The 60,948-nt window shown below is 47.1% G+C and overlaps 1 protein-coding gene across 2 annotated transcripts; it reads left to right on the forward strand.

Moving 5' to 3' along the window:
• Nucleotides 1-673: 673 nt before the first annotated feature.
• LOC147616749 (uncharacterized) lies at nucleotides 674-46,894 on the forward strand. 2 transcript variants are annotated; one of them, XM_086777804.1, is made up of 3 exons: nucleotides 674-1,140; nucleotides 40,858-41,087; nucleotides 46,260-46,894. In XM_086777804.1, the coding sequence occupies exons 1-3, from the start codon at nucleotides 801-803 to the stop codon at nucleotides 46,572-46,574; spliced, it is 885 nt and encodes a 294-aa protein (XP_086633930.1). In that variant the 5' UTR covers nucleotides 674-800; the 3' UTR covers nucleotides 46,575-46,894. The 2 variants fall into 2 exon arrangements, with proteins under 2 accessions (XP_086633930.1, XP_086633931.1); XM_086777805.1 differs by having other exon boundaries at nucleotides 683-1,140; nucleotides 46,296-46,894.
• Nucleotides 46,895-60,948: the final 14,054 nt, after the last annotated feature.

Consider the following 60,948-nt stretch of genomic DNA (forward strand, 5'->3'; position numbering starts at 1 on the left):
AAGTGTGATGATACGTATTGATAGATCTTGACAACAACATTTGTGACGCCTTGCACAAATCTCAACCAGCACCTTTCTGTGTGAGGGGATTGAGTTGGCCAAAGTTGTTCGTAACTGGTTTGACTCATTTAGGCTTGAAGAACCATGTTGAATATAGCCACCTTAATCAAGAGCAACTAAAGTGGGACGATCTGAAGATGTATTTGCTTTGAAGATATTTCCCACAAGGGTATGAATAAGATAAGTTCTTAGAACTATCCCATGGATGGAGTAAACCCTATCAGATTAGATTAGCATAAGTGTGATGATATATATTGATAGATTTGCCTTCATTACCAAAAGCTAATGGAAGTAACCTTTCACTGCTACATAAACCATTGTTAGACCTTCCCTATTGTTCTTCTTACTCAACATTGTTTCAACCGGTGGCTAGCGAAGCTAATATAAAAATCCATGTTATGCTCTCACCAAGGGCTAGCACACAACCAATCGCAAAGGCGTGGAGCACATGAAAGATAATATCCTAGTTGGTTGGGAGGTCTTAGGATCCGTGCACTTCCAAGGGCTTTCTTAGGCTCTTTGTCACTTGTGTGTCCACTCACAACGTTTACGTGTCTCCCCAAAATTTCCAAGAGTGGCATTCTTTGCAACTCTGTTCTTTGAAGGCGACCCGTGTATGTGCGAGTCATGCATGACGTTTTCAAAGTTCCTAAGTGCATGACGGCAACACGACAGGATGTTTTCACGCAGATGTTTCGTGAACGAAAAGAAGCTCTGGGTCCGAAGGGCGCAATACACTCATGGAGAACAGCAACAACAGGCAAGGTTACGACGGCCACCTCTCTGACCTTCAACACAAAGTAGCGCTGGTGACCGGAGCTTCTTCTGGGCTGGGGAGAGAATTCTGCCTGCAGCTGGCTCGCAGCGGCTGCAGTGTGGTGGCCGCCGCTCGCCGTACCCAGCTCCTGCAAAGCCTCGTTGCAGAAATAGAGTCTAACCCTGGCCATGGCGCAGAGGCTCGCATCTCCACCGTCCAAATGGACGTCACCGCAAGCGAGACCGCCATCGATGATGCTGTCGATCTAGCCTGGCAATGTTTCGGTAGAATCGACGTTCTTGTCAACAATGCCGGATTCAGAGGTCTTCTCCCCCTTTTTTGGTTGAATCGTTGCTTCGATTGCACAAATAATCAGGACATGAACAGATTAGCACTAGACTGTAAATATGTGAACCTCTGAGCCCGATTCTCAGACTGCTTATATATATGCTCTCGCGTGTGTGTGTGTGGGGGGGAGAGAGAGTGTTATATTATACGTCTTCAAAAGACCCAGTGGGACTATGAGACCAAAAGTGATACAATAGTGTCTATGTAATCTCACATGGTACAAAAGAAAACAAAGACGAGAGCTATGAGCTTGGAATGTCAGATCCGAGCCATGTGATACAAAGTGGGACCATCATCATCGTACAACCTATGGAGCTAACCCCCTGGTAGGGGGAGGGGCCGGTCAAGGATATCGAGCATGGGGTTAGCCTGTAGAAATCCGTTGGGCATGGGAAGGTGGCTCTGTGCCTCTCTAAGATCTCCTCAAGCTAGGTGATGTCTGTGTTGCAGGCGAGGTCCAAGGAGTCTAGGGCGTCAGGCTCGTTGTAGTGCCGTGGCCCAGTCTAGAGTCATGCCAGAGTGGGGTTTGGCGGGGGGTTAGGCACTCAAGAATGTGTGGCTCGATGGGTATGTCATCCTTGGTTGGTGGGGCATCCTCCCGTGGTTGGAAGAATTGAGTGATGGTCGCCTGGGGCCGGGGTGGATGTCTCCCATGGGGTCTTGACTCCCTAATTAGTGAGTCTCTGTGGCGATGAAGCTCTAGTAGGAAGAGGCCCAAGCACCGTTGATCTGGGTAATCCATGATCCAAACCCTTCTTTGAGGAGACATTGGAACTTCCTTGGAATCTCATAATATACGGTGCATCTGCATATGAAGTGCTCCTCTGACTCGACTCCTGCTGGCATACTGCATATCCTCTCCTCACGAGGTATCTGCATGGCTCTCCTTGTCTCTATCCTTAGGCGGTGCGATGACACCCGCAACTGGCCCACTGCAATCTGCATGGCATGTGACATGTATATGTCCAGATATTTGGCCCTCAGTATGAAACCATCCTCTCTAAGCCTCATGAAAGTATCCATGTAGTATTGCCGTTTGTGAGAGTGGCTCATGTGTTGTGATCCAAGTATCCTGTATGTATAGTCCCAATAAATCATATCTGATCACCCGGTTCCTGTCATCCTGAGAGAGCCTGATGAATGGGGAGTCCGGGTCATACTGGAGGAGGCGTTCCATCTTGAGTCCCTGCCTCGTGAACCAGTTGCATACCATGACTCGTGCTCATTGTTAGCACTTTCATCCCCAGTTTTTGCTCTTTTATGGTGCCCCATTTGGTCCCCTTTTGTATGGCCCTTGCTTGTGGGCTGGCCACCCCTTTTTTTACTATTTTTCTGGGATTTTTCCCAGCCATTCTGGCATTTTTCCAGTCGGCCATGTCCAACAGCTCCAGTTGGCCTGTTCATGAGCTCCAGTCGGCCAGCACTTTCCCACTATAAATAGTGGGTGCTGGCCTCTCATTTCTCAATTCAGTCTTGTACATATTTTGCTCCCTCACTTATGAGACTAACAGTGTCTCTTGCTTGGGACATGTTTTGGTTCAGTATATTCAGCATAGTTTGCTCCATATCTCTCTCTCTCTTGCACTCTCTGTTCAGCACATTCTAGTGCCACTCTGCTTCCGCTCTGTGCACTCTTTCATGGTATCATCGCTCCTGGTTTAGCAACCTTTTTGCTGCCCCAGATTTAGCCCTGTTTTCAGTACCTACTCCTCTTCGTTTTCTTCCAGATTCATAGCTTTTGCTGCTGCGTTTTCTGGACAGCACCCTGCTGGTCGCTTTTCCTTCAGATTGGCTTCACCAATTCAGCCATCTGGCTCTTGTTGATCAGCGTTTCATTGCCCACTTGGAGATTGGACTGCATGCGGCCTGTTTTCTACAGGAGGATAGCACTTGTTCAGTGCTGCGTTTTCCTCTCTAGTGGCCCTTTCCCTTTGCAGAGGGGGCTTGTGGTGTTGCAGGCTTTGGTGGCACTCTTGGTACCTGTGGTGGAGGACACCTTTTCTTCAGAGTTTGTGCATTTCTTGAGATTGAGCCCAAGCTTTTGTGATGGCTGCTCCCACTTCTCTTCATATGTTTGCTGAGTCTGCCAAGTTGGATGGTTCCAACTACACTCTATGGAAGGTGAAGGTGAAATCGGCCTTGCGTGGCGTGGATCTCTGGGATTGGCTTGTTACACCGGCCAATGCCACCCCTCCCACCCTTGCTTCCGGTGGTGTGACTCAGGCACAGATTGATATTTGGGAGTCGAATGATCGACATGTTTTCTCCTTCCTGATGTTGAACTGTCAGGATGCTGTTCTCTCTCATGTGCATACAGCAGATGTTGCACATGAAGTTTGGAAGGCTTTTGGAGATCTCTATGAGATTAAGTCTCCGGGTCGGATTTTGGCATTGGAAAAGAAACTTATGAACTTATGAGTTATTGCGTTTCCATCTTTATCTGCTTTCATTTCGAAGATGAAAGATCTCCAGGACGGACATCTCCACAGAGGATATGGCTATTCGGCTGCTCTCCAAACTTCCAGAGAGGTTTGATGCATACTTTCAGTCTCTGGTTTCTTCTCCTCGTCCTGTTCCAATTACTTGGGAGGAAGTTCTCCCCTCCGTTATGCAGATTGAGTCTCGCTTTGAGGAGTGGATTGGCACCTCTAGTGGCCGTGATGGAGCTTTGGCAGCGCGAGATAAAGGGAAGACTCAACAAAAGAAAGGAAAAGGGGGTTCTGACAAGAACTCCAAGGATTCCGATAAGGATAAAGACAACAAATCTTCAAAGAATAAGGACATTGAATGTCATTATTGTGGCAAGAAGGGTCACAACTCACCCCAATGTCACAAGAAGAAGCGTGATGAAGCAGCAAAGAACTCTTCCTCAACGGCGGTGTCTCAACCCAAGAAGGATGATGGAATTCTTCTCTTAGCAGGTACTCGGCGTATACTTGCTCGTGACTTCTCAGTCACGGTCTTGGATTGTTGATAGCGGTGCTACTGCTCATATGACACCCCATCGAGATTGGTTCGAGGACTTCAATGCCTCTCAGTCACGGTCTTGGATTGTTGATAGCGGTGCTACTGCTCATATGACACCCCATCGAGATTGGTTCGAGGACTTCAATGCCAGATCAGGCGAGATCACTCTGGGTGATTCTTCTTCTGTGCCAGTGCATGGTCATGGCACTATCCCCAATGCCCATCTTCAGTTCTCACGAGGACAAGAGGTACTTCTCTGACGTTCTGTATATTCCAGATTTGGCTTTTAACCTTGTGTCAGTGAGTGCTCTTACAGCTCAGGGTGCGGAGGTGATCTTTTCTCATTTTATGAGATTACCATTCGTGATAAGGCGACTGGTAGCATCTTGGCTCAAGAGTCCAAGATAGTGGCCTCTACAAATTGACCGCTCTGCTTTCTTCTGGTGCTTCTTCTGCTCTTTGGCATACTCGGTTTGGCCATTTGAGCTATCAGCTTCTGCAGCGAGCTTCGAAGGATGGGTTGATTGATGGATTACCGACCATCAAGGCTCCGTCTTCTGCTTGTTCCTCTTGTTGACAGGCTCTTGTTTACAGGGGAAGCAACACCGAGCCGCCTTTCCGAAGGAGGCGACACACAGATCTTCGACATCACTTGCTCTCATTCATGCAGACTTATGTGGTCCTATGAGTACCGCGTCTTTGAGTAAGGCGTTGTACATGCTCGTGATGGTGGATGATTTTACCAGATATACTTGGGTTTTCTTTCTGAAGACCAAGGATGAGACTTTTCATCACTTCTTTGATTGGAAAGCCGAGGTGGAAAAAGAGACCGGTCACTCGGTCAAGGCTCTTAGGACCGATGGAGGGGGTGAGTTCACATCCCAGGAGTTTCAGCAATATTGCAAGACACATGGCATTCGGAGACAGCTTACTACAGCATATACTCCATCACAGAATGGAGTTGCCGAGAGGAAGAATAGGACCGTTATGGAGATGGCCCGTGCTATGCTTGAGCATTCTTCATTACCTTGACGTTTCTGGGCTGAGGCGGCTTCCACTGCTGTCTACATTCAGAATAGGTCTCCTACTGTTGCTCTTCCCGACAAAACTCCATATGATGCTTTCCATGGTGAGAAGCCCTCTGTTGTTCATTTCCGGATATTTGGATGTACGGCATATGTTCATGTGCCTAAGGAGCACCGCTCCAAGTTGGACTCGAAGTCTCAGCGCATGACTTTTCTCGGATACAGCACTGTGTCCAAGGCATATCGTCTTTATGATCCTCAGGCCGGTAAAGTTGTTGTGAGCCGTGATGTGGTGTTCGACAAGACTCCTACATCTTTAGAGGGGGGTGGTGAGCTTCTTCTTCCTGCACCTCCTCCTTCTCCTCCTCCTCCTGCTCCCGCTGTTACTGTTACACCTCTAGCTGAGGATACTCAGTCAGATGATGATGAGCCTGCTCCTCCTCCGGCGAGTTCGAGCAGATCTGTACCTGGTTGGTATTATCAGACAGTTCGTGACTCTGGGTTACGTGAGCTTCCTTTTGCTCCTCCGCCTGGTTCTCTTCGGCATTCTTCCAGAGTTACAGGGAAACAAATTCATGAGGGCAACATGTTTGTTAATTATGCTCTTATGTCTACAATCATTAATGGTCCTTCTGATCCCACTTCTGTAGACGAGGCTCTGTCACATGAGTCTTGGCGTCATGCTATGGAGACAGAGCTGGATGCTATCAAACGGAATGGCACTTGGATTTTGGTGCCTCGGCCTCTGCAGCGTAAGGTGATTGGTGTGCGTTGGATTTTCAAATCAAAGTTCCGAGCTGATGGCAGCATGGACAAGCACAAGGCGAGGTTGGTTGCCAAGGATTATGCTCAGCAACCTGGTGTCGACTTCGATGAGACCTTCGCTCCGACGGCCCAGATGACTACCATTCGCACCGTTCTTGCACTTGCAGGACATCATAGATGGCCCGTTTTCCAGATGGACGTCAAGTCTGCTTTCCTGAATGGAGAGCTTACACAGGAGGTTTATATTGATCAGCCGCCAAGATTTGTTGTTCCGGGCAAACAGGATCATGTGTACCGGCTGAAGAAGGCTTTATATGGTTTAAAGCAGGCTCCGCGGGCTTGGTACCAGCGGATTGATGAGTTCTTTCAGAAGCTTGGCCTGCGCCGTTCTCATGAGATTCGAACCTTTATATCCTCCTTGAGAGGGGGTTTATTGTTATCATTGTGGTCTATGTTGATGACCTCATCTTTACAGGTTCTTATTCTGTGCGGATCCGTTTTGGATGCTTTGGAGACAGAGTTTGAGATGACGGATCTTGGCCTCTTGCATTATTTTCTTGGCTTTGAGATTTGGCAGACCTCGAAGGGCATTTTCTTCTCTCAGCAGAAGTACACTCGGGAGATTCTCGACAGATTTTAGATGACTGGGTGCAAACCAGTATCTTCTCCTATGGATATTGGTGAGAAGCTTTCTTCACTTGATGCTTCTCCAGGGACTGATCAGGGACAATATCGGGTTCTCGTTGGTTGTTTGGTATGGTTGACCTGCTCCCGATTGGACATATGCTTTGTAGTCAGTTTATTGAGTTCCTTCTCATCCAAACCCTGTCAGCAGCATTGGCGGTGTGCTCTCAGAGTTCTTCGGTACTTGTGTGGCACTCTGGATTTTGGCATCTTTTATGGCCAAGGACGCACTCTTGTTGGATGGTCTGACTCAGACTGTCACGTGCATCCCGCACTTGGATGCCACGTAGACATTTTTGTACAGAAGGTGCAGTGAAACCGGCCTCTGATAGAAAACCAGAGTGCGGTAAGAGCTAACACCCGTCCACTTGTAGTCTAGATGATAAACAAAACACAGATTGGAGCTAGAGTGCCCAAATCTGAAAACACAACGACACCTGTTGGCCCCAAAGCTTGGCGCCCCTTGCGGTATTTCTTTATTCCATTAAAATAGTATGTATGGCTGAGTACAACACAAAAACCAGCCAAGAGTTTACACCTGTAGTCCAATCTGACTGCCCACAAATCCTTCTCAGCACAGAGGATCTATGCACACAGATCTGTGTCCTCAAGCAACACACTGTGCCTCCCTCTGATCAGCCAAGTTCACAAAGCAGGCCAGCCATGGGCATACATCTGGCATAACTCATAAGCATGATACATCTTCTCAGCTCAACATACATGTGCTGTTCAATCCCTGTCTTAATCCCTTGTCAATCTGCTATACTCCTCCTCTCACAAGGAGCCAGATAACACATACCTGTAGCAGACATCAAGCAATAGAAAGAGAGATGGATGAACAGAGTCAAGGCTTACCAAGTTCAGCTCGTGAAACAACTCTGGAGGAAGCAACAGCACCAATCTGTGCCTGCAGGCACTTGAACCCACAATCCTGCTTCACACGTGTGCTTGCACTTGCCTGTATCTTCCTCCTGATGCTCACTCCTATGCTGTCCTTGACAGTACAGATCTGAAAATCAGCACTGTACTTGATTGTACCGCCTCGGGATGCGTGCCAGGCGTTGTACTTGCAAAAACAGCCTGCTGTCCACTTCTGTACCAGCCTGAATCAGAGTACACAGGCCTGTCCAGCACCTGTCTACACCACCTGCAGCACTCGTACCTTCTGTACCAGGCTGCCCGTACACTGTACGGCAGCCGTACCAGGTGTACCTGCTGAAAAACACACTGTGCAGCCTGTACAGGCCTTCTGCGCAGCCCAACAGTAGCTGTCCTGTGCGCCGCCAGCAGTAGAGGAGAGAGAGAGAGAGAGAGAGAGAGAGAGAGTCCAGCACTGGCCGTACAGTGCTGTACGGCTGGTTTCTTCAGAAAAACAGCAACAGTCTGCAGCAAAACAGCCGCCTTCACCTCCTCTTCAGCTTTCCCACGATGGAACTCAAGCGCATGAAGGAAGGCTCCACTTTTACTACACGACTCCCCAAAAAGGGAGGAGAGAGAGTGTAGAGAGAGAAAACCTCCTTCCCAAGTTAATCCCTAGGGCCCAACTTAATAAGTTCCCTAGGGCCACTAAGGCCTAGGGGCAACTTTTATAAACATTAAAAGTTAATGTTTTAATGTTCCCCCTTCACACCTAGGGTTGTCCACACATCTTTAAACACTGTCCGGGCACCCCCCATGTGAATCATAAAATATTCTGACCCTGCAACCACCATGCCCACACTTGTCCTGCTCCATTTTCACAGGGCCATGACATACCCCCCTCTTGAAAGATGGCAAGCGTCCTCGATTGCATTCTGGTGATGCATCAAAATATCCAAAGTGAAATATACAATATGGCAAGATCAGCGTCCCAATCTCTCTGAGCCATACACATGTATCATCATTCACTGCAATCCAATGGCATAGTAATAGTCCAAGTTGTATACCACTGTGAACCATACATATCCAGAAAAATCTCCATGTGACTAGTACACATATATCATAGAAGTCCCATAAACAGATGTACTGTCAGCCTCAGTACCTTCGGATGAGATAAAATCTGCACCAAGCAACCTCTAGATGTCATCTGAGCCTGTCTGTATCAAGGGAGTGGAGGTGCTACCCCCCTCTTGAGCATCAGGTAATGCTCCAGACCCATGCTCTGCTGAACCTGAATGAGCCACAATAAGAGTCGGCTCTAACTCAAAGGCATCGAGATAAAGCTGCAAAACCTGAGGTGAATCTGTTAAGTCACCTTCCTCCATCCACTTCGCATCCATCGGTGAATAGTTCTTGAACTTCACAAGATAGCGACGGGAAACTTTACCTCGTACCTTCCTTTCTTTATGTGCCAGTATCTGCTCTGGAATCAGAACCTCATCAAGTTCCTCAACTTCCGGCTGAGCCTCATCTGATACATCCTGAGGCACATCCCCACGGAAAGGTCTAAGAAGACTCACGTGAAAAGCATTGTGAATCCTCCAGTGATCTGGTAACTTCAAACGATAGGTTACCTCACCAATCTTTTCCAAAACCTGAAAAGGCCCATAATATCGCATGCTCAACTTAGGGAATAAGCGCTCTTTACCCTTCATCTTCTTGAGTCTAGCCTTTTCAAAGCGCAAAAGAACCCAATCACCCAATGCAAACTGTAAATCACGTCTGTGACGGTCTGCGGCTTTCTTTTGCTTCTGCTGAGTTTTCTGGAGGGCCAACTTAACTCTCCGATAAGCTTCATCCAAGCTCTCCACATACTGATCAGCCTCAAATATCTTATCCTTTGTATGCAAAATGGGCGGTACCTTCTTCCCTCCTTCTACAATCTCAAAAGGCGCCTTGCCTGTCGAGCTATGTACAGTGTTGTTATATGCAAACTCCACCAAAGGAAGATACTTTTCCCATTGTTGCTTGTGCTCTGACACATAACACTTGAGAAGATCCAACACTGTAGAGTTAGCCTCTTCTGACTGACCATCTGTCTGTGGATGAAATGACGATGAAAACTTGAGAGTTGTACCCATGTTGTCAAACAACCCTCTCCAAAACAAACTCGTCATCCGTGGATCACGGTCACTAATGATAGACGTAGGCAAGCCATGATACTTGAAGATGTTCGCCATGAACAACTTCACCATATGATCCACTTTAATTGTCTTCCTCACGGGAATGAAATGAGCCTGCTTACTGAACCTGCATATGATAGTCCAGATGCCATCATTTCCCGTTTGTGTCCGTGGAAGATCAAATACAAAATCCATGGCAATGCTCTCCCAAGGTCTATCCGGAATAGGTAAAGGCTGTAATAACCGTGGTGTCTTCTGATGGTCAAACTTTACCTTCTGACATACGATGCATTGCCTCACAAAGGCATCAACATCTCTTCTCAAGGTTGGCCAATAAAAGAAAGTCTCCACTGCTTTGACCGTGGCGTCAATCCCTCTATGACCTGCATACGGTGGAGCATGACTTTCAATCATAACCTTGAGTCGCAATGGCCTGGTAACACACAGTCTGCCATGCATCAATAAAAACCCATCTCTGAGAGTGTAATGCTCATGCCGCTGACCCTCAGACATCTGATCATACAACCTTTCAAAATCCTCATCATGGGCATACTGCTCTTTCATTTCATCAAGCTCATGATGATAAGCAAGTGAAACTGCAGAGACCTGTGGCTTGCGTGACAAAGCATCTGCCACTACATTCTTTTTGCCTTCCACATGCACAATCTGGAAGTGAAACATTGACAAAAAGTTTGCCCAACGCATATGCTTCTCTGAAAGCTTAGTCTGCGTGAGGAAATAACGCAAGGTCTGATGATCTGTCTGTACAGTGAAATCAGCCCCAAGCAAGTAGTGTTTCCATGTAGAAAGGGCGTGAATTACAGCCAACATCTCTTTCTCATACACCTGTAAATGCTTCTCGGCATCTTGCAAAACTCTACTCTCATAGGCTATCACATGTCCCTCTTGCATGAGAACTGCACCAATGCTACTTCCACATGCATCACACTGGACAACAAAAGCCTTTCGGAGATCCGGTAACACCAATACTGGGTCCGAAGTAAGCTTTTCTTTGAGCTTTTTGAATGCTGTAATTTCCCGATCAGCCCATCTAAACGGAGTTGCTTTCTTCGTCAAAGCATGAAGAGGCGAAGCAATTTCAGCAAAGTGCCGTATGTAACGCCTGTAATAGGAACACAATCCTAAAAAGCTGCGTACATCATGCACGGTCCTCAGAGCTGGCCAATTAAGTATTGCTTCCACCTTTGCTGGATCCATACGGACTCCATGACCAGACACAATATGCCCCAAGAAATGTATCTCCTGCAAAAAGAACTCACTCTTCTTGCCATTAACCACCAACCTATGGTTTCTGAATTCTGCAAACACAATGGCCAAATGCCTTCTATGCTCTTCCTCAGTTTGTGAATGCACAATCATATCATCAAAGAATGTGCCCACAAACTCTCTATGAGGTCTGAAGATCCTGTCCATCATTCTGTTAAAAGTGGCAGGCGCATTCGTTAAACCAAAGGGCATAACCAAGAACTCATACAACCCAAACGTGGTTCGGAATGCTGTCTTATGCACATCCTCGGGTCTAATGCGTATCTGATGATACCCGCTTTTCAAGTCAATACGACTAAAAACTGTGGAGCCCTGTAAGCGGTCCAATATGTCATCGATCCTCGGTATGGGGAATCGATTCTTGTTGGTATTCTTATTCAGCGCCCTGTAATCTATACACATGCGCCAAGAACCATCCTTCTTCTGCACTAAGAGCACAGGTGAGCAAAAGGGTGATGAGCTAGGCTGAATCAACACCTTATTCAATAGCTCCTGCACCTGACTCATAATCTCTTCCTGTTGGGCTGCACTAACACGATACGGCGGTCTATTCGGTGGAGTACTACCAGGAATCAGATCTATGGCATGATCTTCTGGCCTCTCAGGAGGTAATTCCCCTGGCAATGACTCGGAAAAACAATCTTGAAACCCACTTAAGAAATCAGCCCTGTCTTTATCTAACATTGACAAATTAGACTTAGACTCATCATCTTGTGCATCCTTTACATAAATCAAGTACGCGGAAAGATGCTTTTTCATTACTGATGAAATCGCCGAAGCGGATACAATAGGAACAGATTCTCCTTTGAGTTTTACATCCAATACATGCTCTTTCCCTCTATGAGTCAGAGTAATTTTCCTATTGTAAGTATCCACCACCGCATGTACCCTGTGGCACCATGGCATCCCCAACAAAACATCACAGCCATCCAAAGACATGATGAAGAACTCCTCACTGTCCACATAACCCTGCAAATGAAGCCGAAGCTTCCCAATGATAGGAGTAACGGGTTCTGCATACCCTGGACAAGCCATATTTGCCTCATGTAACGGCCCCATCTCCTCTGCGCGAATCCCCAATCGGCCAGCCAAATCTGGTGAAATGAAGTTGGCTCTAGCACCTGTGTCAAAGAAGATCAAAGCATTCTGATCTCTCACTTTGCCCCATGCCCTGCACAACTCTGTAGCTTCACCACTTAGCTGCTCCCCCACAAGATCAGGAACTAAGCCTGCAGAAGGCTTTTGTTTCTTTGGCTTGGGCTCTCCTTTATTGTCAGGGTCCTTTTTGGACGTTCTTTTGGGACAATTGAATGACATATGCCCCTCTTCAGTACAGTAAAAACACTTTTGAGCATCTCTCAAAGCCTGTCTTTCCTCAGAAGTCCTTTTGGGCATTGGCAACTTCTTATACTTGGTCTCTGAAGACCCTTTAGTATCACGAGAAGCATGCCCAAATTTTTCAGCTTTCTTGCCCAATTTCTTACTGCCTTTAAATCCAGATGAACCACCTGTGAGTAACGCATTAGCTGTCATAGCATTTTCAATCATCTGTGACATGTTCGTTACTCTTGTCTTTATACAATAATCTCGTACCTCTTTGGGCAGCCCACAACAATACTTCTCTACCTGCTCAGATAATGGCACGGCACGATAAGAAGTCACTGGGAGTAGAGCTTCCCAAAACTGCTTGTTATAATCCTCCAAACTATCACACTTTGAAGCATCTAGCTTGTGCCATGCAGTCATAACATCCACCTCAAATGTAGATGTGAGCCATACGGAAGAGAAAACCTGTTTGAATTGAACCCATGTAGTGGGTGCTATGCCCTGCAAAAGAAGAGTAGACCACCACTGCAAAGCATTGCCCTTGAGAAAAGTGGCAGCTTTCCTCACCTTCGAGGACTCTGTGTAATTCCCACCAGAAAAAGCAGCATCAAACTGCTGTAAAAAGGTAAGTGCCTTCAATTTATCCTTGGCCCCACTGAAAGTGTCAAACTTCACTGCAGCTCCCCCTTCCTTGTAATCCTTCGCCTTGCCCATAGGCGTTAGATTATCATATGGAAGTGGTTTCGTGAGATTGCTGCCCCCAACATTCGTACCCATCATTGGGTCAACATTTCCCATTCCAACACCAGGCATACCATACATCCCAACCATGTTTCCAAACATTCCATGCTGCATACCTGGCTGCATGCCACCAAACATATTGCCTTGCATCCCAGGTTGCATGCCTGTAAACACATTTCCTTGCATACCGGACTGCATACCACCATACATATTCCCCTGCATGCCAGGCTGAAAATTGGCTCCAAAAGGCCCATACATACCCATGCCTCCCTGAGGGTATCCCCCAGTCATGGATTGGAACACTGAGCCACCACCAAAGTACCCTGGATGCATGTTCTGCTGAGGAATAGGTGGCTGTCCATAGAAGGAACTCTGTGGGTTAGCACCAAAAGCATGCTGCATGTTCGGAAACTGGGCAGGAGATGGATCCTGTGGAGTGGTACCACTATGACCATGAGAAAGATTCTTCGAACGAACCTTCTTCTTCTTTTTCTGGGGCTCTGTGCGGGGCTCTGTGCGAGATCTCATAAATTCAGCAAATCTCTCGCTCTGTGTGAGCTGCATAAAAGTATCCATAACACCAGCCAAGCGATCTTTGAACCGAGCATCATCATCCTCTTTACCATGCACATCTTCTGGCTGTGTTACATCCTCATAAGGCTCAACATCTGCAGCCTGTTCTCCTGCAAAAATATCCTCAGATACATCTCTTTCAGGAGAAGACTCTTGCTCTTCTTCTTCTTGATAGAAGTACTCTTCCTCTGTATCAGACATGATTGCTGAATTTTCAGCGATGGCTTTCTTCAAAGCAACCACGAGCTCACCCCCTTCAGAAAGTTGATGATTGGTCCCGGCAACGGAACCTTGAAACCGGCCTCTGATAGAAAACCAGAGTGCGGTAAGAGCTAACACCCGTCCACTTGTAGTCTAGATGATAAACAAAACACAGATTGGAGCTAGAGTGCCCAAATCTGAAAACACAACGACACCTGTTGGCCCCAAAGCTTGGCGCCCCTTGCGGTATTTCTTTATTCCATTAAAATAGTATGTATGGCTGAGTACAACACAAAAACCAGCCAAGAGTTTACACCTGTAGTCCAATCTGACTGCCCACAAATCCTTCTCAGCACAGAGGATCTATGCACACAGATCTGTGTCCTCAAGCAACACACTGTGCCTCCCTCTGATCAGCCAAGTTCACAAAGCAGGCCAGCCATGGGCATACATCTGGCATAACTCATAAGCATGATACATCTTCTCAGCTCAACATACATGTGCTGTTCAATCCCTGTCTTAATCCCTTGTCAATCTGCTATACTCCTCCTCTCACAAGGAGCCAGATAACACATACCTGTAGCAGACATCAAGCAATAGAAAGAGAGATGGATGAACAGAGTCAAGGCTTACCAAGTTCAGCTCGTGAAACAACTCTGGAGGAAGCAACAGCACCAATCTGTGCCTGCAGGCACTTGAACCCACAATCCTGCTTCACACGTGTGCTTGCACTTGCCTGTATCTTCCTCCTGATGCTCACTCCTATGCTGTCCTTGACAGTACAGATCTGAAAATCAGCACTGTACTTGATTGTACCGCCTCGGGATGCGTGCCAGGCGTTGTACTTGCAAAAACAGCCTGCTGTCCACTTCTGTACCAGCCTGAATCAGAGTACACAGGCCTGTCCAGCACCTGTCTACACCACCTGCAGCACTCGTACCTTCTGTACCAGGCTGCCCGTACACTGTACGGCAGCCGTACCAGGTGTACCTGCTGAAAAACACACTGTGCAGCCTGTACAGGCCTTCTGCGCAGCCCAACAGTAGCTGTCCTGTGCGCCGCCAGCAGTAGAGGAGAGAGAGAGAGAGAGAGAGAGAGTCCAGCACTGGCCGTACAGTGCTGTACGGCTGGTTTCTTCAGAAAAACAGCAACAGTCTGCAGCAAAACAGCCGCCTTCACCTCCTCTTCAGCTTTCCCACGATGGAACTCAAGCGCATGAAGGAAGGCTCCACTTTTACTACACGACTCCCCAAAAAGGGAGGAGAGAGAGTGTAGAGAGAGAAAACCTCCTTCCCAAGTTAATCCCTAGGGCCCAACTTAATAAGTTCCCTAGGGCCACTAAGGCCTAGGGGCAACTTTTATAAACATTAAAAGTTAATGTTTTAATGTTCCCCCTTCACACCTAGGGTTGTCCAGACATCTTTAAACACTGTCCGGGCACCCCCCATGTGAATCATAAAATATTCTGACCCTGCAACCACCATGCCCACACTTGTCCTGCTCCATTTTCACAGGGCCATGACATGCAGGACCTGGGATGGTGAACTGGTCCCATGTGAGCCCAGTCCGGGACGAGTCAGCCAGGGATCCATCTCAGTCGTCCGAGGTCAGGTGTGCATTGTCATGCACATGAGTTCAAGGTCAAGTGTGCACTGTCCTGCACATGAATCAGTGCCCGTCCGCGCTGTGAGTCTCCCTCTAGAATGATGTCAGTGGTTCTGTGTATCTGGTATGGTACCGGATCCGGGATGCTAGATCACTGAGTAGATTATGTTTAGGACAAGGGGCCAGCCCATAGGGCTACTCCAGATCTGAGAGTGGGCATGGGAATGGTGTAGAACCACCCCCATGAGGGCCAGGAAGGCCCAGGCTGAACCCACCAGCCATGGAGGGGCTGTAGGACAGCCCTAGGGCACAGATAAGGCAATCTCCAGGAGATTACAGCCTTTATATGGCTGTAGGGCATGTATGGGGCAGCCCATATAGGCTGCCCAGCCCTGGGATTGTGGACAAAAGCTGTGTCCAGCCAATCAGAAGCAGGCGCATCACTTTCAGCCTGTTAGGAAAAAAAGGCAGGATTTTTTGGGATTTAATTCAGCATTTATTGCTGAATTTTCACCAGTCGTGGGACATTGCCTGTTTTTCAGCTGGCCGACTGCTCCTGAGGAGGAGTATAAATAGTGGAAGCCCTAATCCCATCATTCATCTCAGTTTTCACCAAGTGCTCAAGCCAATCAAGGGCCAGTCAAGCCAAGGAGATTGTCAAGCAAAGGGGTGGACTTCTGAAGGTCAAGGGCAGGGATTTCCCAGCCAAGAAAAGGTCAAGTTTTCTGTATTTGTTTTCAGATTTACATCATTCTAATAAAGCAAATACACCATCCGCGTGGTGGGGGCCCTACAAAGGGTAATTGGGACCCAATATTGTGTCCTCTCCATCTCCCCCTTCTCTCTCTATTTTCTACACATCTCCTTTCAGTTTGTGCGTTAATTTCCGTCGTGAAAAGAGTGCTGATTTCTGAGTTTTGAAGTACCGATCCTTCTCCGAAGCTTCCGCATATTACAGTGGTATCAGAGCCTACTTCAAGGACAAAGATTCAGCAAAGAAAACCAGAAAATTTTTCTCGCTCGTGTGGTTGGTTTTTAGACGCCGGTGGACTACCCCTTTCGGAGTGACTCCTGTCCCTCGAAGGACGGTTGGTTTTTAGCCTCCGGAAGCCTCCGGAGGTCTCCCACACAGATAGTGGATGGTCAGATTGCGTTTCGGAAAGGAATTGCATTTTCTTGCTATGGCGAGATTCGAGAGACCCAGAACCATGGGACCAGAGTGCACTAGGCAGCCCAGCTAGGGCACCCGGCTTGAGTGTCAGAGACATGTTTCAGTAGATGACGCGAGCAATCGCAGACCAGACAGTCAAGTTGGATGAGCAGAAGGCGCGGATCTTGGCTCTGGAGGAGCGTTCTCACTCTCCAGCGTCGCGTTTTCCATCTCCTCCTCCCTCTCCTTCCGTATCCCAGATACCATATCCTCGTCACAGGGACCCTCTCGCGGAGTCACAGCCGCAGCCAAGCTCCTTGCTTGAGATGCAGATGCGTGCATTGGAGATCCGACAACGAGAAGACGACGCCATGCGACGCGTGGAACACGAGCGTTACCTCATAGCTTTGGATGATTCCAGTTGCTTTTGGAGAGCACTTTTTGACAACATGGGGACAAAGTTGAATTTCTCTTTGGCTTATCATCCTCAAACGGATGAACAAAGTGAGATTGCAAACCTCACTATTTTGGATATGCTAAAGTGTTATGCTCTCGAAGCAAAGGATCAATGGGAGAAGTACTTGGCATCTGTTGAGTTTGCCTACAACATCACTGTTCACTCTTCAGCATGCAAAGTTTCTTTTGAGATTATTTATGGCAAATCATTGTTGTTGCCTATTCTAAAAACCAAAGAAGAGATCTTTCATGCGGACGAGTTTGTTCGAGATTTGGATACGGCCTTTGCATAGGTTCGAAAGGCTATTGAGACATCTTAAGCCAAGCAAAAGAAAGTTGTAGATAAGCATAGAAGGAAGGTCACTTTTGAAGAAGGGGATTGGGTCTTCTTGCGATTTGAAAAAGCACGACTTAGAAAGTCTAAAGCTAAGGAGCACAAGGAACGAAGCTTGCCCCCAGATATTATGGACCTTTTTAGGTTACCAAGGAGATCAACGATGTATGTTATTGATTGGACCTTTTTCGCACTCGGGCAGTCATTGCGACCAGATGGCCCAGATGATTGTATTGGATTTCATAGTTGGGTGGTCATTGTGACCAGATGGTCCATATGACTGACTGTATTTGATCTCATAGTCGGGTAGTCAATGCGACCAGATGGCCCAGATGACTATGGAAGACTTCTTGGGCGGTCCTAGTGACCAGATGGCCTTAAGGATAGTCTGAGCGGTTTCCCTCGGGAGCCAGATGGCTCAGCATGATTTCGATGAAACCAGACATGACAATCCATGAACAGGAGGATCATTGCTTGTGCATTGCATACTGATGTATGTTTGAAATTCCTTGACTTTGTGTGTTGTTTTTGATGTGTGGACAATGCTTGAATTTATGGCATGTGATAGTCCATTGGGCTCCAGACTACCTGGCCAGTACCTGGAATACCCAGTAGACGCAAATGGTGCATTCTTGTTTGTTGACTAGCTTCTGTCTAGTTTTTGCAAAAGGTGAGTATGTATTTATTATATCTAACCCATGTCACAGGCTATCAAGAACATGTATCATCAAGAACAAGGACATCGGTCAAAGAAAGGCATAAAGATGTTGCTAGAGGAGCAGAAGGCACCACATATATGAGGAAAGACCAGATGCACAAGAGCACCAGATGGGGCTAGTACCACGATTGTATGGAATATTTGTACCCCACAGTTGAGGACAACTGTGATATAAGAGGGAGGGAATGTAACTATTTGGTCCTCCAAGCTCTTTTCACATGATGGAACTCATGCCCGGACACTTGGACAGGTTGATGGACACATGGGAACAGGGATCCTTAGGTTGGCACAGGAAAAAGCACCAGTCTTGGTCAAAAAGCAAGAAAAAGGAAAAAGTCAAACTTTGTTGACCAAAAGCTGAGGGCACCATTGGAAAGAGGACATTGAACTGGATCAAAAAGCTAAAAGCCGCTTTTTCAAAACGCAGCTCTAGGGCCAAAAAGCAAGGCCTTGAAGTTGTAAAAGCACAAATCAAGAACTTTGGCTATTATTAATATTTAATAAAGAAAAAGCAAAGAGGCAAAGCAAAAGCAAGGCAAGGCAAAAGCATGGACCCCCATCTAGTATATAAGAAGCTTGTACCCTCATGGAGAAGCATATAAATTTTTAGAGGTCAACCTCGTGGAGAGAAACCTTGTGGAGAGCATGAGAAACCTTGTGGAGAGCATCATTATTATCTTCTCCGCCACTGTGTGCCTCTGTACGGACAGCATCTCCGACACCTTGTGCTAAGCGCCGCCTTGTCAACGCGTGTTGCAGTCGCCTGCGCCGCCAGCTCTGCCGCCGCACTGCCTTGTTGCACCGCCTGCACCGCAATAGCATTGCCCTGTGAGCTGCCGCCGCTGTCCCCAGAGCTATGTCGCCTTCGTTTTGCCTACGCTGCCCTGTAGTGCCCTATTTTAGCCGCCTTTGCTGCTATTGCCTTCAGTCGCTGCCAACAGCCTGTACGGCCCCCGACATCGCTATCTCCGCATGCTGCCCTTGTGCAGAGACTCCAGCCCCGCTTGTGCCACCTTGTGTGCCGCCTCTGCACCTCCTACAGGCACCTTTGCTGCTGTCTCCAGTCACCGCCTTATACTATTTGTGGCACCTCCTCTTGCTCAGCTGCCGACACCAGCACTGCCCGCCGACGGCAATGCCACTAAAGCATCTCTTGTTGCTCAGCCGTCGACAATGGTACAGTTAGCCATCCGCCACCTTGAACGGTGTCCTGTCCTGGCCAGCAGTCACCACCTTGGTGTTTGCCCTTTTGGGATTCCTTTCCATATTGGGTGCAGAGTTCTTGTGGGTGTTTAAGAACCTCAGAATTTGGTTCAGGTATTGGATATTGGTACTAGCCCGGTGTAAGACTTTTGTGGTTCATCCTCGTGGTGAGCTCGGCATCAGATATCTTGTGCCTCGACATTGACTTCAGAGCCCGACCTCGACATCGGCACTCTTGTTTGACATTGTATTCATTTATTGTATTGGTCCTGGCTTGGAAAAGCTCGTGGATTGTTCTTGAAATAAATTCCTAAAAAGGGGGCAGGGCCTGTTCTCGCATAGTAGTAGGGGAACGCCGTTTCCCTCCTTGGGGAATGGTGGAACGCGTTCCCCTATGGCCAAGACGCAGGAAACGGGCGGAACGGAGCAGGGGAATGTGTGGCAGGTGGAATGGCGGGAGGAACGCTAGGAATGACAGGGAACGCCCATACGGAACGCCAGGCTTCCGTTCCCCCACATGGAACGAAATGACGTGGATAATTTTTTTTAAAAAGGGCAAAAGGTACCCGATGGCCGTATCTGCCCGTCGCCCGCGTGCTATACGCATGCGTATCTGTTTCGGCCGTCACCTGCGCGTATTACTGTTGCCTCAAGGCTCATACCTGTGCGTACCAGCCTGTCTAGCTTGGTTGCTGCAGCTAGTTGCCCTTGCCCGTGCGTACCAGCCTGTCTAGCTTGGTTGCTGCAGCTAGTTGCCCTTGCCCGTGACACGTGTACCAATCTCCAGGGTCCAGGCCTGTGCTGTTCAGTGTTGATAGAGCGTGTCAATAGTCACGAGTCACGACTCCTATTATCTTCCAAGGCAAGGCAGCAAGCTTTTCTTTCTCTCTTCTCTCTCTCTCTTTCTCAGTTTGAACTTTGAAACTTTTAGTCTTTTAAAAACTACACATGTCACAGTCTGTAGAGGCAAATAGTAAAATTTAAAACTCCTCTTATTCTCCTTAACTCTTGAGTCTCTCCCCCTTATACAGTGGACAAAAAAGGACTCATTTCTCTCACTCTCTCATGGATAACTTTGAAAGTATAATTAATTTGTTGCCCGAATTTGCAGAAATCATGGCTTACTCAGGCTCAAAGCGATCGGCTTGGAATGCTACTTGGTGGGACGAGGTTGAAAGGCTAGAACGATATTCATCGAAGGGAGGTGCAACACGATGGAAATGTAAGCAATGTAACAAAGAGAAGTCAGGAGGAGCAAACCGTGTGAGAGCACATCTATGCCATGTAAACAATGAAAAAGCACAAGTGAACATTTGCCTATATTCTCGTGGAAGAATGCAATCCATTTCCTCACATGATGCTTTTGGGATTGGAAAAACTGCAGATCAGGTTGTGGAAGAGTGGGCCCAAGTATTGAGAAAGTTGGCCCACTGATTGTTATTAAATTCTTAAGCAACTTATTGAAGGATATTGGTAGCTTGCCATGGGTTGATCCACACATTCAAAAAGGCAAGGAGATAATAAGCTTCATTCAAAACCATGAGTTCATTTTGAATGAATTCTAGAATGAATTTTGCAAAAGATCGCCCAAAAAGGATCTCTTGAAGTACTCGGAGGCACGCTTTGGTTATAACTTTCTCATGATGAAGAGGTTATCCAAAGTGAACTTGCCTTTGAAGCAGTTGGTTGTATGCAATGAGTGGATGGGATGGACTCTTTCTTGGTCAAGAGCCGGCATAGAGGTTGCCAGAACTAACAAGACTTCACATTTTGGGATGAAGTCAATACTATCAATGTTGTGATGAAGCCGATCATGTGCTTGATGCGGATTGCAGATGGACGGGAGCCATGCATTGGCAAGGTTTATGAGGGGGTTGACCGAATGATCGAGAAAATAGGGGAAATTGGCTTGTCTGATGAGAAATATGCAGAGGTTTGAGATTTATGTGAAGCACGATGAATGGTTATCATTCTCTCATGCATGCTGCTGCGTATGTCTTGTATCCAAGGATATGGACAAGAGGCCGACGATGAGGTGATCTGACTATCAAGCCTACCTATACTAGGGATCTCCAAGTGATGTAGCAAGATTCTCTCATCATACCAATCAAGTGTACACTACCAGTCTACCTTAGGTCTCTCAGCAACCCCATATGGAATACTGAGTGGACACGAAAGTTACGAAGTATTGCGGCCATTTGGGATCTTCTTAAAGCAGGATTTCTATATTTTTTTTAGTATTTGGAATTTTTTTCTCAAGGTGGGGGGGGGGGGACTTGTACCGTACGAAATTGTACGATACCGTACCATACGGTACGAATGGGTTCGTATCGGTACGAGAAACAACTATGGGTTGGGAGAGAGCTTTCTAGGCAGGTTCGTGATGCTGATAAATGAAGGTTGGTGAAAGACCAACTTGGATTTTATCGCAGCAAGTTGGGAAGGTTTGGATCGGCCGATGCACAGAGAGACAGGTTTAAGTGTCAGAATGACACACGTGGAAGCTCTAAGGTTGCAGAGCGTAGGAGAGAGACGAGAGAGAGAGAGTTGATGAACAACTTTTATTAATCAAAGAGGTGGTTTTACAATGGAGGAAGGGGTCACTTATATATCCACAAAAGGGAATTGACCGACCGTATCCCATATGAGATACAATAATTCTAACACCCCCTCTGTAGCTCATAGTGGGCATAGATGGGAAAACTAAGTCGATGAAGATGCAACCATGGACACCCCAGCACTGCAGTTACCGGATACACCTCGAAAAATTCACCAATCAACCTGTCTTCACAAGAAAATGCCATCTTGAGCTTCAGGTGCCACATAGAACAATGAACTGTAGACACCTCCACGTCCATGATTCCCCATTCGTTGAACTATGAGCACATCACGTCAAAAAAAAACCTCCGATCAATGAACTCGGAACACATGCTATCCATAGTCTGCTAACAATGAACTGTGAACACATCACGTCCATAGTGTTATCAAGCTATTCCGTGCCAGATGCATGTGCCTTGAACTCCGACACACGGGTCCAATGCATCTGATGGGAGCTTTAGTTAGCCCCCTCTCCCGCTCACGTGCCTCTCTCTAGCTGAAGCATGTGAGGGAATTCCTGCCAATAGATTAGAAAGCTGCCATCCAAGCCGTGGTTGCCTGTGCCACTTTGGCTTGGTGAGTCTCCTCTGATTCCTTGGCGGAATCACTATCACTGCTATTGTCCTCCTGTTGGCCTTTCTTGGAAGTGTCCTTGCCTTTGCTCTTTGAGGAGCTCTTGTCCTTGTCTTTTGAAGTACAATCCCGTGACAAATGACCTGGCTTGCCACATTTAAAGCAACGACTCTTACCCTTCTTTGCTACCTGCGTAGCGAGTGCTTGATTTGAATCCTCCGTTGAACCTGAGACGCTTTTTGCCTTGGGAGAGCAAGACTGTTTCTTCTTCTATGAGAAAGGAACTAAGGTCATCAAAGTCCAACTTGTTCCTTGTAACCTGAAGCCGCAACGCTTTAGAGACCACGTCATACTCTGCTGGTAACTTTGTAAGAACCAAGGTAGCTAGTTGGGTACTAGACAATGCACTATTCATAGCCAAAAGTTGATCATGGATAAGCTTTGCCTTCATAAAAAATGATTGCATGGAACTGTGAGCTTGGAATTTGAGGCTGAACAATTGTCCAAGCAATGTGATCGCACGCATAGTTGAATCTCGATCAAAGAGATCTGCCAACTTGGACCATACTGCATGGGCGGTTTCGAACGTTTGAATGGCTGGGGACACCTCCTTTGTTAGTGCTTGCACAATTGCGGATAAGGCCTTGGAATTATGAATATCCCAGTTGACGACCGACTTAAGATATTCTTCCTTTTGGAGCCGGGTCCATCGGTGGTTTTTGGCAGGGCACTGGGGTCTAGTCTCGTTGCCGTTTATGATATCATAGTTGCATTCCATACCCGTACTCATGCGATTTGTACCTTCAGTACTTTTCGTACCACTCCATACGTACCGTACCTCGTACGGATAAGGTCTTCATAGTACATACCAAATATGAGGTTCAATGTACAACACTTATTTGGCCCGTTTTTAAATTATTTTGGTTAGTGGTCATTGCTCAATAGTTAATAGATTAGTTTTCATTTCAGTATTACCATTGCCTGCTATTTTTGTATGGATGCTAGATATTTCTTATTTTACACACACACACACACACACACACACACACACATTTTTGTATGGATGCTAGATATTTCTTATTTTACACACACACACACATATAGTAAAAAATGTGAACGTACTTAAAGTACTTATCTTGATGCGTACTTGCGTACTCGTACCATATGAAAGAGTGCACCGAGCGGAAGTAGAGTGGCACTAGAATGTGCTGAACAGAGAGTGCAAGAGAGAGAGAGAGATATGGAGAAAACTATGGTGAATATACTGAAGCAAAACAGTCCCAAGCAAGAGACACTACAAGTCTCATAAGTGACGGAGAAAAATATGTACAAGACTGAATGAACAATGAGAGGCCAGCCCCACCTATTTATAGGTGAGGAGGGCTGGCCGATTGGAGCATATGAGCTGGCCGACTGGTAAAATACCAAAAGGGTTGGGAAAAATCCTTGAAAAATATGTAAAATAGGGGTGGCCAGCCCACAATCAAGGGCCATACAAATGGGACCAAAAGGACACTAGAAATGGGCAGAAACTGGGGATGAATGTGCTAACACCCCCTCTCAGCACCAGATGCTGAACATAACTCCGAGAAGCCGAAGAAGTCGTCCTCTGTCAAAGACAAAAGAAAGCAGCAACAACAGGTACCAGGAAAGCTCCACAAGCAATCTCCACAGCAACTCAGCTACAAAAGTAACAGAACGAGCTGCCAGGTACACTGTTCTTCTAGAAGAAATCAACCATGAAGCTTGCATCGTGCTGCTCCAAATATCGGTGCCAAACCCAAATATAAACACAGTGCCATAGGAATCCCTAGAAGCCTGTAGCTCCAAGAAGATAATACCCTCAAAAGAAATAGAGTCCATGTTACGACCCTGTGTTTTTCCCTCTGGACAACAAGTAGGTGGGCACGGGCACGGGCACGGGATGGACAGTGTGGACAGGCATCAGTTTGATATGAAAAGGAAAACTCATAAGTGTGGCTAGCCCAAGTGTGAAAGGGGACAAAAAGGATTTTTAAAAGTTATAAGGTTTTTAAACCTTTGATGATTTAAAGTATTATTATTATTATTTTGAAAAGTGCTCCAACTCTGTACCAAGAGTAGCCAAATGCTGTATAATAGCACCCTCCTCAAAGGTCGGCATCACCAGATCTAAGAACTCGACTGTCCCCTCTGAAAACTGATGTCGGGACTTTGATGAAGCCAAACTGAAAGGCGCAACAACCAGCAGGTTCAGTCCAGAAAACGTAGCAAAGGAAGCTGCATATCTGAGAGAAAACGCAGAGGCAAAGTGACCAGGTCTAGTCCAGAAAACGCAGCATGAAAGAGCTGCAGATCTGAAGGAAAATGCAGAGAAGGAGGTGATGAAAACAGTGCTGAATCTGGGGCAGCAAAGAGGTTGCTAAACCGGGAGCGATGATACCATGAAAGAGTGCACAGAGCGGAAGCAGAGTGGCAATAGAATGTGCTGAACAGAGAGTGCAAGAGAGAGAGAGATATGGAGAAAACTATGCTGAATATACTGAAGCAAAACAGTCCCAAGCAAGAGACACTACAAGTCTCATAAGTGAGGGAGCAAAATATGTACAAGACTGAATGAACAATGAGAGGCCAGCCCCACCTATTTATAGGTGAGGAGGGCTGGCCGACTGGAGCTGAATATGCTGGCCGACTGGAGCATATGAGCTGGCTGACTGGAGCATATGAGCTGGCCGACTGGTAAAATACCAAAAGGGCTGGGAAAAATCCTAGAAAAATATGTAAAATAGGGGTGCCCAGCCCACAATCAAGGGCCATACAAATGGGACCAAAAGGACACCAGAAATGGGCAGAAACTGGGAATGAATGTGCTAACACCATAGACGTACTATACCGCACCATACCTAAAATACTCAACCACTATGCACGATATCCCATAAGCCCTTTTGCTGAAACCATATTTTCATCGTCAATTTCCAATGGGCAAAATTTGTCCCGTCAAGCTTGTCATCCTTGTTCGTACACCGGTGGTGCCATTTTGAAAGGAAGGACTTTTGGACACACCAAAAAGATATGCGGGTTGAACAAACCAATTGCGGAAGACACAAACTTCTATGTGCAAAGAAGATTCTGTATGCAGGGAGAGATCGCTGCTCGCTGAAGCTCCCGATACCACCCTGCTCTGCGCACCTTCGCCCCCCCCCTCCTCGCGCCTTCCTTCCGCCCCCCGCTTATCCCCTCAGCTCGTCGCTGCGCCCCCCCTTTCCTTCCTCGCTGCTGCGCCGCCCCCCCCTCCTTACTCGCCGCTTCGCCTTCCCCCCCCTTCTTCGCCATTTCGCCCCCCTCCCTTCTTCGCCATTTCGCCATCCCCCCCCGCTCCGCCTGGTCGCCATCCCCCCCCCGCTGCCGCCTGTTCCCCCCCGCTGCCGCCTGTTCGCCTTCCCCCGCGCTGCCGCCTTTTCGTCATCCCCCCCCGCTGCCGCGTGTTTGCCCCCCCCGCCTCTTCGCCTCCTCTCGCCCGTTTCCTTTCAGCAGCGCCCCGCCCCCTCCTTCTCGCATTGTCGCCACCCCCCCCCTCTGGGCCTCTCCTCCCCCCTTTGCGCCGCCCCCCCCCTCCCTTCTCTGTCGTGCTGCTTTTCACCCCTTGGGGGTTTTTGTTTTTTTTCCCTCATCGTCATCCGTCCTTCCGCCTCTTGGTGTGCAGCCCGCTTCTTGCAGGTTTTCCGCTTTCGCCTCGCCTTCGCTTGAGCTTCAGACTCTGATGGAGACTCCTCCCGCCTCGCCTCAGAGGGACTCTTCCGCAGCCCCCTCGCCCGCCCCCGAGGTCATCCCCATCAGGCTTTCTCTTTCGCCGGAAGAGGAAGCGAGCCTCACCGCAGAGGTGGAACGCCTTCAGGCTCACTCCACCATCTGCCGTATAGTCGGCACTCGCCCCAGCAGAGGGGAGATCAGGGATCTACTTCAGGCTCGCCTTCTTGCAGATGTGGGCAAGATCCTTGATGTACAGCTCTTGGGCCGGGGACATTATCAGATCGAGTTCGAGGCCGCCCAGAGCGTTGCCAAGGTCCTTGCCATGAGTCCTCTGGATATCAGGGGTGCTCGGGCTTTCTTCAGGCCTTGGCAGCATGGATTTGATCCAGCTGCGGCGGAGCAGGGAGAGCGCCTCTTCCATATTACAGTTTGTTTCCCTGGTCTCCGCCGGGAGTATCTTCCGCTCCTCTCCAGGCTCGGAGCATTGGTGGGCTCGGTTCTTGAGACGGGCCCCTCAGCAGCTTCAGTGGTGGCCAGAGCAGCTGGGCTACCTTCGGTCAGAGTGTTGGTATCTGACATCTCCTCCCTTCCTAAGGTCATTCAGCTACCTAGGATAGGGGGGGGGTGGATAGATCAGAGAGTGGAGTTCTCGGGGCTCCCGAACCAGTGCTTCATTTGCAGGCAGGTCGGTCATTTGGCCAAGGCCTGCCCTCGCAGGAGACCTCGGCCCTCACCACAGCAGCAGGCCACGGATGGCCCGCCCACAGATTCGGCTCGGCAGGCTGCCTCAGGGACACCTGCTCAGGCCACAGAGACCTCGGAGTGGCAGCCTGGACAGGGGCGCCGTCGAGGGAGACAGCCACAGCAGCACGCCCAGGTACCGCTGCAGCAGCAGCCACAGTCTCAGCCTCACTGGGTTCTCGTGAGGAACAGATTTGCTCCCCTTCAGGAGGAGACCCCTGCAGCGACCGAGGACCAGGAGATGCCAGCTCCCCCTCCTTCACCTCCCCCACACCCATCCCCTCCCACCGCCTCGCTTCCACCATCGCCGCCTCCCGCCCCCGCTCCGGTCTCGGCAGCGGCTCCCTCTCCTCCTCCCTCGCCTCCCCCTCCTCCCCCTCCGCCCGCCTCGCCTTCCCGGGAGGTCCTGGCAGCTCCCGGGCGCTCACCTGCAGTCCGGAGGGCGCTGAGCACTGACCTCGCTCGAGCATCACAGAGGAGACCTATGCCGATTAGGGCCTCACGGATTTCATCTATCCGCAGTCGGCTGAGTCGCCTCGGCATTCGACAGCGCTCGGCGGCGTTTGATTATACCTTCACACGGCTCTTTGGAGCAGAGGGCCCCCATGAGCCAGCACCCATCCGAGTGCATGTAGTGATACCTCCGGCCCGCGGGGAGGAGGCACTAGACTCAGCGGTGGCCTTCTCGTTCCCTCTATGTGGACCTTGTGACCGGGAGTGGACTCTAGAGCTCGCTCTCAGCACGTTGAAGACTCAGGCAGTTGAGTTTTCTCATCACATGAGCGATTTGGAGGTTACAGATGTGCTAGGCCGACTTTGGGAGTTGGCTCATTTTGTCTTGGATCCCGGGGGTGTGGATACATCCGGGATTCGGCATTTGGTCGTGCGCATAGTTGCAGATTTGGCACGCGACCCAGGATATGTGAGTATTCACGAGGTTACTATGTCAGAGCAGGAGGCAGTCGCCATGGGTCACAGCCACTGGCGCCTGATCCGGGATTCTTGCAGTACACCGGGTGGGCAGACTCGCAGCCGTTCGGATGGGGACTACTCTCCATCCAAGCCGCTTGCGAAGGCCCGCCGCACGGCTGAGACAGCATCCACCTCAGTAGGACATCCATGAGGATCATCTCATGGAATGTTCAGGGCCTTGGCGGAGCACACTTTATACGCTATCGAGGCTGCTTGAGGCAGGAGCTACAGAGATGCCTGGTTGGTGGCAGCATTGACATTCTGATGATGCAGGAGCACCACTTGGGTGAGAGCAGGATCCGGAGATATGGTTCGGTGATGCCTGGTAGATGGGACACTTTCTGGTCTGCAGGGTTTGGTCCTTTGGGTGGACAGGGAGGAGTATGCATGGTTATTGCAGATGCATGGCGGCAGGCCATTGTGGATCGAGGGATCATTGTGCCTGGTAGAGCACAGTATGTCATTCTGAGGATGCATGATGAGCTATTGGGTGTGCTCAACATCTATGCGCCCAATCATGCTAGTGCCAGAGCAGAGTTCTGGACTCAGGTTACAGATGCATTGCCAGAGGCCGCACATTGGTGTGTTGGGGGAGACTTCAACATGCTTGAGGACCCGGCAGATAGGGTGGGAGGCAGTCATGTTACAGTGCATGGCACAGAGCTTGCAGCTTGGGACCGGTTTTGTATGACACTGAGGATCACTGATGCATGGCAGCATGGGGCTTTCTCCCGGTCTCAGGACAGTCTTAGTTTCTCTCGGTCGGATCGCCGGCAGGGAGGGACTAATCTATCTCGGATTGATCGCTTTTATGTGGGCGATTGGTTGGGGGAGCGAGGGGGCTCCGTCGGCATTCTTGCTGGCACCTCATTTTCAGATCATGCGCCAGTTATACTGACTTTGGAGGAGGGGACACGGGAGCCCAGCTTGCAGTTGAGGATCCCAGAGAGGGTACTTGCAGACCCCAGTCTCGCTGAGGACATTGAGAGGATCTGGCATGATAGTCAGTGCTCTGACCAGGATGCAGCGGGCCAGTGTGCCCAGGGACTCATTGATCTCAGCTCTTTTCTTCACGCTGCAGCTTTGACACGACTGGGAGAGATTCGAGAGCGGGAGCAACGGCTGAGACGCAGCCTTGCTTCGCTACAGCGCCTTCAGGAGCAGCAGCCTGCATGTGAGTGGGTGGCGTCCCAGCTGAGCCAGGCACGCCAGGAGGTTAGAGAGGCAGAGGAGCAGAGACATGAGTTTTACTATCGTCGTCAGGCCTCTCAGTGGACGCAGCTTGGTGATAGAGTGACTGGGGAGTTTTTTGAGATCACTGGACCCCGTCATGCGCGAGCAGGGGTTCGCCAGCTTGGTAGACCGGATGGATCGATAGCTACTGAGCTCGGGGAGATCAGAGCCATTGCCACTGCTTTTTATCGTGACTTGCTTTCAGCGGAGCCAGCCACTGAGGATCGAGATGTATGCAGACAGACTGTGTGGGCCCATGTGCAGAGGAGGGTCACAGACCATATGCGCACAGTTCTAGGTGCGCCTCTATCAGAGATTGAGCTTGCCGAGGCCTTGAGGGTCCTGCCGCGACATAGTTGCCCAGGGGAGGACGGACTGACGCCGGCCTTTTTTATGCGCTATTGGGACCTTTTGGGGCCAGGCCTCCGCAGGGGCTTTCAGCATGTTTTGGACACTGGGGTGATGCCGCAGAGCTTTTCAGAGGGCTTGATCTATCTTATCCCCAAGGGGGAGGGAGTATCGGACGACATTCGGCATTGGAGGCCTATTACGATCCTCAATACTGTATACAAGGTCTTGGCAAAGGCCTTGAGTTTGAGGATCCAGCCCTTCCTGGGGGAATTGATTCATGCTACTCAGACAGGATTTGTCAAGGAGCGCAGTATCCTTGACAACATCTTTACTTTCTGGGAGGCGACGGCCCGAGCTAGGTTCCTTGGCGAGGACTTGGTCGTGATGCTTCTCGATTTTGAGAAGGCATACGATAGAGTTGATTGGGGATTCTTAGAGGGCACTATGCTACGCCTGGGCTTTGAGCCAGGATGGATCAGAGGGGTGGCAGCTTTGTATTCCACAGCTCGCAGCCAGGTGCTGATTGCAGGAGGTCGGGGGCCGAGTTTTGAGCTGACCAGATCAGTCCGTCAGGGGTGTCCTCTCGCCCCTTTCCTTTTTCTCTTCTTTGCGGAGGCTATGAGTATGTATTTGACGGCAGAGGAGGTTGGTTTGAGAGGACTTCAGCTCCCAGTCCGGGGGGAGGATTTGCTTGATGCTGAGTTTGCAGACGACACGGGCTTATTTTTGCATGGCCAAGAGGCCAATCTTATTCGGGCAGAGCAGTCGCTCCAGGTTTTTAGTGCAGCTTCGGGAGCATTGATCAATTGGCGCAAGACAGTGGCCTTTTGGATCAGTAGTGCTCCCACTCCAGCATGGAGTCCGGACCCCGGCTTTAGATGGATTCCTCCCGGCACAGCAGTGCGGTATTTGGGATGCCAGATTGGCCTCGATTTGTCACCTGAGCAGCAGATTGCCCCGCTTCTTCTGAGCATTCGGAAGAAGCTATTGTATTGGAGTACAGCTCGACTATCCTTGGCTGGGAGGGTGGTGGTGGCAAATCAGGTGCTGTTAGCGACTATGTGGTACATTACGTCTTGCTGGATTTTCTCGAGCTCTTGCATCAGCCAGGTACAGAGGCTGATCAGGAACTTTCTGTGGTCTGGGCGGGACGGTCAGCCAGCTCGGGCAAAGGTTGCATGGGCAGTTATTACGCTTCCGCTGGCTCAGGGCGGTTTGGGCATTATAGATCCAGTCGATCAGAGTAGAGCCTTATTGGGGAAGCTTATTGTTCGGGGGTTGCTTCCAGGCGCTGAGCCTTGGAAAGAGCTCCTCTTGCAGCGACTGCAGGCCCGGGCGCCTCCTGCAGGGGGTACTTGGGCACCAGAGATTCGCTGGATATTCATAGAGATGAGGAGGACAGGCCTCAGTAGAGGATGGGAGGACAGATTTGCTTTGAGTATCCTGAGAGCTTGGGAGCTGCTGAGACCGGGGCTCTCTCAGCGGCCTCCGTCTTGTGTTGAGGAGCGGGCCAGGCAGCCGCTCATCTGGAGCCCAGCGGTTCGTACAGAGCAGGGTCATATGCTGGGTTCTCGGCCTCGTCTAGCCTGGGGACCTTTAGCGGCAGGCCCAGCTCGTAGTTTTGGAGACTGGCAGGCTTTCTGCAGTCTACCAGAGGAGACCCAGGTGGAGAGGCTGAGTCACTTCAGAGGGGGGTTGATTATGAGGGATGATATTCAGGAGGCACTTACAGAGGAGTGGTTCACACCTCTCGAGCCAGTGGCCCCACGGTGGATGGGTGCCTTCACACAGTTGGAGATCCTGATTGCTGTCAGAGCTAGTACTGAGGATGGCAGATGCCTCTATTATGAGATTCAGGATGAGGGCCGACTCCAGAGAGTGGAGGTGGAGTCGCCTTTGGTTGCAGAGTGCACCTTTCAGAGGATTCGGGTAGTGGCTGCCGCTTCTCGGAAGTGGCATATTGACCCCGACCCTGCTGACGTGCTCCCGGATTGGCGTATATGGGCATATGCAGCGCGCCCCTTGGCCCGGCTACAGTGGGACCCCGGAGAGTACGAGTGGCATGATCCTTATGCATCCCTTGAGGCCACAGAGATCACATTTTTCCAGTATACTGTTCGGCTGGGACGGCATATTTTGACGGCGAGGAGGACGGTTTCTCCAGCGGCAGCGGGGCATTGGCGATTGCAGGGACTATCACAGGAGTTCCTGGAGGATTTCTGGGCTAGGCTCTGGGCTAGTCGACAGGCCCGCAGGATCTCGGCTTTTCAGTGGCTGGTTGCCCACAGGGGCTCAGCAGTTGGCACTTGGCTTGTTTACAGCGGTCTTCCGGCGGCCTGCGTCCGATGCGGCCACCCTATGGAGACACAGAGACATTGCCTTTGGGACTGCCCTCAGGCACAGCAGATTTGGCTGCGGATGCTGCGTATTCTAGCCCCCCTCTCTCCAGAGGGTATGTTTACGTGGGGTTCCGCTGCTTGGTCGACTTCGTCAGGGCCTGCTATGGGCTATGAGATGGAGCAGGGCAGTCAGGCCATCAGATTTATTAGGGGCCAGCCTCGCCTGGTTCCGGCACCGGATTTCTCGTCCGCCAGCTGGACACAGGAGAGGGATTTACGATGGGAGCTCCTCAGCAGCCTCACCATCTGGTTCACCTGGAGGGCCCGGTGCTTCACGGCCTTTGAGGGGAGATTAGAGCCACCAGCAGAGACTGTTCGGGGGATTTGGCAGGAGTTGATCCACACCCTGCGAGGACAGTACGACCGCATCCGGGGAGACTCGGATGAGGCGATTTTACGGCGCCAGGCCTTTCATACCACTTGGCGCTGCGGCCCGTTCTACACCCTACACACGGGATCCCCCCGTTGGCACTACAGGCCACCTGTTTGGCTCTTTCCCCCCCCCATTGTATGATTTAGCCGCTCAGTCCTCTAGACTGATGCTTGTATTTTGCAGCACCTAGGGAGAGTCTCCCGGGCTGCCATGATGTATTCACTGCTCTTCTCTCTGTTAGGAGCAGGAGAGATCTCTTTTGTAGCCCTACGGGCGTTTTTTACTTAACTAATGAAAGGATCTTTTCTCGGAAAAAAAAAAAAAAAAAAAAACTTCTATGTGCAAAGCAATTCAAGGCTTAGAGTGGGAAAGCCCCTCTCAAGCCTCCGATCCCGTGAAAAATGACACAATGTAGTCGATGTCAAAATAGGCACATAATTGGCCGCTCAGAGAGTCTGCATTGTAGCGTGGAAACAGGAGCTTAGAAACCTTTTGAATAAAGCTTTGGACCTTACAAAAACAATTAATGCAAGCGTGCATTAAAAAAACGCCACGCGACTTCTCTCTATCACAGAGAACTCCATGCAACCCGCCTTCTGCTGAAGAATGCTGCTACTCTAAGCTATATTCAAGGGCTGCTCCTCCTTCACACGTCCTCTCTGGGCTGCACAAGCTACTGTCGGCCCTTCTCTTGCCCTCACTTTGGTGATGCCCGTTGATGCTTAGCTTGTCCGCCAAGCTTGCCACCAGCCACCTAGTACTCAGCGCGCTCGGCCTCTCTATGCAAGCACTACAGCAGCCGGCCTTGGTAGCCGAGATGCACAATGCAGGCACGCCTCTGACTTCTCCTTCGTCTCGACCCGAATCACAGAGCCTGAGGCTTTAATGCCATGTCAGAATGACACACGCGGAAGCTCTCAGGTTGCAGAGCGTAGGAGAGAGACGAGAGAGAGAGTTGATGAAAAATTTTTATTAATCAAAGAGGTGGTTTTACAATGGGGGCAGGAGTCACTTATATATCCACAAAAGGGAATTGATTGACCGTAGGCCAATAAAATAAAATGTCAAATGGACAAATTATCCCATATGAGATACAATAATTCTAACATTAAGAGAGGGGTTGCTTTATGGTAGGAGGATAATGGGGCTCGTACACCAGAGCTTCAATTATTGGCAGTAAGGATCTTGTCTCAAGGTGCAAGCTCCTCTCCGATTGAGCAACTATGGAGTGTGTTCAGCCATGTTGCATCCAAGAAGAGGAACAAATTTGGGACAAAACAAGTCAATGACTTGATTTTTGTAAGTGCTAATTTGCGCTTGCTTGGTGAATGACTTCTCCCAAACCAAAGAAGTTTATATTGCTTGATTAGGAGTCCTCAGATGGTGAGGAGACACATGGACTTGCAGATCTTGGTCAGGATGGGGTTGAAGATTTGGATGCTGCAGATGTTGGTCTATATGATATGGCTTTCATGGATGACATAGATGATAGTCTTCTTAAAGGCATCACTGGCTGTAGCCATGCATGATCTCTCCTTACTATTTGCATGTCACCTTGAGACTTGGACTCTGGACTTGGGTTGTTTCTTCTATCTAGACCGTAGGCCACATTTTTTTGTCTTTTGTCACTTATGTCATGTATGATGTGGGCTAATTTATTTTGACCTCTGAGATCTATTAGTATCTAGCCATGCAAATTGTGTGGCGCATTAGACTTTAGTGTCTCTGATTTGGTTATATCTAAACTTTTGCAAATTCTATAAGTATGTCTTTTTGTTTTAAGGTTATGTAATACGGGTTTTAAAATGAGCACTATATGTTAAGATTTACTGTCATTTCTAGGAATTATCTAGGTCGTTCCCCCTCGTTCCCGTTCCCCCTTTGGCTCGTTCTTGTTCCCGTTCCCGTTCCCGTTCCCCTAGTCGGGCTTTCGTTCCGTTCCCGTTCTGTTGCTACTATGGTTCCCTGGTTAGAGTGGTGCTCTATGTGAAACCCCTATACCCATCTTTCTCTCCCCCTTCTCTCTCTCTCTATCTATATCTCCTGTACACGTGGTTGAATCTGTCAGTGCACGCTCCGTTGGGCTTACACGTACTCATGTTTCCAGGTCATCTTCTCTGTAATGCACTGAGGGCAAGTCAAACCCTCCTCCCCCTTGGCTTCTAACCTAATTGACCACGCATCACGTTGCATCTACAACCTTCTTATGCATTGATGTTTGACTTAGGGATAAAAGTCCACCCACACAACCAGTAAAACTCATACACATGAATGAAAAGAAGTATAAATGTTGGCATTGAAACACACCCAAGACATAAATCAAGCTGCCGAGGACTTTCCAAAACAAGGTTGTCTGTGAACAATGTGAGAAGCCACAAAAATAGAGGGGTTATGACCTTTTCCCATGGAGAAACAGTTGATAAAATCTGATTGCAGAATGGTGCATGGTGCAATTCACTGGGACGAGTGTGAACACTCTTGGGCATGTCTCATAAATTACAATGCACTTCGGGGTGCACTTAGGCACAAGCAAAAGATTAACTGTATTTTCAGTATATTGATGTACAGAAAGATGTATGACTGTGGGCTTTTGGTGTTCCAAAATGGACTGAATTCTGACTTGGTAGACTGACTATTTACCTCAGATGATCTAATGATGCTATTTGTAGGCTCTTGTAATTATCCTTGTATCTGCTTGATTGCACGTGTAGAATCCTTTTATGAAACACTTGCTGGGCCTTAAACAAGGTCATGCACATGCTCCCATTGGTTCGCCCCATGAACATTCCTAGGCATTTAATCCAGGTAATGTCCACATGTTCACATGTCACATGTGTTGCGGAAGCATGATTGTGATTAACGCTAAGCACAAGAGATTAACTCTAATCCTATATTTAGCAAACACACAGAAGACAAGATAGGTAACCCTAATCTACTTTATATTCCAAAACATGAATATGTACAATGGTTCTTGGATCTAGACTTAGAGCCAGTTCGTGCATGCTATTTTATGGTGCATACCAAACACTCCTGCTATCCTTCAATCACTAATGCACAAGAGCGGTAGCTCCTGCTGATCCACAAACATGCCCTTGTTGCCTTGCTTCTAGTCTTGCAGACTCTAGCATATGGATGCATATTGAAGTTCCTAATGCCTCCTTTAAAGGCTACAAGTGGGAAGTTGTGTTCAAGTCAGTTTCCCCTTTTCAGCCCATAAAACGATGTCCAAAAAGTCATTTTGTATAACCATGCCCCAAAGGTGTCCCATCTATCTTAGGCACTTCCGGTCACCATTTAGGCTGCCAAAACAGCCCCAAACAAGCCATATCCTACTTCTTATATTGCCAAATACTGGTTACAATGAGAAATCATGTCCATGTGGCACTCACAGATGTGATGCACATGACATCCCCTCTCCCAAGGTGTAGTTCCCCTCTGAGAGCATTTCTACCTATTTGGAGGGTTGCAATTTGCTTCCCGACAAACGTTTCTTTTTGTACTAATCGAAGGATCTTTTTTTTGGGAAAAAGGTATACAGACTCAAAGAGCGAATATATGGGAAATGTACCTTAAGAGGGCTGAAACGGGGAAATGCCACGCCATCAATCATGACACAGGTAGGGGAGGGGAGAGAGAGTGGAGAAAGAATGGAAAGGACACAAAGTGCAAGAGGAAGGGAAAGGAAAAGAGAGGAGAGGAAAGGAGATGGGAGGGAAGATATAAGTTCAAGCTAAACTCAAAATCTAGGATGCCAACTGAATATGGCAAGTGTTTTTGGTAAAATGGCTGAAACGGCAGAGGTGAAACAGTCAATTGGTGAAATCTGTTTTTGAAATGAACAGTGAACGACTGAAACACATTTCAAACATAGGCCTGGAGACAACCCCCCCCCCCCCCCCCCCCCGGCGGTTCCGCGATGCTTCCCGTAACTTGCTCAAGAGCAGTTTGTTTTGGGCGTGTAAATTTGTGGAAGAAGCTAGCTTGTATTTTGTTGAGACACATTTCAGGATTCTTGTGAATATGTCCATCTACCCTTGTGATTAGTGAAGCTATTGTCTGTAACACGCGGAAGCTCTGGGGGTCTTCTTTTAGCCCTAAACACTCCTAGGAACATGCTGATGCAAAACGTAGATATGGAGAGAGAGTAGAGAGAGAGATATGTGCTGGGAAATTCAGTATATTCATATAGTACAAAAAGGTACTCTTTTACAGCCCTAGGCTGTCTTCATAAAAAGGGTGATAAACACCAAAATTCTGGTCCCTACTTGGACCCTAAGGATCCAATCCCTAAAGGACTGAATGAGTACAATGATGAGCTACCTTGCCTATTTATAGGCCTTTTGATTTCTTGGAGAACTGGCCGACCAGTAGTCGGCCAGCAGTCTTGGCTTTCAATCAATAAAACGCAGTGCCGCCTCTGGTTGGTCAGCCGCCTTTGTTTGGTCGAGCCGCCCACCTTCTGTAAGCAGCCGACAGCTCATGTGTTCCTTCCTGGTTCAGCTGACAGCGCATCATCCATGCCCTGGCTCCAAGTCCAAGCTACTACCTCATCTGCACCCTGATGCTCCTAAATTCTGGTTCATACTCTTTATCTGGCTGTCGTATCCGTGTACTTTCTTGTACCTTGGACCTGTACACCATCATATGGGACTGAATCAGTAATTAGCTTTGCTGAGCCTGATGCTCTGATACCAATGTAACACGCGGAAGCTCTGGGGGTCTTCTTTCAGCCCTAAACACTCCTAGGAACATGCTGATGCAAACCGTAGATATGGAGAGAGTAGAGAGAGAGATACGTGCTGGAAAATTCAGTATATTCATATAGTACAAAAAGGTACTCTTTTACAGCCCTAGGCTGTCTTCATAAAAAGGATGATAAACACCAAAATTCTGGTCCCTACTTGGACCCTAAGGATCCAATCCCTAAAGGACTGAATGAGTACAATGATGAGCTACCTTGCCTATTTATAGGCCTTTTGATTTCTTGGAGAATTGGCCGACGAGTAGTCTGCCAGCAGTCTTGGCTTTCAATCAATAAAACGCAGCGCCGCCTCTGGTTGGTCAACTGCCTTTGTTTGGTCCAGCCGCCCACCTTCTGTAAGCAGCCAACAGCTCATGTGTTCCTTCCTGGTTCAGCCGACAGCGCATCATGTGTTCCTTCCTGGTTCAGCCGCCCACCTTCTGTAAGCAGCCAACAGCTCATGTGTTCCTTCTTGGTTCAGCCGACAGCGCATCATCGATGCCCTGGCTCTAAGTCCAAGCTACTACCTCATCTGCACCCTGATGCTCCTAAATTCTGGTTCATACTCTTTATCTGGCTGTCGTATCTGTGTACTTTCCTTGAATCAGTGTTTAGCTTTTCCTAAACACTCCTAGGAACATGCTGATGCAAACCGCAGATATGGAGAGAGTAGAGAGAGAGATATGTGCTGGGAAATTCAGTATATTCATATAGTACAAAAAGGTACTCTTTTACAGCCCTAGGTTGTCTTCATAAAAAGGGTGATAAACACCAAAATTTTGGTCCCTACTTGGACCCTAAGGATCCAATCCCTAAAGGACTGAATGAGTACAATGATGAGCTACTTGCCTATTTATAGGCCTTTTGATTTCTTGGAGAACTGGCCGACCAATAGTCGGCCAGCAGTCTTGGCTTTCAATCAATAAAACGCAGTGCCGCCTCTGGTTGGTCAGCTGCCTCTGTTTGGTCCAGCCGCCCACCTTCTGTAAGCAGCCGACAGCTCATGTGTTCCTTCCTGGTTTAGCCGACAGCGCATCATCCATGCCTTGGCTCCAAGTCCAAGCTACTACCTCATCTGCACCCTGATGCTCCTAAATTTTGGTTCATACTCTTTATCTGGCTGTCGTATCTGTGTACTTTCCTGTACCTTGGACCTGTACAATTGGACCTGTACACCATCATATGGGACTGAATCAGTAATTAGCTTTGCTCAGCCTGATGCTCTGATACCAATGTAACACGCGGAAGCTCTGGGGGTCTAGTGGCTTGGTGCATTCGAGGTACAATCTGAGAAAGAGGTCTGGTGGCTTGGTGCATTCGAGGTATTGACATGGATGTTTGAAAGAACTCCCTAGATAACAGATGTAATCAAAAAGCAAATTGATGGTGGTCAAATTTAAGATGTAGAAAACATAGGAAAGTTCAAGGTGGATTGGCATCTTGGGGAGATTTGAAGACAATTAAATGCATGATGGGTTGTGCTCAAGGCACGACATCAAGATGGCCTTGTCCATACTGCAACGCTCATATTGATATGAAAAGGTATGCAGAAGGTTGGTTCTATTGGGAAGGATGCCTCGAAAGGTCCCAAGAAAGAGAACATGCAGTAGATCCAATCGAGTCAACTAATGATGAAGATGAGAACAACCAAATGCAAGATGGGTGGAAGGTGTCATGTCTCCTGATATACTAGGAGAACCAAAAAGGAATTCAAATTGGAGCCCCATCATTAATTTTTCACTAAAGAATATTCACTTTTGCACACTTCATGCATTCATGAGAATCTTCGATCGATTGCTTAAGTGCCATATCAATTATGCATTTACGATGCCTACACAAGAGAGGAAAGTTGCAGCCCTTGGTAAATTAGAGCATCTTTTGAATTCTCTGGGCTACCATGGTGGGAAATGTGAAAATTGAAGTGAATAGGCGGACCTCTGGTATATCATACGAGGTTGCTCAAAAGGTCTCCATGACTGGAGCAAAGACAAGGAGATTTTTGGAGAAGCCAGCAAACATAGAGAATTCAAAGAAGACTTGGGTACTTTGGAGAGACCTGTGTGCAATCACCACAAATGTAGATTGTCCAATGCCAGCTCTTGTAAATATGTGCAAACAGCTTTGGATAAATTTCAATAACATGGTTCGCATTACGAATCAAAGTAGCACAACTGCCCAAGAACGAGCATCATTCCAACAACATATCGTAGAATTCACCAAAAGTGTGCTAGGTGCTTGAGGAGAGAGTAAAGTAACACACTATATGGTAAGTTGTACAATAAAAAAATAAATTGGTGTTTTAACCTGGACTTTTTCTAATTAAATTCTATTGTCATGTGTACAGCACATAGTTTATGTGCATGGTGCGTATTTCATGAACAAGTATGGATTGCTCGACATGTGGAGTACCCAAGGGATGGAGAAATCACATTATAAAGCAAGAGGGGTTTATTTCAAAAATACAAGACATGGAGGTGGAGCTTCTGCACAGGAGAAACATGTACAAACTATCTACAAGAGATGTTCAATTGGTTTTATCACACCACCTTTGGAAGGGTATTTTGGTTAGGGAGCGGGTCCAACAATCAAAGCTTGCGCAAGAGACACGCAAGGCTGCAAAAAGTCATGCTCAGCTTGAATGGTTGTAGACCAATGCTTCCCATAGGCATGGTGCTTAGCATGGCACGAATGAGGAGACAAGGGAGGTGTTGGGTTGTGTATGCACCAACACAAATCTAGATGTAATAAGGCTAAGAAAATAAGTTTAGTTAGGTTTTTTTTTGCCCTTAAAAAAAACTATTAATAGTTCCTTCTCTCACTTCATTTTCATTTCACGTTTTTAGAGAGCTTGAGCTCAAAATCTACGTAGGCACCAACGTAAGGACACCACCACATCACCACGTCAGCACAATAGACATAGTCGTACATGGATATGACATGCACCAAGAACACCGCACGTGTTACTATGCCTTCACAAAACACAGTGCAAGGCACCCAATGACCACATACTGGGCGACACCACGGAAGAGAGTGACCCCTTGGATTCTAGGACATGCCCAATGGGATCACCAGAGTCTAACCCTCCTCCCACAGTAACACCAACACACACACATGCATGCCCTTCTAGTGGGAGCAAGCGCGTGAAGAAGACCCCACAATGCAGCCACCCCAGAGATCAAGACAGAGAGGCCGATGATGAGTAGTTTGACTGGGTTGGTGAAAACATTCCTACATTGCACAGCACCACAAGTGGCAAGACCCTGCTACCAGGATAGGGTCCCCTACCTACCCGGGAGGAACTTGATACACAGGTACCACAGCACCACAAGTGGCAAGACCCTGCTACCAGGATAGGGTCCCCTACCTACCCGGGAGGAACTTGATACACAGTAGGAGGAGGAGGATTCAGACTATGAGAGAGACCAAGGGGAGGTTCTTGCAAGTGCGCGCAAGCATAGAAAGGTCAAGCGTATTCTTTCAGCCCTAAACACTCCTAGGAACATGCTGATGCAAAACGCAGATATGGAGAGAGTAGAGAGAGAGAGAGATGTGCTGGAAAATTCAGTATACTCATATAGTACAAAAAAGTACTCTTTTACAGCCCTAGGCTGTCTTCATAAAAAGGGTGATAAACACCAAAATTCTGGTCCCTACTTGGACCGCACATGACATTGTCTGCCATAACTGAGTAGCTTCATGCAACTCCATAAACAATATTGAACAAAAGTTGCACCCACAGAACTTGAGTAAGGTTGTAAGTGCTGTGAGTCATGACACTGTGCGTTTTTTTTTAAATTTTAGTGTGTGTCTGTGCGCGGGGGGGGGGGGGGGGGGGGATCACGTTCTCTCTCTTCTAATCTCATAATTTAGATGGTTTTGATAGGAGTGCCATTTCTTTTCTGGCAGGAAGTGTAAAGTCTCCGTTGGAGTTGGATGAAGATGAATGGAACAAAGTAATGACCACAAACCTGAGAGGAGTTTGGTTGGTGAGTAAGGCTGTAGGAAAAAGATTGGTCGAAGCAGATATAGGGGGCTCAATCATCAATATATCAACAATTGTGGCCCTAGAGCGTGGCCTGCTACCTGGAGGTGCAGCTTATGCTGCATCCAAGGCAGGCGTAAATCACCTAACCAAGGTATATCTTAAAGTCTGTAGAAGGTTTATTCCTCCCCTTTTTTTTTTTTTTTTGGAAATTTTGACATTTCTTACTTCTCAAAACATGGATTATCAAGACCCTATGCTTGTTGCCCATGTTAGCCCAAGGCAAGGATGTTAGGAAGTATAATGCAAAAGAATATAGTATTGTATGTCTCCTATCTGTAAGATATGCTAGGTAATTTTGAATTCTAATGATTTAAAAGGGATAACAGTGTTGCTCTCTGCAGGGATTCAGAAGAGGGGGGGAGTGTGGGTGGAGAGAAGCTCTGCCTGTGTGAACATTGCTTTGCCAAGCGTTCCATCAAAGTACTAACTTGGGAGTCATCAACACTAGGAGGCATTGAAAGCACGGCATGAGTCCATGAATGTTCTCAAAAATCGTCTAGACACATAGGAGTCATTTGGATGTAACTAAGATGTGTATACTGCCATTTGATCAAACCTTTATATTCTCAGCTGAAATCACGTTATGGAACAAGGTGCTATTCTACTTCAAGTGCTTTGGGGAGATCTAGATCTCAGACGTGCTTTAGAGATCCTGGCTTCCACCTTTGATGAGGGGATAGCCCCAGAGCCGTACTAGAGGGGCATTTCTTCATTTATTCTTCTGGTGGAGAAGTGTTTCTACAGTCTGTTATACCTCTCATTGTCCATGGCCCAAGGTCAAGATTCTGCCCAATGGACCTACCTGCTGATGGGTTGCCTGTGAGCTGCTCTGCTCACGGACAGATTCCCACTATTCTCCTTCCAAACCCTAGTTGATGGCTCCTTGTACACGATGAGGATGAGAGAACAGGTCCTAATGACCTCACGGCCCAAACTTAGCCAGGGATATAAGCGTTTTGATGTTGTTTTTGTACCAAACCACCCCAAACTTCAACCCCCCAACCCCCCCCCCCCCCCCCAAAAAAAAAAAAAGAAAGAAAGAAAGAAAGAAAGAAGGGAAATGCATGATGCAATAGGGGAGACTTCAACATGATTATTTGCTCCTGGACAGACGGAGTTCAGTTTCTGGAGGCAAGAGTGGACCACAATTCATAAAGAAGAATAGTCTTCAACTAGCCAATCAACCTTGTCTACTACAATCAAAGGAAGTAACTACCTAGTGTGATGAGTACACTTTTACTTACCCACTGGCGGAAACCTCGTCATCGACACCTTCCAAGTATGTCTCTAGATAGGGGGACCATGGTGGTTGTATGCTTAACCCCCATGGTACTACCCATAACACCTAGAATTTCTTAAAGTTTAGCCTTGTTGCTGAGCAACAAAAGATCTTGTCCATATTGCATGTGACCCTTTACAACAAATGGCTCCACAACTGACTAAATCCTTTCAATCCTTTCCACTACAATAAGAGCTCCAACAATAGTTTAAGGACTTACCCTTTTGTACTCCATAGAACAGCTAATGGCTCAAAAAAGGCAAAAGACCTATAATAAAAGAAAATGAAGCAATCATGAGACCAGGGCTAGAGTATCCATGCATAGAGTGACCAATGGTCAAAGAGAACTTAATGGTTCTTAACAAATATGAAAAAACATATGGGAAGTAAATCATGTCAAATCACTACAAAGTCCTCTAATAGCATGTAAAGAACACATTAAGCCAAATAGATGTGCACATAAGGCTTGCTTTGTCAATGCTCCTCCGGACCTCTACCTCTCTTCTGCCATTACTAAACAACCATAGAATCCTCGCTAACCTCAATAAATATTGCAAATTTATTGCTTGTTGCCATTTGAGGGCAGAATGTATGGCATCTGGTTTGAAAGGAACTGGAGCTTCACACCCTCCACACACTTTTTTTTTTTGGGTAAAAAGCTTTGGGGAGATCTAGATCTCAGACATGCTTTAGAGATCCTGGCTTCCACCTTTGATGAGGGGATAGCCCCAGAGCCTTACTAGAGGGGCATTTCTTCATTTATTCTTCTGGTGGAGAAGTGTTTCTACAGTCTGTTATACCTCTCATTGTCCATGGCCCAAGGTCAAGATTCTGCCCAATCGACCTACCTGCTGATGGGTTGCCTGTGAGCTGCTCTGCTCACGGACAGATTCCCACTATTCTCCTTCCAAACCCTAGTTGATGGCTCCTTGTACATGATGAGGATGAGAGAATAGGTCCTAATGACCTCACGGCCCAAACTTAGCCAGGGATATAAGCTTTTTCTTCTGGTGGAGAAGTGTTTCTACAGTCTGTTATACCTCTCATTGTCCATGGCCCAAGGTCAAGATTCTGCCCAATGGACCTACCTGCTGATGGGTCGCCTGTGAGCTGCTCTGCTCACGGACAGATTGCCACTATTCTCCTTCCAAACCCTAGTTGATGGCTCCTTGTACATGATGAGGATGAGAGAATAGGTCCTAATGACCTCAGGGCCCAAACTTAGCCAGGGATATAAGCTTTTTGATGTTGTTTTTGTACCAAACCACCCCAAACACCCCCCCCCCCCCCCCCCCAAAAAAAAAAAAAAAAGAAGAAAGAAAGAAGGGAAATGCATGACGCAATAGGGGAGACTTCAACATGATTGTTTGCTCCTGGACAGACGGGGTTCAGTTTCTGGAGGCAAGAGTGGACCACGAAAGGATTTATTGCTTGTTCACCTTCCACCATTCTGTCCACCTTTTGTCTCCTGTGCGCCCCGGCCTTCCGCACGTTTTGCCCGCCCATTCTGCCTGCCCTTTGTCTCTGTGCCCCTGCCTTCCACCCTTCTGCCTGCCCTCCGCCACCTGTTTGGCCCCGCAATTTGCCCTTCTGCCCACCCTCTTCCTCCTGTTCCGAAAGGATTTTATCTCCCTTTTGCAGTCGATTGGAAGTTTTGATTAGACAGGTTCCGAAATCTCCCCAGACTCTGCTTCTGTGGTAGCCAGGGCAGCAGGGATTCCCTCCCTCAGAGTATGCACAGCCTTGCCGGAGGCTTTTCCTAGCTTAAGGGGGGCCGATTTTGTAGTGAGTTGAGTATTCAGGTCTCCCCGGGCAGCAGTGCTTCATTTGTAGGCAGATGGGGCACCTAGCCAGAGTGTTCCCTAGACGGGTCACGGCAGGCCCACCAAGGACACCCCTAAGACCCTCACCCGGGACTGTCCCAAGTCCCCCTGGTGGGAATGGAGGCGGCCATTGGTCAGCCCCATCCCTCTCCTCAGCCAGATGGGCAGGTGCCTGGCCAGCCTGACCTGGCGGACCACAGTCCACCACCAGGCCGCCTAAGCGGGAGACCCAGCATACAGAGGACTCACGCTGGGAGAACCCATTAGGTGGGACCCCCGAGGCAACGGTGCCTACTAGCAACCGTTATGAGCATTTATCTCAGGACCTGGATTCAGAGTGAGGTGGCCCTAGTTCCAGCTCCCCACAAACCCTCCCCCCCACCCCCCACCCCCCAGCTCCTGATCCTTCATGGCGTTGGCAGCCCAGATCTGTGCGCCACCAGTTCTCCGACCGAGTGGAGATGATAATTGCAGCTTCCCCAATGGCTGCCTTGCCTCCTGAGTTCCGTGGTGGCCCTCCCCGTGCATGGGGAAGCCATTGGATTATAGCCTCTTCAGGTGCCTCCTGGTGGACTGGAGTGAGTTCCTTCTCAGAGACACTTGCCCCTCTCCAAGTCTGTGTTATCTTCTACCACTCTCGTTCCGCCACCCTGGCAGCAGCACAACGGGCTTGGCGGACCCTGTTTCCATAGCCGGAGAGGGGTTTTTCATCAGGAGCTGCAGAGAGCCGTAGTAGAAGGCTCAATGGACATCCTGTTTCTTCAGGAACAAGGGAACCAGGGGGGTGTATGCATCTCAGTTAGTGGAGCAGCTGCTTCCGTCAGTGCTGGACCCCGGCACCATTATACAGGGGAGATCCCAGTGGGCGATCATCAGGGTCGGGGAGGACTGGGTGGGTCTCCTCAACATCTATGCCATAGTCACATGGAACGGGAATGGACAGATGGAACGGGGGTCTGTTTTGGAACGGGAATGGGAACCCGGAAAGAAAATGGGAACAACACGTCATCACCATATGGCTACCATTTGTAAGCTAAGGAGATGCAAGGGCATATATTGCCAAGCCTATTAGATGCAAGGTCATACGCCACTCTCATATGATATGATATGATCATAGAAAAATACAAAAATTCTCATTTACTAAAAAATTAGACCCAGAACGCCTTTATCCAAGGATGCACATTTGCGGAACGGGAACGGGAACAACACAGGTTATGGAACGTGTTCCCTTGTTCCCAAGGCTATGGAATGGCGTTCCATGTTACTATGATCTATGCCCCCAATAGGGAGGTGGGGTGGACAGTCTAGATACAGGTGCGGCAGGAGCTTCCTCAGGCAGATTATTGGTGCATGGGAGGGGACTTCAACATGTTAGAGGACCCACAGGACAGACAGAGAGGAGGATTGGACACTATCTCGGGGGCCGAGTACTCTACCTGGGAGGAGTTGACAGGAGCCTCTGTTTTTCTAGGTTAGACAGGAGGATGCACGGACCGAACCTCTCCCACATTGACAGATTTTATGTGGATGAGTGGGCTTGCAGGTGAGGAGGCATGATTGGCATCATTACAGGCAACACGTTGTCGGACAATGCCCCTGTCCTCCACCTAGAGAACCCCTGGAGACCAGAGAGGTAGTAGAGTGTCCGCAGCCTGGTCCAGGACACCAGGATTGGCATGCAGATATGAATGTAGCCCTAGCTGTATTGGGAGAGAGGAATTGTTCATGTTCAGGGGTTTAGTCAAAGGATTGGAGGTGAAAGATTGAGTGGTGACACCTTGGCCTGCCCACGCACAGATACAGGGTTCGAACCTTGGCATCTATTCCACATTTTTATTTAGGTTCATACCTTACTCGAGGAATTTATCCGTTCTTTGAGGAGGGATTTTTTGGGCGGAGGGGGTTTTGTGAAGGGGAGGTGATGGGGTGGGGTATGTCTTCTCATTTGTATTGATTTTTTTTTTCAAATTGCTGCATCATTTTCTATGAGAGTCATTGCCAATCACTCAGAAAATGCCTCTCCAAATATAGTGCTGGTGTGACCTTTTCTTCCTCTCATGCATCTCTCACATCATGCTTGTCTATCACCATCCATACATATCTATAAGTACATTTTGATTGCTCTTTAGTACTAGAAACGCTTTTAGTTTGTTTAATGCAGGCACTTTGTGTGATCTCCACATTTTTTGGGTCACAGATGATGGCACTTGAGCTTGGGAAACACAACATCCGAGTAAACAGCATAGCACCCGGACTCTTTCTTTCAGAGATCACCTCCAAACTATTGAAACAGCCATGGGTACATCAAATTGCACCCAAAATGGTGCCGGTGCAAAGGAATGGGATTGTACATCCGGACTTGACATCTTTGATACTGCTGCTTGCCAGTGATTGTTCCTTCTACATCACAGGAAATGTCTTTGTGGTCGATGGAGGGCAGACAATTGCAGGAATTCGTGTCCTTTCGTCCCTTTAAATGGAAGATGAAAGGAAATTATAGTGTGGCAACTTGATCCTTTTTCCCAACAGTTGGCATTGTGATATTAACCGTATTATAGTTCCGGGGCCTTGATACACCATCCTTGGCCTATTGTATGGGCAAGGGGCTTGGATGGGGTCTGGCAAGGATGTATGGTCATGATTATTTTCTATCACAGGCAGCGGTAAACACCCTCAGCTGGAAAAGTGTCTTTATTCCCTTCTCTTGATACGAGGACGACTTAGAAGGGATTATAATGGGTTTATTGAGATCTGTGGCACTCTAAAGACTTAAATAATAATATCAAGTGTTTCTTTTTTTTGAATTGGCTGGAATTAGAACACGTACAACACCACACACACACACCCATGCGTGCCACTGCTTGCACAATGAGGGCTTGAAGCCATGACCTTGGGACTCTCAAACAACACCTTTATCCATTGCACTAACTCATGGTCGACAATATCAAGTGTTCTTGTATGGGATAGCAGTCTTGAAGCATCCATAGTAATTTCAAGCACATTTGGTTGTTCTTTGTCAAATGCTCAAAGGCTATTTTATAGGCTGGCCATCAATGGGAATCCTCGTATCTTTAAACAAATCAAATTCTTTGCTTGAGCTTAAAACACTTCCTCCCAAGGTTGACTACTTACAAGAGATTTTGTTGTGCGGTTTTCCTGCGGTATACAATACACCGAGCGAGCAAAACCGAGCAAGTCCCAAACTCGAGCGACGGAAAAACTCTATTGTGCTTCAGTTCATTTAAGTCTGCTCATTTTAGTCTTCGTATTATATTTTAAATTCATTTTAGTCTTCTCAATTAAAAATGCAATCATATTAACAATCTACCAATACATGTGAGAGCAATGAACCAAATAAAAACCAAATGAAAATCAAAGTGTACACGTCATAACATCAAAGACAACAAACACATCATTCGAGAGGGTGGATGTTAGCACACTATCTAAACCTCCTCATGGTCATCATAGCCATGAACCAAATAAAAAACAAAATGGAAATCAAATTGTACATGTCATGACATCAAAGACAGCAAGCACATCATTCGAGAGAATGGTCGTTAGCACATTATCTAATCCTCTTGACAGTCATCATTGTCATGAACAAAAAAAAAAACCAAATGGAATTTAAACTGTACATGTCATGATATCAAGGTCAGCAAACACATAATTTAAGAGGATGGTTGTTAGTACACTATCTAACCCTTCTCACACTCATCATTGCCATGAACCAAATAAAAACCAAATGGAATTCAAAGTGTACATGTCATGACATCAAAGATAGTAAACACATCATTCGAGATGATGGTTGTTAGCACACTATCTAATTCTCCTCACTCTCATCATTCACATAAAAGCACGATTATTGATGATGTGCTCGTGACATCCTTTCATACTTCTTGTTAGCAACCATTCTTTGAGTTGCAACCTCCACATAAGAGGGCAATGCACTACAATGACAACAAAAGCACATATGTGTCAATAATACAACGCCTGTATTGAATCCCAAAAGGTTAAGGATATATTTGTTAATTTCATTTCAACTCATCAACCAAAAAGAGTGGTAGAAAGGACATGGTGAATTCAAATATGAAATTAAGTGCCGGTGTTCAAACTACTTGTGCCAAGGACTAGTCAAATACCTAAAACATCAAGATAAAAATAGTCATCCATTGCCACATATGATAGAGATAAAGACACAAAGAGGAATAATGGGAATGTCAGTGTAGTAGAAAAGCCCCATACGAAATGTAGCAAAAAGGAGCAAAAGAAGTCAAAAAGGGATTGCCAAAGCTCACTAGTCATCATAGGGGTTCCCTCCTGCACGAGTATCGATCATTCACCTCGAGCATCGATCACATCCTCCAATTGCTCATCCACTATCATTCTCGAAGAAGATCTTGCACTCGTGTAGCTGCGCAAGTATGGATCTACGTAGCTAGAGATAATGGCATCATCTATGTCCAATGAAGCACATGATCTCCATGAACGGAGGCATGCCTTTAGAGCGGGTGCCGTGCCACACCCTAACTCCAAGACAATACCCTGTGGATGACATAGCAGCTCCAAGAAACATGACATAAATGTATGGCTCATCTCTAGTCCACCTCAAAGCTCCAATCCTCCACTACTGATAGTGCGCTCACTCATTGGCAGGTAATGCATAACACATGAGTCTATGGCTCCCATTCGTAAAGCCTCAAAACAATGGTCTACTTGCTAGAGTGAAAGTGGGTGCAAACATCTCTCTTTTGCGAACCAGGTACATCATAGAAGTCCGAAACTGCATTTTCATTCAAGAAACACGTATAAACTCAACCATGCAACAAAATCCAATTACATTGCACCATAGAAATAGCACGCAACTGACACAAGGCATTAAAAGAGCAAGTCGCATTACCTCTGTCATGCTGCCCTCTTGTTCAATGTAACCGTATGCTGAGTGATGGAAGACCACAATCTATCGATAAATCTCCAAGTAATATACTCGTGAGTAGCGCTTAATCCACCTGATGCTTTCTTTTTGTTTCACCTACACGCCCACAAACAAGCTTAGCCCAACTTGCCTTGTGCTGACAATGGGGGATCTTCCGATGTATCCTTTCTCATCATAGAATGCATCTTGAATGTCTCTCTCTCGTTCCAGGATGTGGCTCCATTATTTATTTGTTTCCTTGAGCAACACTTGATTGCTCTTTCTTCTTGCCAGTTGTTTTTATTTCCTACTAGTTTTTCTCTCCATCCTGTGAACACAAAACAAAAACACAACTCAATAACGCATGGAGAACTTGTAGCCACCCTCACTGCCTGTGGTCCGCCGGCACCCAAGCTCGTGAACCCCCAAGATCGGGCATCCCCAAGTTGGCATCCCTCATTGCCTTTGGTCGGACACCCCCAAGATCGTGAACCCTCAAGATATCGGGCACCCCGGGAACCTCAAGGGCACCCACAAGGCCACTCACCAGTCACACAAGGTGGGAATCTCCGGAGGCCCAGCTTCCCAAGTTGGCTACCCACTTGACCGACGAAGCGACGCTCACCTACTCGTGCTCGGCGCCTCTCACATGCTCCAATGGCATCTGTCACCTACTTGTGCTCAGCGCCTCTAACCTACTCCAACGGCATTTGTTAGTGACCATTGTTAGCACTTGGCTCATGATAGCCCAAGGGGCCACGCCCATTTTATATAGAGAGACTTTGGTGTACCGAGAGAGGCTCTCCAATGCAATACATGGTCTTGTGATGTCCCAACTATTGCCTACTTCTATCTTGTATTGTGTGTATGTCACTTAGGTAGCTCTTGTGTGGTGTTCTGTTCTTCAGTTTGTGTGAGTGCGTAGTGGAGTGGGACAGAGTGGTCACCATCTCGCTAGCTTGTGCCAACTCCTGAGGGTATACTGCCCTAGAGAGGACCCTAGTGATTTAGTGTGCCTGCACAACGGGCATCCCAGTCCGCTATAGGTACACTAAAATTTTGGCGATCCTGCTGGGGAACAAACCCAGAATCTCCGGTTGTACTCCCATTAGTCAACGACTCTTGTCTCAAATTGTATCGACCACTTGGGATCCTCGCTTCACCCGATCTTCCCTAGCCCTCCCTCCCCCTCCCTCCATAGGGGGATCACCACAAAAAAAAAAAAACATCCAACCCCTTAGGCCACACTACGTTCACGTCTTTCTCACACTTCCACCCCTTCTTGCACATTTTGCACTGCATACACATTTTTGCCTTTTTGGCACAGACATTTGTACACACCCTCCCTCTCTCTTGCACATTCTCGAGGCACATTTTGTGCACACATTTTACCCCATTTGGGTATTCACAATTTTGAGGCTTGCCTCTGATGCATATTTCTGAGTGCACAATTTTGGAGTCCACGTTGTGCACAAATTATGACAGCCCCATCATTGTCACCATCATAGCATTGCTTTTTTGGGGTACACATCATTTTCGCTATTTTGGAAAAACAACCACTATATTTTGACACCTTGGGTGCATATCTCTTTTCGTGCGCACTTCCATTTTTCTACATTTTGGGGTTCACATCTCGCCCATCTTATCTAAATAGTGGTGCACCGCCTCTTGGTGCACCCGCGAGCACCCCCTTGTTCAACTCTTCCTATGTCCCATGCACCCCACTATTCCCATGTCCCCCTGTGCACCTTGGCACTCCTCACCCATTAACACTCTCCCACCTCCTATCCACTTCCCATTTTCATCTTATTATTATTATTTTTGGGCACCCACATCATCCCTTCCCCCACACGTACTCCTTGCTCTCATGCACCCGGCGGCCACCTCAACAACACCCGTGCTCAAAGTGTGTGCACCCCATGGGCCACCTCTCGTGCACCCCCCCACTACCCACTTAGCTAATACCCGTAGCTTGGGGGAGGTGCAACAAAGTGCGTATGTGTAAAAGTTCTCTCCACACTCAGGTCTGTGGAGAAGGAAGTGGCCCTCCTCCTCGTTGGATGTGGGGCTACCCCCCTTTGCCACATCCCCCCCGGCATACCCCCTTCACCCCATATCCCCCCAACACCAGCCTTGTGCACCTTCAAAACAAAATTAAAAAATAAACAAAAACAACGAGCACCCTACTCATGCATCCCCATACCATCCCACTCGTCCCACTCGTGCGTACCCCCTCTCTCACCCTTCACACCATCGTGCGAACACCCCTCCCCCAGCCTCACCCCATCGTGCATCCCCCCATCCTCGCGCACCCCATCCCCGCACCCCCTCACACCATCCTGCGCACCCCCCGCTTCCCTTCCTCATGGGTACCACAGCTCCAAGGCGGGCGATGAGGTCAGTGGGGTCATCGTTCTCGTTGTCCCCAAGCAAAGCGAAGAAGTTCTGAGTCGCCATGTGGGGAATACCGCCGATGGCTTGCACAGACAGATGTAGGAGCAGAGGTCATCGATAGCACCGTGTGACCATGGCCAAGAGACAAGTGCGGCTATGGCGATGTAGGTACAGAAGGCTATGGAGGTGAAGCTCTACGACAAAGGTAGAGATCAAACTGGTACACCAGCCTCGTGCATCCCCGGCCTCACCCCATTGTGCATCCCCGTCGCGTGCATCCCCAGCCTCACACCCTCGCCCCTCTTGCGTCCCTCCCCTTGTGCATGCCTCACCACTTGGTGGGCATCCCCACCATCCAACCCAAAAAAATATATATATATAAAAATACAAAAAAAACCACACCCATACCCGGCCATTTGCGCCCCCCCCCCCCCCCCCCTTCCCTTTATCTCGCGCCCTTCCCCTTGCATCTATCGCACCCTCACACTATCCAACTACCCCGCTTCGTCGCATCCCCCTTCGCCATATTTCCCTCCTGCACCCCCATACACACGCTTGTGCACCTTCATAAACAAATATATCCCCCCAAAAAAAAACCACCCAAAACACAAAATCACCCCCGGCATACCCACCTCCGCAATTGTGTGGTTTGTTTCTTTGTCTCTCTCTTTCCAACTTGTGGTGATTATCCCTCCTTTCTTTAAATCGTGTGGTGTATTTTTCTCTTTCTTCCACTTTGTATCCTATGGTGGACAATTCTTTTCCCTTCTCTCTCTATCTTACGGTGGATGTTTCTCTTCCCTTTTCTTTCTCCTTCTTCATCTTGTGGTGGATAATTCTCTCTCTCTCTCTCTCTTTCTCTCTCTCTCGGTGAACTCTTTCTTCCTTGCTTTATGTCTTGCGGTGGACATCTCTCTAACTCCTGTAGTACACCTCAACATCTGCCTCTTTTCTTCGGTGTTCACCGAGACGGTGAACAGATTAATTGGATATCTCTCTAACTCCTGTAGTGCACCTCAACATCTACCTCTTGGCTTATGTGTTCACCAGGACAACGGATTAATTGGTGGGGGGCCTGTAGCCACCCTCACTGCCTGTGGTTGGGCGCCCAAGCCCGTGAACCCCCAAGATCGGGCATCCCCAAGTCGGCATCCTTCACTGGCTTTGGTCGGACACCCCCAAGCTCGTGAACCCCCAAGATCAGACATCCCAAGTTTGTGAACCTTAAGGGCACCCACCACAAGGCCACACACTAGTCACACAAGGTGGAAATCTCCGGAGGCCCCACTTCCCAAGTTGGCTACCCACTTGATCGACGAAGCGGGGCTCACCTACTCATGCTCGGCGCCTCTCACCTGCTCCAACGGCATCTGTCACCTACTTGTGCTCGGCACCTCTGAAGTATACCCTCAGGAGTTGGCACAGGCTAGGGAGATGGCAACCACTCTGTCCCACTCCACTACACACTCACACAAACTCAAGAACGGAACACCACACAAGAGCTACCTAAGTGACATACACGCAATACAAGATAGAAGTAGGCAATAGTTGGGACATCACAAGACCATGTATTGCATTGGGGATCCCCTCTTGGTACACCAGAGTCTCTCTATATACAATGGGTGTGGCCCCTTGGGCTATCATGAGCCAAGTGCTAAACATGGTCACTGACAAATACCGTTGGAGTAGGTGCCTAGAGAGGACCCTAGTGATTTAGTGTACATGCATGATGGGCATCCCAATCCGCTACACTGTTGATGGATTGGGCATGCATGACATAAATAAAAAAGGAGGTTGGAAGCAGCCCGCGCCCACGCAGGCCGCTTCCAGCCCCTTTTTTTATTTGTCATGCATGCCAAAAATCACAGAGCCATATCCATAGCAACAAAAACTCCCTTAACTTCATGATTTCCTTATCCAACACCATGGAGCCATAGCAAAAAATAAATAAATCATGATTTGCTGAGTTGTAGCCATGTTTTGGAGACATAACCTCACAACCATAACAAAAAGAAGGGACTGGAAGCAGCCCGCATGACATAGGCCGCTTCTAGCCCCCTTTTTTTAAAGAATTGAGGTTAACAAAGCTATTGACCCATGGCAACTCAGCAAACAACCATCCATTCGGCTAAGCCATGTCAAATCAAGCGAACGATGGCCTATTCAGCGCGCAAGCCAACGGCTACTGACCCATGGCCAATGGCTATTCACAGCGAACAATGGCCTATTCAGCGCGCAAGCCAACGGCTACTGAGCCATGGAGCAATAGGCGCTTCAAAATGAAAAAGGATTTATAGAAACTACCTATTGAATGAGCTCGAATGTCTTCTTTGGAGGAGAGATTGCCAATCCGCTTCGATCTATGGAGGAGAGAGTTGCCTGAGAAGGGAACACAATAATACTAAGAGGAAGATGAAGTTGAGAAAATGTATGTATACATATATATGAATACATATATGTATGTGTGTACACACACACACACACACACACACACACACACACACACACACACATATACATACATACATACATACATACATACATACATATATATACATATATACATATACATATATATACTCTCTCTCTCTCTCTAAATTGAGAGAGAGAGAGAGAGAGAGAGAGAGAGAGAGAGAGAGAGAGAGAGAGCTACTGAATTTAGAGAAAGAAATACCTTTGCCTCACTTAGTTTTATCAATCAAACCTGCTAGGGAACTTAAGCAACTCTGCAAATCCATGTCGTATAGCCCTTCCCACACACATTTAGCCATTTTAGCTCACAAACAATCTATGCCATGGCCATTTAGCTCATCCCGTGCACATACAACCCATCTAGAGCACATACAACCCATCTAGATTATAGAGAGCTCATCCCGTGCACATACAACCCATCTAGATTATAGAGAGCTCATCCCACATCCATACATCCCATCATGCACATACACAACAATGTATTTGGTGCCCATACAGGCCCTCCAGTATACATACATCTCATCCATCTCATGTACATACAACCCATCTAGAATTATAAACAACCCATCCTGCGTCATCTACCATCTAGATCACAAAGTAGCCCATCTAGCTCAAAAATAGTCCATCCCATTGGCATACATCCAATCTCGCAAAAAAACAACCCATCACATTGGCATCCAACCCATTCCATTGGCATACATAACATCTCGCACATATACAGCCCATCCCACGCACATATGTAGTCCATCAAGCTCACATGCAGCCCGTGTTGCACACATACAATTTATCCTGCTCATATGCAACCTATCTGCTGGTGCCTATACATCCCCTCCCCTCGAGGGGTTCACCTAAAAATATGTAAGTATACCACGTGAGTTCAAATAGTGGTTTTTTAATCCAAAGTTTTAAGGTAAATTTACAGAAACACATTTACAGAAGGAGTTTTTTTAATTGATTTTAAAAAAAACCCGTAATTCCATTAAAAAAAGGGGTCATTTTATTCATGAAGAATTCATAGGTAGTAAGGGGTTTTTTAAATATCCCTTGAACGCACGTGATAAATAGGATTTCTTAGTAGTGCACCCCCGAGCCCCTCCAGCAACATACAACCATTCTAAACATGTCCTATGGCCATCTCACACATATATAGCCCATCTTATGCACATACGCAACATCACACTCACATGCAGCCTGTCGTGCACACATACAACTCAGTGCCTATACAGTCCATCTCACATACAACTCAGTGCCTATACAGTCCATCTCACATACATACAGCCTATCTCACACCTATACAACCCTTCTCGTGCCCATATAGCCCCTAGCCCTTTTAGCTCACAAACAACCCATGTCATGGCTGTTCAACCCATCCCATGCACATACAGCCCATATTGACTACAAACGTTATCCCATACCCATACATCCCATCATGGACACATACAACCTATTTGGTGCCCATACATGCCCTTATGTATACATATAACCCATCTATCTCACAAACAACCCATCTCGTGTACATACAACCCATCCCATGCACACATGTAGCATCACACTCACATGCAGCCCGTTGTACACACCTAAAACTCATATTGTGGTAACATGCAACCTATACAATGCCTATACAGTCCATCTCACACACATACAGCCTATCCCATACACATACAGCCCATCTTATGCCCATATAGCCCCTCCCACACACGTAGCCCCTCCCCATATAGCCCTTTTATAGCTCACAAACAACCCACCTCATGACCATACAGCCCATCTCGCATGCATACAGTCCATCTACCTCACAAACAAACAGGTCCTCACGTGTACATACAACCCATATAGCTCAAACCCATATAGCTCACAAATAGCCCATCTCATGACTATATAGTCCACCTCGCACATATACAGTCCATTCATGTCACCCACATACATTCCATCCATCTCATGGCAATATAGCCCATCCCATGGGTATTCAACCCATCCCACACATACAATATGCATGGCATATCATGGGCATACATGATGGCATATGATGGCATGCATGACCATCATGGTGATGTTGTATGTATGCACATGTATAATCCCATGCTGACATGGACACTCTTACCACCTCATCCCCTCGGGTCCACGTCAGCAAAACCTTAGCACCAAAAGCTCTCCAAAATGAAAAAAGCTTGTTGGCAAATGCTCACCAAAAAATTAACCTCCTTTCTAGGACAATTGATATGGTTGTATTTTAATGCTTTGAATGAAAATAATAAATACTTTTTTTGTTAATATCAATGGTTGGAATATCTTTGTTTTATATATTAACTTTTTTTAATATTGATCTCAACATCTTCATATATTATTAATGGTTGGAATATCTTTTCCTAAATATAGCATTTATCCATGTGATTACTTTTCCTAAATATAGCATTTATCCATGCAATTACTTTAGGAATATCTTTTCCTAAATATAGCATTTATCCATGTGATTACTTTTCCTAAATATAGCATTTATCCATGCAATTACTTTTCCTAAATATAGCATTTATCCATGCCATTACTTTTTCTAACTTTAGGAATTATCCGTCCAAATTACTTTTTTCTTTTAGCATATTCTATTTATATATATGACCCCGTAGTTCTCACTCTCACTCCCACCCTCACTCCCATCTCTCATTGTCTCCCTCTCTCTCGCTATCATTTTCTTCTTGACGATCATAATCTTCATCTATCTTATTCTATTTCTCTCTCTTATCTCACCATAATTCTCTCCCTCCCTATTTCTCCCTCTTTCCTTCTCTCTCTCTCTCTCTCTCTCTCTCTCTCTCTCTCTCTCTCTCTCTCTCACCATCATTCTCTACCTCACCCACCCTCATTCTCACCCTCTCCCTCATTCTCTATCTTTCTCTAACTCTCATTATCTTGCCCTCACTCATCATATCTTCATCAAATATCCCAATCTCTACTCTCAAGGATACCCTTGAAGCTATGTGTAAATATTTATGCAAGAAGTCAGGTAGAGGTGTGAAAGAGCATCTCAAAATTACAATAGAGTCCCGTAATCTTTGGGACAAGTTTCTAGTAGATGAGCCCGTCGACTCCTCAGGAGATCTATATGTGTGGAACATAAAGCCTTTAGAGCCACCATTGATACTTGGCACAATTATAGCTACAGAAAAGGAGGAGCCTCTTTGAGAGGAGTTGAATAATAGAGTAGTCCTTAAAAGCACTCAGGTGTAGGGACCCTTACAACTCTTACCTACCAGCTTGCATCAAGTTATGTAGTTATGTTATGTTATTTTTAGGAAATAGTTTGTAAGGCTGATGTAATAACTTTTTTTAGAATAAAATTATCTTTTAATTATAATTGTGGATGTCTATATTATTAACCTTATCAATTTTACATTATTCATTGTTTTTATGAGACAGTATGCAAGGTTGATGTAATATCTTTCCTAGAATGAAATTATCTTGTAAGTATAATTGTGTATATTATTCACCTTATCGATTGTACATTGTTCATTGTTATTGGAACGTGGATTTTTTAAAATTTGAGTTTCATGAATCTTTAATAGCATGAAAATACATGAAAAACCATGCAAATACATTAAAAAGCATGCAAAGAGTAAGAAGGGCATGTAATCACATGAAAAGGTATGCAATCACATCCATGCAAGGATATGCAATCACGTAAAAAGGCATGGAATCACTTGCAGCACGGGCATGTAATGGCATGCAACCACATGCAAAGGCATGCAATGACATATAACCACATGCAAAGGCATGCAATGACATGCAACACCATGCAAATGCGTGTAAAGAGTATTAAAGTACATGCAACATTAAATGACATGCAACATTAAAGTACATGCAACATTAAATGACATGCAAAGCTATGCAAACACATGCAAAGATTAAAAAAGGGCAGAAATAGTCGTGCAAGGACATCCAAGGGATAATAAAGGGAAAGTAGTACCATGCAATGTAATGCAATGACATGTACATGTAACAACATGAAGATGCAATGGCATGCCATACAATGCAATGTAATGGCATGCACATACATTGACACGTAAAAGGATAATAAAGGGCAAGCCATGTCATGTAAATGCATAAAAAGCGCATGCAGGGGCATCATGCAATGCTATGCAATTACATATGCAAAGATAAGGTTTATATATATATGTATATATATATATATATATATATATATATATATATATATATAGAGAGAGAGAGAGAGAGAGAGAGAGAGAGAGAGAGAGAGAGAGAGAGAGAGAGAGAGAGAGAGGGAGAAAAAGAGGGAGGAAGGGCTGAAGATGAGGTGAGAAGTAATGAGAGATAAGGACATGCTAGCACATGCAAAGGGACAATAAAAGAAAACATAGTAAGAGAGGGAGAGAGAGAGATGGTAGACAATGAGGGAGAGAGAGAAAGAGATGCAAATATAGTAAGAAAGGGAGGAGAGAGGGTGGGAGAGGGAGAGAGAAACGGAAGAGGGTGGCAAGGGGAGGGAGGGAGGGGGAGGGAGAAGGAGGAAAGGAGAGAGAGTGAGAGATAGAGGGAGGGAGAGGGAAAGGAAAGAGAGAGGGAAGAGGGTGGGAGATGGAGAGAGTGGCAGAGGGAGAGAGAAAGGAAAGAGGGGGGAGAGGGGGGGAGAGAGAGGGGAAGAGGGAGAGAGAGGGTGAAGGAAAGGGAGGAGAGAGGGTGGGAGAGGGAGAAGGAAAGGGAGGAGAGAGGGTGGGAGAGGGAGAGAGAGGGTGAAGGAAAGGGAGGAGAGAGGGTGGGAGAGGGAGAGAGAGGGAGAGGGAGAGGTTAAGAGAAAGGGAAGAGGGTAGGAGAGAGAGAGAGAGAGAGGGAGAGGTTAAGAGAAAGGGAAGAGGGTAGGGAGAGAGAGAGAGAGAGAGAGAGAGAGGGAGGGAGGGAGGGAGGGAAGAAGAGGGAAGAGGGTGGAAGAGGGAGAGGTAGGGAGAAAGGGAAGAGGGTGATATATATATATATATATATAGAGAGAGAGAGAGATATATATATATATATATATATATATATATAGAGAGAGAGAGAGAGAGAGAGAGAGAGGAGCTAAGTTGGGTTGGAGGGGAGAAAGTGGGTTAGTAGGCTAAGAGGTGGTGGTGGAGGTAGTTGGAGGTAGTTGGAGGAGATAGGAGGAGATAGTGGTGTAGGGATTGGAGAGAGAATGTCCACATTTTTAAGAGAGAATAGTTGTCAACAAAATCTCCCTCCACCAAGCTCTCCCAAAAAACACACTCGAGGATTGGGCAAACATAATTTTAGTTGCACATGTTCAAGATGAGCCTCATCAAAATGTGAATACAATGATGAAAGCAAGCAGCATGACTATGGTGCATTCAATGTGCATTCCTTGTACATCAAAAAGCGAGCTAAAGGATGTACTCAAGCATTTATAATAAGTAGGTCTAATGTACAGGTTGCCTTGGATGATCTCTAAATCAAGCACAAAGTGAGACTTATTTTGAAAATGTCTACTAAGTAGAATGGGCTAGACAAGGTTGTATATGAGTATGTGGTGGAGAAGTAAAGAGAAGGGAAACAAATTCTCACAGACTTCGCATGTCCAAGAAGTGTGGTTGCCCGTTCAAAGTCTACTTAAAGTACCAAGATGGTATGGATGAAGTTTCTGTGGTTGTCATCAACAATGATGTTCATAGGCCATGCTCCTGGCTTGCGTAGTGATCTTGACCACCTACCTATGCACCAAGGGTGATTTAGTGTTGCATGGATGACCTCTTTGATATGGGTACATGTCGACATGTGGCAAAGATGTCGACATCCAAGGAGAAATAGCAAATAGAAAAAGCATCACCTTTAGAGTGTGTGATCTACATATTCTTTATGATACCAAAGGAAGTCCACATGATTCAATATCAGATGCGTTGCTAAGGTAGACTTTTAAGTGATGATTGGACAACAATGTTCAGGAAGGCACTTGCTCTGAAGGATCTGAAGGTAATTGCTGATACTCAATCCTTGTATGTCTATGGTTGATCTTTGCATAATATTATTTTGTTATGTGAAGCAAAGGGTAAGGTAGAAAGGCTATGCACAACTTGTGTGCATGTACCAAAAGAGCTGAGGGATCATATTTACAACTACTCATGCACACACCTAGCGACGAGGAGTTGTTTGATGCGAGGATGAACCAAGCACTATTTGATTATTCAGCACATGTGAATGTCCAATGGATGGTGTGGCTAAAAATGGAAGGAGGTGGCCAAATTTTTGAACATCTTTTTTATTATGGTAATGTCGACACAATCAATTTGGTAGAGAGGTTATGATAATACATAAAAGATACATTGTTAAATGCCAAGATAAACATGTCTATTCTAGACCTCTTGCATGCACTTGTGGGAGACTCTCCTACTAGCAAACGAGTGGGGGATACATTGTTGGAGTTCTTCAAGCAAAACAAAAAGATAGGTATAAAGCAGACACATGGAATATAATTAATGTTTTCTATTTTTTGTTCATCTGTTGCCTGTTGATTTTTGTTCTACCTGATTTTTATTCGTCTGCTTTTGTTGATTTGTCTCCATCTCCATGTTTGTGTTTTGCATTCAACTCTTCATGCTTTAGCCTTTATGGCTCAAGCAAGCAACACACCTCAAGGTTGGTAGCAGGGGAGAATTTTGGCAAGGTATCAAGTAGATGCATCAGCCCTGCAAGCCATAAATGAGCCAACCATGTTTAAAATGCAAAGCATAAGTGACCCATCTACATGGTACCATGTGTCGATGCAATCAAATTCTTGTGATTGCTTTGATTGGACAATCGAATGCAAACACCTATATGGGCTACGACTTATTATCAAATATCATTTCCCCCATCTGAATGTCGTTCTACCTATTGTGGACAATGCACATGAAATGGTGTCTACCTTGCCATTGTCAGAGAATCCCACTACGATTGATACTGAGTTTCCCGATGGAGACATTCATAGGGATATATCTATAGAGATTGGGAATTGCTACAAGATCCTTCAAAAGATTGAGCAAGAGTTTCCAACATTTAGCACTCAACAAAAGGAAGAAATCCTCAAGTTGTTGCAAGC

Source organism: Cibotium barometz, chromosome 38, assembly GCF_041138505.1.
Source record: "Cibotium barometz isolate CiBa-2024 chromosome 38, ASM4113850v1, whole genome shotgun sequence".
Taxonomy (NCBI): domain Eukaryota; kingdom Viridiplantae; phylum Streptophyta; class Polypodiopsida; order Cyatheales; family Cibotiaceae; genus Cibotium; species Cibotium barometz.

What these genes read in the sequence shown, in the direction of transcription:
- LOC147616749 (XM_086777804.1), top strand. Translation starts at nt 801, where the DNA reads ATGGAGAACAGCAACAACAGGCAAGGTTACGACGGCCACCTCTCTGAC. An exon ending in CAACAATGCCGGATTCAGAG is followed by an intron (nt 1,141 to 40,857) that starts GTCTTCTCCCCC and finishes CTTTTCTGGCAG; the next exon opens with GAAGTGTAAAGTCTCCGTTG. An exon ending in GCGTAAATCACCTAACCAAG is followed by an intron (nt 41,088 to 46,259) that starts GTATATCTTAAA and finishes TGTTTAATGCAG; the next exon opens with GCACTTTGTGTGATCTCCAC.